Consider the following 72,089-nt stretch of genomic DNA (forward strand, 5'->3'; position numbering starts at 1 on the left):
GACGGATGACGACGCCGATGATGCAGACCAGACCGAGCCAGTAGGTGCATTCAATGCAATTGTTGGCTCCATTTCTGAGCCCTTAACGGGAACCAGTGCCGGTATCCGCAAGAAGAAGGACCCCTGTCCAATTGCCAAGAAAGGAAAAAAGAAGGCGAATGAGAAGACTCCTCCTCATCAAGAGAGGACCTTAATGTTCGTTGACATGAAGGTAAATGGCAAGCCTATTCGGGCAATGATAGACACGGGTGCCACCCACAACTACTTAGCCTCGACTCAGGTGGAGCGCCTTGGACTAGTTGTAGGAAAGGGCAAAGGTCGTGTGAAGGCTATCAACTCACCACCTCAACCAGTGGGTGGAATAGCCAAAGAAGTACCAGTGAAGCTTGGCCCTTATGAAGGAAAGTTCAACCTGCGCGTAGTGATCATAGATGACTTTGAGTTAATAGTGGGGTTGGAATTCCTGAGACAGACCAATACCATGCCCGCACTGTATGCAGACATGCTACTGATGATGGGAGCAAATGGGGCCAAGCCCTGCATTATTCCGTGCATTCCCATGAAGATGGCAGCCGAGAACATCTCGGCCTTGCAGTTGAAGAAGGGGGTAAAAAGTCATGAACCCACGTTCCTGGCTACCCTCTGCATGGAAGATATAGAACGCTCCTCGGGTCCCATTCCTGCACCCGTGAAGGAGTTACTTCTGGAATTTGAAGACGGCATGCCACAAGACATGCCAAAGCATCTTCCGCCTAGGCGAACTGTGGACCATGAGATTGAGTTGGTGCCGGGTGCGAAGCCACCTGCCCGGGTGCCATACAGAATGTCATAACCCGAACTCACCGAGCTTCGGAGACAATTGACGGAAATGCTAGACACAGGGATCATCGTGCCCTCCAAGTCCCTATACGGGTCCCCTGTGCTATTCCAAAAGAAACATGATGGTAGTTTACGACTCTGCGTGGATTACCGGGCTCTAAACAAAATCACCGTGAAAAACAAGTACCATATTCCGCTTATGGCAGACTTGTTTGATAGACTGGGTGGTGCGACGGTATTCACCAAAATAGACATGAGGACAGGTTATTGGCAAGTTCAGATTACAGATGGTGATGAGCACAAGATGACCTGTGTGACAAGATATGGGTCGTACGACTTCCTGGTTATGCCCTTTGGCTTGACTAACACGCCAGCCACATTTTGCACCTTGATGAACCAAGTCTTCCGAGAATACATTGATGAATTCTTCGTGGTTTATTTGGATGACATTGTGGTGTATAGCCAGACACTGGAAGAACACCTGGAGCATTTGCGAAAGGTCCTAGCCCGATTGCGGGAGCACGAATTATATGCGAACCTATCCAAGTGCTCCTTTGTTCAGAAACAAATTGAATTCCTCGGACATATCATCGAGGAAGGGAGGATCAAGATGGACCAGCAGAAGATTCAGGCCATTACAGAATGGCCGCCTCCTAAGGATATCCATGCCTTGAGGTCGTTCCTTGGTCTATGCAACTTCTATCGGCATTTTGTGAAAAGTTACTCCCTCATTGCAGTGCCGCTGATAGAACTTCTCAAGAAGGCCACCCCGTGGGATTGGGGCCCCAAGCGGGCAGAGGCCTTTGACGCATTGAAGATGGCTATGTCTAGTAGCCCAGTCTTGGCCCTCCCTGACTTGGCCAAGCCATTCGAAGTACAAACGGATGCCTCCGACTATTCACTTGGTGGAGTATTTCTACAAGAAGGGCATCCCGTAGCCTACGAGGGCCGAAAACTGAAGGATGCAGAGCGGCGCTATGCCGCCCATGAGAAAGAATTATTGGATGTCGTTAATTGCTTACGCCTTTGGAGGCATTATCTACTGGGAGCCCCATTCGTGGTCAAGACAGACAACACAGTCGTTAGCCATTTCATGACCCAGCCAAAGCTGAATGGTCGACAGGCTAGGTGGCAGGAACTCCTAGCGGAATTTCACTTCAACCTGGAGAACCGAAGTGGAAAGACCAATCATGTTGCTGATACACTCAGTCGGAGAGCTGATCTAGCATCGATGTGTGTACTCGTCGCCCTAAAGGGAAGCGAAATAACTACCACCATAAAAGACCAGATACAGGATCTACTCATCAAGGATCCTACTACACAGTATTTGGTTGATTTGGTAGGACAGGGCAAGACTCGCCAGTTCTACACCAAAGATGGTTTCCTGAAGGTGAAAGGGAACCGACTTTATGTTCCTAAAGGAGGAGATCTGCGACGGGCTCTTCTTGCGGAATGCCACGATACTTTGTGGGCCGGTCTTCCCGGCGAGGAACGCACCATGGCGTTACTTTGCCGTGCATATTATTGGCCTCAAATGGTTGATGATGTCACTCAGTATGTGAAGACTTGTCTAATATGCCAGAAGGATAAGTCAGACCGCTTGACACAGGCAGGGCTCTTGGAACCACTAGCTGTCCCAAAAAGACCTTGGGAAAGCATTTCCCTGGACTTCATCACCGGATTGCCCAAGGTCGGAGATCTCACAACTATCTTGGTTGTGGTGGATCGGTTTTCCAAGTATGCTACCTTTATAGCAGCCCTACAATATATATCAGCAGAAGATACAGCTCGACTATTCTTCTCTCATGTCGTCAAATATTGGGGCTTACCTAAAGACATTATTAGTGATCGCGACTCACACTTCACTAGCAATTTTTGGACCTAACTCTTTAAGTGCCTCGGGTCAAAATTGAGTCATAGCTCAAGTTTTCATCCGCAATCTGATGGCCAGATGGAGCGATTCAATGGCATGCTAGAGGAATATCTCCGGCACTTTGTGACCGGATCGTAGAAGAATTGGGTGAAGCTTCTGGATGCTTCTCAACTGTGTTTCAATTCACAAAAGAGCTCAAGTACCAACAAAGGCGCTTTTGAAATTATTACCGAACAGCAACCGCTACTCCCACACACAGTGAACGCACCAAACATGTCAAAATCTCCTCGGGCTGCTAGCTTCTCAAAAGAATGGAAGCAAAATTTGGAGATAGTGTGGAGCTATCTTGTCAAAGACCAAAAGCGGATGAAGAGGCATGCTGATCAGAATCGCCGCTTTGTTGAATACCAGGTGGGAGACAAAGTGATGGTCAAAATCCCAAAGCGGTACTTGTTTGCAGGGGTCCATGACCCTCGCCTATTGCAAAAATATATTGGACCCTTGTCCATTGAAAGGCGCATTGGGAAAGTTGCATACCGGGTGGATACCCCAGCTTGGTGGAAAATCCATCCTGTTTTCCATGTCAGTCTCCTGAAACCTTTTCGGGAAGATATGGAGGATCCTTCATGAAGCCAACTCACAATACCAAGTATTCGAGGCCCCAATTCAACCGGGAAAAGGCGTGCTGAAGCTATTCTTGATGATCGAGTGATTCACGCCTCAAGAAAAGATCACCAGGAGTTCTTGGTGAAATGACAGGGATGTGATGCAGAGGAGAATACTTGGGAGTGGGGAACAAACCTCAAAGCCTACAAGAGCCTGATTGATGATTACCTTACAAGGAAGGCGTTGAGGACGTCGCCAACTCAGGTGGGGGAGAATGTCATGAGCGGCTTTCCAACCATGCCCGCGCCCCGTGGCGTCCTGGCCAGCCTCCCAACGCCTGTCACCACGGTCGGCCCTGTGGTCTCGGCAGCTCCAAGTGACAAGCGCGCATGTGCCTCTGTCACCCCACCGATAGCCATCGCCAGCGCCCAGCCATAGGCAGATGCCAACAGCGCCACGCGCTAGACAATGCCGCGTGCGCAGACCCTGATGCTAAAGACAAAGTATGAGTACGTAAATCAATGCGTACCCAGTAAGTATCCTGCCTGACCTCAAAGAAGTAGTGACGAGGGGTCGACTTCGACACTTACTATGGGCTATAAATAGGATATCAATGATATAATTAAGTATTGATTATATAAAACGGTTGCAAGCTCAATATTTTGAAGTAAGTAGGTACTTCTTTTATAATTAAGAAATCTCCAAATTTATTTCTCATCATTTAACAATTTATCTCAGGCCAAGGAGGCAATATCATTTATTGTAAGTTCCAAAGCAATCAATTCAATCATGCAGAAATCATGTCGAGGTCGTACGGCCCAATCCAACATAATATTTAAACTGTGCACTGCCGAGGGTCGAACGACACGAACCATAGATGCATCTATTAATCTGCCGAGGCGTTCGACCCGCTCCACAGAAGATAAACACATTCAACAGTCAATCAAGAATTCTTTAAGGAGCAATTATCCAAGAAAATGCCAATTCTCATTTAACGGTCAAGAAAAATAAAGTTTAACCTTTTAAAAATTTATTTACCAAGTTCAGTATGATTTAAGCAATTTAAATTAATAATAAGGTTGCAAATATCGCAAGTATAGCATGATTTGGGTCCTAGACTACCCGGACTTAGCATAATAGTAGCTGCGCACGGACTTTCATCACCTCGTGCATACGTAGCCCCCACAAATAGAAACACATATCGTATTATTTCACCTATGGGGTTATTTTCCTCTTACAAGGTTAGAAAGGAGACTTACCTCGCTCCGGAATTCCATGACCGGCTCCCAAGGCCTTCCAACAACTCAAACTGACGTCCAACGCTCTGAAACTAGTCAAAAATTGAGAAATTCCATAAATATATACTCAAATACTCATTATATTCCTATTTACAACAATTCCCAACTTCGTTCGAAAAGTCGATAAAACCACCATCGGACCCACGTGCCCGGATTCTGAAAATTTTCGAAGATAAACTTTACCCATTACACCATGAACTCAAATATATAATTTATTTTCCATTCCATGCCCAAATTCGTGGTCAAATTCCAAAAATACCAATTTCTAGTTTTTTCTTCAAAATCCCAAATTTCTACTAATTTTCATGTTTAAATCCTTATATAAATCATGTATTTAACTCACAATGTGTAGGAATCACTTACCTTGACATAGATGACGAAAATCCCCTTCCAAGAGCTCCAAAAATCGCCCATCCAAAAGAAAAACGGAGGAAAATGGCCAAATTTCGTCTTTAAAATGACACTCCCCAGCCCGACTTTTGCTTCTGCGGTCCAACAGCCACTCTTGCGGCTCTACACCTGTAGAAATTCCATCGCAGGTACGGTTCAAGCTCGGCCCAACAGCCCCCGCATCTGCGCCCCTACGCGCTTCTGCGCCTTCGCTTCTGCGACTCCACGTGTGCAGGTACGGTCCCATTTCTCGGAACTCGGTCCCAACCTACCCCAGCCAGAACCGCTTCTGCGACCCTCTTGGCCGCTTCTGCGGCTCCGCACCCGCGGCCAAAATCTCGCAGGTGTGGTTACACCAGAAGACAGATGCTTCAGCTTTCCTTCCAAGTCCAAACTCGATCCGTTAACCATCCGAAATCCACCCGAGGTCCTTGGGACCTCAACCAAATATACCAACACGTCCTAAAACACATTACGAACTTAGTCAAGGCCTCAAATCATGACAAAAAATATCGAAACTACGAATCACCCTCCAATTCAAACTTAATGAACTTTGAAATTCCAAACTTCTCCAATCGATGCCGAAACCTATCAAATCATGTCTGATTGACCTCAAATTTTGCACACAAGTCATAATTGACATTACAGACCTATTCCAACTTCCGAAATCGAAATCCGACCCCGATATCAAAAAGTTCACTCCCGGTCAAACTTCTCAAAATTAACCAAATTTCCAACTTTCGCCAAATGACCTCAAAATGACCTACGGACCTCCAAATCCACTTTCGGATGCGCCCCTAAGGCCAGAATCATCATGCGGAGCTATTCCCAGACTCAGAATCCCAAACGGACATCAATAACATTGAAATATACGTCAACTCAAATTTAGGGAATTCTTCCAAAATGCCAACTTCCATAATAGGCGCCGAAACGTTCCCGGGTTATCCAAAATCCGCTCCGGGCATACGCCCAAGTCTAAAATTATCATACGAACCTGTTGGGACCTTCAAATCCCGATTCCAAGGTTTTTTACTCAAAAATCAAACTTTAGTCAATTCCTCCAACTTAAGGCTTCCGAAATTAGAATTCTCTTTCCAAATCAACTTGGAATTTCCCGAAATTCAATTCCGATCACGCGTACAAGTCATAATACCCGAAGTAAAACTACTCATGGCCTCAAACTGCCGAGTGATGTGCTAGAACTCAAAACAACCGGTCGGGTCGTTATAATTTTGTATTAGCTCTCAAGGTATGGGGCAGTTATTGCAGGAAGGATATAGTAGTTTTCAGTTAAATGTTCAACCAATTCACATTCTGTGGTTTCTTCTTAGCTTAAGAGCATGCTTGATCCCTGTGAGGATGAGAATGACGATAATCAAGACAGTAGTGTGAGCTTGGGAGCTGATTCCTTCCTGGGAGACGACTGTGAGGTATAACATTTTTCTCCTTGCGTTAGTACTTCATAAATTTCTTTGCATGGACTAAAATCTGCGTAATGGTGATGATTTCAGTTCAGTCACTCTGATATTGATTGGTAGTACATATATCTGTACTTTATTTAGTATCATAGCTTTGCATTATTTTTCAATGATGTATCCTAATCTGTTATTTATGGTACGTTGACCATTTTCCGAATTTACACATTATTGGTTGCTAACTTCTCTACTCTGAAACCACTTGCTATTATAGCTAACGCCTAACAGGATCCTGTTACAACACAAGAACAATGTCTTACTGTTTCTGCAAAACTAGCTTTGATAAATTCATAGAGAGGTTTAGGCTGTAATTTCAAAGTTAGCAAGTTCTGCCATTATTTATCTTGCGAGTTTATCAGATTTAAAATGTGATATCTGTATTGTGTTTGTCTTTCAGGTAGTTTTACTAGTTTGAATTGCTAGTCCTAAATGGTTTTGAATTCTCATTTTATGTCATGTCATTTACATAGTTCCTCCTTGGTTCCGAAAAACAGACGAGGAACTTGCAGGGGCGGCTCAAGGGGAGGCTAGTAAAGCATTTGCTTTAGGTCTTCTAAATTTTGGGGCCCCAAAAATATTTTTAATTGTGGATTTACTATCTTATTTTCGTTTAGACAATATTGAAGTTTATAGAAAAAAGAATACAAAATCCTTATAAAAATGGAAAGAAATACTATCTATTTTTAATAATAGAAATATTTTAGAACTTTGAACTAAGATACTCAAATCTTCATATTGATAAATAATATTTTTTACAATAAGATCCAAGGTAACGAATTGGCTCGTGGGGCCCCCTAACGCCAAACAAAAAGGATGGCTAACATCTTATTAACTTGAATTTTCTTGTCAATGTGAATATTAATATTATATTTTATAAGATAACTACACTATAGACAAAAAGAAAGAAATAAAAAAAGAAATGTAATATTAATACTATATTTTACAAGATAACTATACTATAGACAAAAAAGAAAAAAAATTAAGGCCCCATGTTAAAATTTGGCTTTAGGTCATGAGTTTTATTGAGAGCCTTTGGGAACTTGCTGTCATCTGCTTCATACAAATTTGCTAATGTCATAGGCCTCTTTTCGAAGAAATATAAATCTGTTCCAGCTCGAGGTAACCTTTTTCTGCTAAACCAGTTATGGTAGCAGTCCCTTTCAATTCTCTGAGTTAATTCTCCGCTCTAACAGTCCTTTTCATTTGTAGGTGTGTTCGATGCATTGCAGAAATATTTTAAAAGCTGTTTGTCTTGGGTGTGCGAAACAACACATGAGACAATGGATGCTGATAACCAAAATGCGCGGACAGCCATTTCATCTAGTGCTCTCCCTTTGAGTGGATCCAGCCTCACACATGCTATACAAGAGACACCATCAAGCACACATGAGATTGGCAGCAGTAGCGTCCGTCCGACATCCTCAAAGAAGCTGCGAAGTCCATCCCGAAGTTATTTCCAGTTCTAGTTGTCAAGAGCAGGGAGGATTTCTACAATATGGTGCCCGAACAAGATGAGGCCTCAGAAGTGCAATCTTTATCCAACCGGATGTGATTGTAGACGATGCGCTACTACTCTAATTTAATATCTTTGCGCTACAATATGACAACCTTTATGTCCTTCCAAGGAAGACAGAGGAGGTTAAAGCACCTGTCGCCCAAGTCAACCATGCTGGCCTAGGAATATTTTTCCTAAGGACAGGCATCTTCATAACCAGCTTAGCATTTCATACGTGGGTTAAGAATGGTTCCACTATAAGATTGGATGGTACTCTAGGTCCATTACTTGATTCATTAGCTAAATTAGCTAAATTGCGTTCGAAGTGAAGTTCTAAGAGTAGATTCAATAGATTCTCTCGACAATTGAAGGTTTGAAATAATTGGTGTACATTTGGTATATGAACTGCAAATTGCTATCCGTTGTTATAGTGCCATGGGCAATCTACTCTCCTCCTTCCTACCTTTTTGAATGAAAGATTACTTTGCTTGTTTCTGTGTCTTTTGACTACTACACTGTTACTAGCCATTATACGCTCTACATCATACGCTCTACATCATACGTTGATATGTCAAAGTCTGTCATAGCATGTACGCCTCAAAATTCAATGTCATTGGCCTCTGCAGCTTCTTCTTAGGTACCTACAGAATTGATCCAAAGAGTTTAACTATTATAGTGTAAAAGGGACTACCACATCACCTAAATGACACCAGAAACAATCGTTCTTAAAAAGTGAGATTAATAACTTGAAAATAAGGTAGGTAACAAGTCACAGTAGTATAAAGTACATGATCGTATAAAAAGAAATTTGTGTCGTGTATAAGTTAAATCCTTGATCCAATGAGATTGAAACGCAGCTCCACTGAAAAGTCAGCCAAGTATATGCAGGAGCAGTTCTCATACAAGGGAAAGTGTATAACAAGACAAAGATAAGGGAGGAAAAAAAGCAGAAAGAGAGAGAACCATATTTAGACTTAGATTAGGCAGTATACAAAGTGAATGATTCCCATTATAAAAGACAGCCTCATGAGTAAAAGCCAGCCTTGCTGACATAAAGTTCTCTACATGCTCTTGTTGGCTCGTGATCAACCTTACTACACACTTTAAGACTTGCCATGTTTTACTAACAGAAAAGATTTAAAAAAGATTATGCCTCTATAATACTGAACAATCCTTATTAAGAGTTTAAGTTGAATCTAAGTGCACACTTTCAAAATAAAATTACATTATCTCGGATGAGGAAAGGAATCACAGAGCAAGTTAGTAGTCAAATTCACTCACTAAATGTCCCCAAATAAAGGTCCTTGTTCCCAGCCACTCAGTCGATCCGAGCTTTTCAGCTTTCGCACTGATGGTGTCTGCTAAAGCGAAGATCAAACAAGGGCGATTTTCAGTTTCAGTAACAACAGAACTTCATTTCCAATTCTAAAGTTGCCTACTGAATTGTAGTGAGTATCAAACCTTGTCACCCCTTGATACATTGAAGCTCCTCTTGAAATATTACTACTCTTCCTGCAAAAAATTGGACAAATTAAATGAATACGAGTACTAATTAAGTACGGGATTTGAAGCAGCAACAAGCCTACCTTCTTAATTGAGCTACACAAAATACAGTTGATAAATTATATGACAGCATAAACAAACAAAATACAGTTGATAAATAATCTTTATATACTACTGCATACCGGGAAATTTATGTGTGTTGAGAGTCCCTAGTACTTCAGTGCAGCCAAATCATATGATCTTGCAGCTTTTTCTTCCACGTCATACCCACCTAGATTTATGATATTTATGATCATCTGGTTAACGACAAGATAGATATATACAGTCATGGCTCAATCATTTCACAGAATATACAACGTATACAGAAATTTAAATGAAGATTTACCTAGATAGACTGAAAAAACCGACATGCATCCCCAAAAATAATCATGAAGGAGGAGAAAAAAGAAGCAAGTTTGTACCAGTTCAGAGAAACAACTCACCAGAAGCTGTAAAAAGCAAATCCATTAAAAAAAGATGTTTGACACTAACATTGCCTTCCTTTCCTGCTCTGCCCTTCTTTCTTACAACTGTTGTCCCATAGATGAGCTTCGTATCTACCAGTCCATCTATGCCTAATTCAAAAGAAATATAACTAACAAGATCATGGTGTCTACCTTTTATTATGAAAAAACATATAACCACTTAAGTATTACAGAATAAAGGTCATCGGAATTAAAGAAAACAAAATAGGATAAAGGGGAAGATCTAACCTAGTGACGCCTCGATACTGTGAGGTTCTTTGGCCAAAAGTATCAATGGATTTCCTATGAACATTTTGCTTTTGATGATCCACCTTCTCAAGCCCTCTTTTCTTTGTTTCCATGGCAATACTATCCGCGACAGTTGGAGAGATTTGTTGCGTTCCACTGACACAACTTGATTGAGAGCCAGGGCTCATTGATAAGCTAAGTGACATAAAATCTCCGTATGTTATTGCACCACTAGACCCAGATTCTCCACTATTATCAGCCATGCAGCCTATCATATTCTGCTCTAATACATGCCCTTTTAGATTTTGATAGTTTCTTGACACCCAGAAATTAATGCCAGACATTTCATCAACTGGCATTGTTGGGACCTGAGGATTGCACTCTGTTTTCCCCTGATCAGTAGAGTGATATACTGAGAAATCAGGGTAGTGTTGTTTTTGTTGTTGCTGCCTAGAGGTTTCTTGAACAAGGTTCGAGAAATCTTGGCTGTTGGTGGTCTCATTTTCTTGGTGTTGGTTAATTTTTTTTTTTGGTAAGGTAAAATTTTATTAAATAAAAAAGGTACCAAGATGGTACAAATATAATAGGCCAGCAACTAACACAAAACTGACCTCCTACGTATCACTTAACTCCACTAAAAGATTCATATACTGTTCCAAATTTCCATAACACTTCTATTAAAACAGAAATATAGATTTATCAAACATATCATTTTTAATCCCGGAAATATGTTGTCTTCTTCGTGTTGGTACTCTGTGTTGGAAACGAGAAAATTTTGTAAAGTAAAAGACAAACAAAAATGTATAGGAAGAACAAAATTAAATAAGGATACACTGAATTCACAGTGTATCCTTAAGGAACTTAATCCCCTCCTAGTATCCGAGGTTTAGGATTATTTCCTCCCAGGATAGAACGGATTATCCACATTGGTGTAGCGGTACCTCAAACCCCAGTGTTTCAGTGAACGCAATAAGGCGGAGCAAATCACACATGACACTTATATTTTGTTTTGGAAAAATAATGCAAAGAAAATGGGAGAATTTCAGAATTTTTCCATGTATAAAATGAGGCTAAGCCTCTAAAATTTATAGATAATGAAATGGTGAGATGAAGATGTGCAATTCAAAAGGTGCCACTTCTATTTCCCATTCACACCCATTCACGAAACCTAACAATCCCCCACATGAATGTGGAATGACAATATATTTAAAAAACATGCAAAAAAAAAAAACTTGTGTGATTCGCAAGTAAGGATTAATCGCATCTGGATAAGTAGGTTTCCCTTTGAACTTTCCGTAGTGAACATATGTTGGATATACTCGGTCAATCGGTAGATTTGATATCTTTGAGCCCTCGAGCTTTGGTGTATATCTAGACAACCATAAGTCACACAATCAAACCGTCTTTGGTTCTCATTGTTGTATTTGTTTCAGCCATAAACACCGCATGATTTTATAAGTGCATAGAGAATTGGCCTTACAGAATTCTCATTGAAGCGGCTAACAATTCACACTTACATAGGTGATTCCTAAACATGTTATTCCGTAGATACACGATTTGATATACCCCGTATCAAACTTAAAAACCATTAAAAAAATCTTAACGCTTTATCCTTGGTACTGAACATTGTGTCATCACGAGAATGGACCAAAATTTTATTTGACAATGTTGAACCGTCACAAACGACTTTGTTTGATCTCCTTGAACCTAGATCTTGGGATCTCTAGTCTTCTAGGTAGAGTTACCGCCACAGTAACTTGTCCTCAGCCATAGTCCCATTTCCCTCGATGATCTTTCAACTACCACTCTAGTTAGGCCTTTTGTAAGTTGATCCGACATATTATCGCTTGACTTTACATAGTCAATTATGATAATTCCCCTAGAGAATAGTTGCCTAACGGCTTTATGTCTTCGTCGTATATGACAAGCTTTTCCGTTATACATAATGCTCCCAGCCCTTCCCATTGCCACTTGACCATTGCAATGTATGCATATAGGTGCCAATATTTTGGGCTAATGGAATTTTTTCAAGAAATTTCGGAGACATCCAGCTTCTTCACCGGCCTTGTCTAAGGCTATAAACTCAGCCTTCATTGTAGAACGGCAATGCACGTTTGTTTGGACGATTTTCAAGACACCGCTTCTCCACTGATTGTAAGAATATATCCACTTGTGGATTTTGTTTAGGTTTATTCAGTGATTTAATTTACATCACTATACCCTCCAATACCCGCATGATAGTTATTATAGTGCAATGCATAGTCATGGGCATATTTTAAATATCTAAAAACTCATTTTATTGTCCTGGCAGTTCAATGCGAACTTCCTTATGTCGTAGACTAATACATCTCGACATTCTATTGCATATCAGATTAGCAGGAATGATTGGCATCAGTTGTGGTCACAACCTTTTAATATATAACACATTTCGCAATCACTCCGCCATTTTTAAGCATTTGTATGCTATTTATTCATACGTCTATATGATATACAAATTATACCACCTTCATTCATGAAACAAATCTAACTTGTAATGGATTTTGGTCATGTTCATCGGTTGGTTTGCCTCATTATAGACCAACGTATTAATACATTCGTTCATGAACGGTCATGTTTATACAAAACATACAAACATACTTTTTTTAAATAGTCACAGCCTTTCAGGTGACACCCTTTCATAAAAGAACTAACCATTATAAATGTTCTAGAAAGAATAAATTATTTCTGGAAAGGAACGTAAATAATTTTTGAATTTGTAATTTCATCACTAGTCATCACTAAGACTGAACAAGTAATGAATTCATCGACTATCATATCAATATCTACTAAGGATTAGTAGGATTCAAAAATTATATCATTTAGACATTACGTCTAACATTGGCTTTTGTCATGCATAAACTAAAAGCCCCCACATTTTAAATATTTCATTAACATATCATCCACATATAATCAAATAACGACTATATGATTTGAAGTATTTTTAACGTAAACACATTTGTTTACACTCATTAATTTTGATACCATTTGACAATATTATTTGGTCAAATCTTGCATGTCATTGTTTGGGTGCTTGTTTTAGTCCGTAAAGTGACTTAACAAGTCGACACACCTTCTTTTCTTTTCCAGGAACCACAAACCCTTCAGGTTGTTCCATATAAATTTCTTCCTCCAAATCTCCATTTAAGAAGGTTGTCTCTACGTCCATCTGATGGTGTAATGACCCAAAAGGTTATGTTTTAATTTAATAATAAATTATGTATTCTAAGACCTCAAAAAGAACTATTTATCATTCCTGGACTTGCGTGCACAATTCGTATAATTTTTCGGAAAGTTTTTGTGTGAAAAATAGATTAAAATATAAAATAGAGTCTTAAAACTCAATTGAGTTAACTTTAGTCAACATTTTAAGCAAACAGACTCGAATCTGTATTTTGACAGTTCCAGTAGATTTGTACCGTGATTTGGGACTTGGGCGTATGCCCGAAATTTAATTCGGAGGTCCCTAACTCAAGTTATGTCCATTTAACGAAAACTAAAAATTTAAAGGCTAAAAGTTTTCAAAGTTTGACCACGGATTTGACTTTTTGATATCGGGGCCAGAATCCGATTTTGGAAATTGGAATAGCTCCATTATGTCATTTATGACTTGTCTGTCGAATTTGGTGAGAAACGGAGTTGATTTGACGTGATTCGGACGTTCGATTATGAAAATAAAAATTTTAAAGTTTTCTTAAAAATTTCATTTGATTTGGTGTCTGATTCGTAGTTCTAGGCGTTATTTTGGTGTTTTGTTCGCGCGAGCGAGTTCGTATGAGATTTTTGGACTTGTATGCATGTTTGGTTTGGAGCCCCGAGGGCTCGGGTGAGTTTCGGATGGCCTACGGACCATTTGAACTTTGAAAATAAATCTGGTTTTTAACTTCAGTTGTCATTTAGTGCATTGTGCTTCGCGATCGCGAAGCCATTCCCGCGATCGCGAAGAGAAAATTGTGAGCCGTGAGTTTTACTCTTCACGTTCGCGAAGATAGGTACGCAATCACGGAAGGTTAGCTCCCAGTGCACTGCGTACGCGAGGGCCAAGCCGCGTTCGCGTAGAAGGAATGAAGGCAGAAGCTGGGCACGCCATTTGTGCTACGTGATCGCAAATGTCTGTAAGCGATCGCATAAGGTTGAGAAAATGTTCTCCGCGATCGCATGACCATTTACGCGATCACGTAGAGTTAAAATTCTGGGCAACCAAAATACGATTCGCGATCGCAAAGAATTATCCGCGATCGCGAAGAGTAAAATGGATAGGTAGAAATTGTTCTACGCGATTGCGATGAGTAAAAATCAGGGCAAATAAAACTTAAGTTCTGAAAATGGGATTTCGCCCTATTTTTCACCATTTTCGATGTTGAGCTCGGGTAAGAAGCTTTTTGGGCGATTTTCACGAAAAAATATTGGGGTAATTGTTCCTTATCCTATATTGATTATATTTCATAATTTCGTACTCATTTACATCATGAATTCGTGAATTTATGGAAGAAAAATCAGATTTGTGTAAAATCTTCCAAAAATATAAAATGAAGATTTGAAAGCCAATCCGGTGTCGGAATTTGATGATCTTTGTATGGTTGAACTCGTATCAGAACATATGTTCGGGTTTCGTGAGATTTTTCGGGATTCGAGACGTGGTCCCCACTATCGATTTTTTGAGATGAATTTCGGAGTTTAATCCGGAAAATTAGTAAATTCATATGGAGTTAATTCCTACGATTTATATTGAGTATATTGAATTATTTATGACTAGATTTGAGAATTTCAGACACGAATTCGCGAGGCAAAGGTGTATTGGATTCTTGAATTTGGTTGCAAATCGAGGTTAGTGTCGTGGTTAACCTTGACTCGAGGGAGTAAGACTTATTTGTCTATTTGTTACGTGATTTAATATGCGGGTACAACGTATATGTGAGGTGACGAGTACTTATGCGTTGTGGTTGAGTCAAAGCATGCGGGTGGAATTTGTTTATTATGAATAATTGCCTATTTAATTAAGACATTCTTGTTCAAGTTTATTATTAATTATTTGATTATTATTCGTGAAATTATTATTTATTTAATTATTGCTGAATATTTCGGAAGGTGAAATCGGTATTCTGGTATTGAATTGATTGATAAGTGCATATCCCCACATATAAATACTCTTCCAAATTTATATTATTATTTTCATGGTAAGGAAGAGTGTTAAAGCACAAAGGGTGATTTCGTACCATTTTTATTATTTATAATATCATTGCAATGGTAAGGAAGAATGTACAAGCACGAAGGGTGTTGCCGTGCCATTTGTGAGTGTAAAAGTACGAAGGGTGTTGCCGTGCCATTTGTGAGTGTAAAAGCATGAAGGGTATTGCCGTGCCACTTGTGAGTGTAAAAGCACGAAGGGTGTTGCCGTGCTATTTGTGAGTGTAAAAGCACGAAGGGTGTTACCGTGCCATTTGTGAAAGAGTAAAAGCACGAAGGGTGATGTCATGCCAAATGAGAGTAAAAGCACGAAGGGTGGTGCCGTGCCCTTTTCATATTATCAATTGCTCATTTTATTGTTGATAAATTAAATGGTTGCTAAGTGATACTTCTCTTGCTAAAATTATTATATCATTCCAATTCGCATCGTGTCTTGTCATAGCCTCGTCACTACTTCGTCGAGGTTAGGCTCGGCACTTACCAGTACATAGGGTCGGTTTTACTGATACTACACTCTGCACTTATTGTGCATATTTTAGAGTTGGTCCCAGTGGCGTACCATAGATTTTCCCAGATTCAACTACCAGAGGAGACTTGAGGTATAACTGCACAACGTCCGCAGTTCTGAAGTCCCCTTCAATATTATCTTAGCTGTGTCTTATCTTTCAAACAACTTGAATTTTATTTAGACCTTTATTTGTATTAGCTCGTGCACTTGTGACACCAGATTCAGGGATGTATTTTGATAATTCGGTATTTATGATCTTCCGTATTTTATTTTAGTAATTTGACTTTTATTTAATTAAATTTTCTTAAAAATAGTTAAGATTATTTTAACGTTGGATTGCCTAGCAAGTGAAATATTAGGCGCCATCACGATCCTGAAGGTGGGAATTTCGGGTCGTGACAGTTGGTATCAGAGCATTAGGTTATATAGGTCTCACGAGTCACGAGCAAGCTAAGTAGAGTCTGAAGGATCGGTACGGAGACGTCTGTACTTATCTCTCAGAGGCTATGAAGTTTAGGAACAATATCACTTCTTTCTTATTCTGTCGTGCGATCTTATTTTATCATCAATAATTGAACCATTCTATTCTTATTCTCTAACAGATGGTGAGAACACGTAAAACATATACTGACTGACAGGGACCAGAGCCCCCGGTGGCAACTATGACCAGGGGTAGAGGTCGAGACTGAGGTCTCGAGGCAGAGGTAGAGCTTAGTCTAGAGCTCGAGGCAGCAGCACCTGTTGTAGAACCTCAGGTGGATCTTCAGGAGGAAGTTCCCGTTCAGACTGTACCGGTTGGACCAGTTCAGGTCCCGGAAGGATTTGTAGCTACTCCAATGCTTCAGGATGCTCTAGTCCGTTTGGTAAGTCTTATGGAGGGTGTGGCCCAGAATGGTATATTTCCAGTGGCACCAGCTGTCTCACAGGCTGGGGGAGGAGTACAAACTCCCATTACTCCCGCTCCGGAGCAGATGGCTCCCTAGAATCAGGCTCCAGCAGCCCCGCCAATTGGGGTGGTTTAGCCAGTTGTTGCGGCACAGACCGATGATAGGCCCGCCATGTCTTCCGAGGCCTTATTGAGACCGATGATAGGCCCGCCAACTAGCTAAAGGTAGGGGTCAAGTAGCTAGAGATGGAGGTCAGACCATCAGAGGTGGAGGTCAGGCTGTTAGAGGTGGAGGCCAGCCAGTTAGAGGCCGTCCCAAGGACGCAGTTCAGAGTAGTGGGGCCCAACCTAGATTTTATGCTTTTCTAGTTAGGCCTGATACCGAGTCATCTGATGTTGTGATCACATGTATTATTTCAGTTTACCATAGAGATGCTTCAGTTCTATTTGATCCAGGATCTACTTATTCTTATGTGTCCTCCTATTTTGCTTCATATTTGGTTGTGCCTCGTGATTCTCTGAGTGCTTCCGTGTGTGTATCTACACCGGTGGGAGACTCTGTTGTAGTAGACCATGTCTATTATTCATGTGCGGTTACTATTGGTAGTCTTGAGACTAGTGTGGATCTTCTACTTCTTGATATGGTAGATTTTGATGTCATTTTGGGTATGGATTGGCTGTCACCTTATCATGATATATTGGATTGTCATGCCAAGACAGTGACCCTAGCCATGCCGGGGTTACCTCGATTAGAGTGTAAAGGAACTCATGGTCATTCTATCAGCAAGGTTATCTCTTATGTGAAAGCTCAGTGTATGGTCGAGAAGGGGTGTCTAGCTTATTTGGCTTATATTCGCGATCCCAGTGCGGATGTTTCTTTCTATGGATTCAGTCCCAGTTGTCCGTGAGTTTCCAGATATATTTCCTGCAGATTTGCCGGGGATGCCACCCGACAGAGATATTGATTTATGTATTGATTTGGCTCTGGGCACCCAACCCATTTCTATCCCACCATACCGTATGGCCCCGCCGTAGTTGAAAGAATTGAAGGATCAATTACACGACTTACTTGATCAGGGGTTCATTAGACCCAGTGTCTCTCCTTGGTGTGCACCAGTACTATTTGTAAAGAAGAAAGATGGTTCAATGCGAATGTGTATAGATTATCGGCAGTTGAATAAGGCTACTATCAAGAACAAGTATCCACTGCCAAGAATTGATGACTTATTCGACCAGCTTCACAGTGCCAAGGTGTTTTCAAAGATCGACTTGAGGTCTGGTTACCATCAGTTGAAGATTAGGACATCTAATGTCCCTAAGTCAGCTTTTCGGACTCGGTATGGGCATTACGAATTCCTAGTGATGTCATTTGGGTTGACAAATGCCCAACAACATTTATGAATTTGATGAATCGGGTGTTCAAGCCCTATTTGGATTCTTTTGTAGTTGTGTTCATTGACGATATCTTGATTTACTCCAGCAGTCGAGAGGAGCATGAGCAGCATCTTTGGAGTGTGCTTCAGACTTTGAAGAATAATCGGTTATATGCTAAATTTTCAAAATGTGAGTTTTGGTTAAACTCAATTGCCTTTTTGGGGCATGTTGTATCGGCAGAAGGCATAAAAGTGGATCTTAAGAGGATTGAGGCTGTTCAGAATTGGCCTGGACCTACTTCAGTTACAGAGATCCGGAGTTTCCTGGGTTTGGCAGGATATTATCGCCGATTCGTGGAAGGGTTTTCGTCTATAGCAAGCCCATTAACCAGACTGACCCAGAAAGGTACCCCATTCAGATGGTCAGGCGAATGTGAGTTGAGCTTTCAGAAGCTTAAGACTGCTTTTACTACGATGCCAATGTTGGTATTACCCACAGGTTCAGGATCTTATACGGTATATTGTGATGCATCATACATTAGGCTTGGTGCAGTATTAATACAAGATGGTAGGGTGATTGCATAGGCATCGCGACAATTGAAAGTTCACGAGAAAAATTATCTTGTTCATGACTTAGAGTTGGCAGCCATTGTTCATATACTGAAGATTTGGAGGCATTACCTCTACGGTGTCTCGTGTGAGGTATTTACTGATCATCGTAGCCTTCAGTATCTGTTCAAACAAAAATATCTTAATTTGAGGTAGAGAAGATGGTTGGAGTTGTTTAAAGACTGATATCACCATTTTGTATCACCCCTAAAAGGCCAATGTGGTGGCCGATGCTTTGAGTAGAAAGGCTGTGAGTATGGGCAGTCTTGCGTATATTCCAATTGGTGAGAGGTCATTAGCTGCAGATGTTCAGACTTTGGCTAATTAGTTCGTGAGGTTAGATGTTTCAGAACCCAGTCGGGTTCTAGCTTGCATAGTCGCTCGATCTTCTTTATATGAGCGCATCAGAGGGCGACAGTATGATGATCCTTATTTACTTGTCCTTAAGGACACGATATGGCACGGTGATTCCAAATAGGTTACTATGGGGGAAGACGGAGTTCTGCGAATGCAGGGTCGTATTTGTGTGCCTAATGTGGATAGGCTTCGTGAATTAATTCTGGAAGAAGCCCACAGTTCCAGGTATTCTATTCATCCAGGTGCCGCCAAAATGTATCAAGATTTTCGGCAATATTATTGGTGGAGGAGAATGAAGAAGGATATAGTTACATATGTAGCTCGGTGTCTAAATTGTCAGCAAGTCAAGTACGAGCATTAGAGACCTGGTTGTTTGCTTCAGAAGTTAGAAATTCTTGAGTGGAAGTGGGAGCGTATCACTATGGATTTTATTGTTGGGCTCCCACAGACTCAGAGAAAATTGACGCAGTTTGGATCATTGTGGACAGGTTGACCAAGTCAGCACATTTCATTCCAATGGCAGTTACCTATTCTTTAGAGCGGTTAGCTGAAATTTACATTCGTGAGATTGTCTGCCTTCACGGTGTGCCCGTGTCTATCATTTCTGATTTAGGTACGCAGTTCACTTCACACTTCTAGAGGGTTGTACAATATGAGTTAGGCACGCGGGTTGAGTTGAGCACATCATTTCATCCACAGACAGACAGACAGTCAGAGCGCACCATTCAGATATTGGAAGATATGCTTCACGCTTTTGTTATAGACTTTGGAGGTTCTTGGGATCAGTTCTTGCCACTTGCGGAGTTTGCTTATAATAATAGCTGCCAGTCGAGCATTCAGATGGATCCATATGAGGCATTATACGGAAGGCGATGTCGATTGCCAGTTGGCTGGTTTGAACCAAGAGAGGCTCAGGTGTTGGGTATCGATTTGGTATAGAACGCCTTGGATAAGGTCAAGGTTATTCAGGATCGACTTCTCACAGCTCAGTCTAGGCAAAAGAGTTAGGCCGACCGTAAAGTTTGTGATATTGCATTCATGGTTGGAGAAAGAGTATTGCTCCGGTTTTCACCTATGAAAGGTGCAATGAGGTCCGGAAAGAAGGACAAGCTGAGCCCTAGGTATATAGGACCCTTCGAAATTCTTGAAAGGGTGGGCGAAGTAGCCTACAGGCTTGCATTACCACCTAATTTATCAGAGGTTCATCCGGTATTCCGTGTGCCTATGCTCCGAAAATATCATGTTGATCCATCCCATGTGTTAGATTTCAGCTCAGTCCAATTGGACAAAGATTTGACTTATGAAGAAGAGCCGGTAGCTATTCTAGCCCGGCAGGTCCGACAATTGAGGTCTAAGAGTTATCCTTCAGTTCGGGTGCAATGGAGAGGTCAATCGATTGAGACATCTACCTGGGAGTCCGAGTTTGACATGCGGAGTAAATATCCACACCTTTTTACCAACTCAGGTACTTTTCTAATTCCGTTCGAGGAGGAACGTTTGTTTTAGAGGTGGAGAATGTGATAACCCAAAAGGTCATCTTTAAATTTAATAATAAATTTTGTGTTCTAAGACCTCAAAAAGTACTATTTATCATTCCTCGACTTGCGTGCATAATCCGTATAATTTTTCAAAAAGTTTTTATGTGAAAAATAAATTAAAATGTGAAATAGAGCCTTAAAACCAAACTGAGTTGACTTTTGTCAATATTTTGAGCAAACGAACTCGGATCAGTGTTTTGACAATTTCAGTAGGTCCATACCGTGATTTGGGACTTGGGCGTATGCCCGAAATTTAATTTGGAGGTCCCTAACTCAAGTTATGGCCATTTAACAGAAACTAGAAATTTAAAGGCTAAAAATTTCCAAAATTTGACCACGGATTTGACTTTTTGATATCGAGGCCGGAATCCGATTCTAGAAATTGGAATAGCTCTATTATGCCATTTATGAATTGTCTGTCGAATTTGGTGAGAAACGGAGTTGATTTGACATGATTCGGACGTTCGGTTGTGAAAATAGAAGTTTTAAAGTTTTCTTAAAAATTTTATTTGATTTGGTGTCCGATTCGTAGTTCTAGGCATTATTTTGGTGTTTTGTTCGCGCGAGCGAGTTCGTATGAGGTTTTTGGACTTGTGTGCATGTTTGGTTTGGAGCGCCGAGGGCTCGGGTGAGTTTCGGATGGCCCGCAGACCATTTGAACTTTGAAAACAAATTTGGTTTTTAGGTTCAGCTATTATCTGGTGCATTGTGCTTTGCGATCGCGAAGCCATTCTCGCGATCACGAAGAGAAAATTGTGAGCCGTGAGTTTTATCCTTCGCGTTCGCGAAGATAGGCACGCGATCGCGGAAGGTTAGCTCCCAGTGCACTGCGAACGCGAGGGCCAAGCCGTGTTCGCATAGAAGGAATGAAGGCAGAAGCTGGGCACGCCATTTGTGCTACGCGATTGCAAATGTCTGTACGCGATCGCATGACCATTTACGCGATCGCGTAGAGTTAAAATTATGGGCAACCAAAACATGATTCGCGATCGCAAAGATTTATCTGCGATCGCGAAGAGTAAAATGGATAGGCAGAAATTGTTCTACGCGATCGCGATGAGTAAAAATCTGGGCAAACCGAACTTAAGTTCTGGAAATAGGATTTTGCTCCATTTTCCACCATTTTTGATTTTGAGCTCGGGTAAGAAGCTTTTTGTTCAATGTTTACGGGAAAATATTGGGGTAAGTATTCCTTATCCTATATTAATTATATTTCATAATTTCATACTCATTTACATCATGAATCCGTGAATTTATGGAAGAAAAATCAGATTTTTATAAAATCTTCCAAAAATGTAAAATGAAGATTTGGAAGCCAATCTGATGTCAGAATTTGATAATCTTTGTATGGTTGAATTCGTATCGGAACGGGTGTTCGAATTTCGTGAGTTTTTTTGGGAGTCGAGACGTGGGCCCCACTGTCGACTTTTGACATGAATTTAAGATTTTAATCCGGAAAATTAGTAAATTCATATGGAATTAATTTCTACGATTTATATTGAGTATATTGAATTGTTTATGACTAGATTTGAGGATTTCGGACACGAATTCGCGAGGCAAAGGTGTATTGGATTCTTGAATTTGGTTGCAAAGCGAGGTAAGTGTCGTGGTTAACCTTGACTTGAGGGAGTAGGACTTATTTGTCAATTTGCTACGTGATTTAATATGCGAGTACAACGTATATATGAGGTGACGAGTACTTATGCAATGTGGTTGAGTCAAAATATGTGGGTGGAATTTTTTTATTATGAATAATTGCCTATTTAATTAAGTCATTCTTGTTTAAGTTTATTATTGATTATTTGATCATTATTCGTAAAATTATTATTCATTTAATTATTGTTGAATATTTCGGAAGGTGAAGCCGGTATTCTGGTATTGAATTGATTGATAAGTGCATATCCTCGCATTTGAATACACTTCCAAATTTAGATTATTATTTTGATGGTAAGGAAGAGTGTAAAAGTATGAAGGGTGATGTCGTGTCATTTTTATTATTTATAATATCTTTGTCATGGTAATGAAGAGTGTACAAGCACGAAGGGTGTTGCTGTTCTATTTGTGAGTGTAAAAGCACGAAGGGTGTTGTCGTGCCATTTGTGAGTGTAAAAGCACGAAGGGTGCCATTTGTAAGTGTAAAAGCACGAAGGGTGTTGCGTGCCATTTGTGAAAGAGTAAAAGCATGAAGGGTGATGACGTGCCAAATGAGAGTAAAAGCACGAAGGGTGGTGCCGTGCCCTTTTCATATTATTAATTTCTCATTTTATTGTTGATAAATTAAATGGCTGCTAAGTGATACTTCTCCTGCTGAAATTATTATATCATTCCCCTTCGCATGTTCCCTCCCAATTTATAAATTGTTATTTATTGTATATACTTGTATAGGTGGTTTACGTACGTGTCTTGTCATAGCCTCGTCACTACTTCATCGAGGTTAGGCTCGGCACTTACCAGTATATGGGGTCGGTTGTACTGATACTACACTCTGCACTTATTATGCAGATTTTGGAGTTGGTCCCAGCGGCGTACCATAGTTTGTCTGGGATTCAACTACCCAGAGGAGACTTGAGGTATAACTGCACATCGTCCGCAGTTCTGAAGTCCCATTCAATCTTATCTTAGCTGTGTCTTTTCTTTCAAACAACTTGAATTTTATTTAGAATTTTATTTGTATTATCCTAGTAGCTCGTGCACTTGTGATACCAGATTCAGGGATGTATTTTGATAATTCGGTATTTATAGTCTGCCGCACTTTATTTCAGTAATTTTACTTCTATTTAATTAAATTCGCTTTAAATTAGTTAAGATTATTTTAACGTTGGTTTGCCTAGCAAGTGAAATGTTAGGCTCCATCACGATCCTGAAGGTGAGAATTTCGGGTCGTGACAGATGGATTTCAAGGCCATACACGGTAGGGGTGGGCATTCGGTATTTCGGTTCGGTATTAGAAATTTCGGTTCGGTATTTCGATATTCGATTTATCAATTGTGTATACAAAATACCGTACCAAATTAATTCGGTACAGTTCGGTATTTTTTATTTTGGTTCAGTACAGTTTCGGTATGGTTTCGGTTTGATACATATTCATGTGTCACGTACTGCTAAGTGCTAAGAGCGTTAGCAAGCAGAAATAAAATTTCAGTGCATTCCTAATTAAGGAAAATCTTTCCTTTTATTTCTTATTGAAAGGAAATAGAATCCAGAGGCATCAACATTCAGCACCACTAATAAGTAATATCTTTCCTTTGGAAATTAAAATGATAATGACTAAATTTAATACTAATATGAAACGAAAGATTCTGACTAAAAGGAAAATCTTTCCTAAATGAATCAAATCCATAGGCATCATCAGTCAGCACCACTAAAACCAAATATGGACTGCAAAATCATACTGAACTTTGAGCAGCAGCTCAACCAGCAATAGAATTTTTAATTCAGATTTGCACTTTATACAGATGCAACAAAAACATAGATGCATCATGCAAAAATTACTAACGAGTAGCAGCAGCATTAAACACAATGCAACAAAAATAGAGACAATTCAAGTTTACACCAATAAGTAATAACAACTAAAGTGTCACGCTCACAGTAGCAATAACATTATGCAAAGTTTGCAAACCTACTGGTTACTGCCATTCTGCCAAACATAAAGTTGTAAGTTTAACTAATAAGCAGGGCAACAACAACATCAACATCAACATAAAATGATAAGAATACTGGCCCATAACATAAGTCTAAGTGTCTAACACATTAGGCTTAAATAAGTTTAACAAATTCTCAAAAATCAAAATAACATAAATAGTCTCGACTCTCGAATCAACTTTAGGAGCACGGGGCATTATTGAACTTGAACCTAAAAAAAGAAGATAAAATCATAAGTTAGAATATTATTTTTTGATGATAAAAGAAAAAAATTACAAAAGTATATCACCAAACAAATAGAATATTAAACTCACCACTGCAACTATACGCCAAGGTTGAAGATTGAAGGTTAAAAATGAGGAAACAAGCAGTCATACTTGAGAGTCGTCGGTGCCGAGGTCGTTAAGTCGCCGTGACGTTGTCTCTATCGCAGTCGCAACACTCGCAGCCACAAGCTCACAGCCGATCTGTTCTTCACTTATTGAGAAACCTAATTCTAATTCCAATACTTAGAAATAAGGGGAAAAGACTAAGAGAGTAATGGACTTGGGCTTAGTATTGAGTTATTGGGCTAGAAATAAACTTAAAATTTTGGGTTGGGCTAGGGCAGTGTAGGACAAGGAATTAGGAATTAGGAAGCACATGGAATACTTTATAAATTCGGTATTTCGGTATACCGAAATATCAAAATTTTAATACCGAGGACCGTACCGTTATACCGAAATACCAAAAATTTAATACCGAATTATACCGAAATACCGAAAAAATCAAAACCGAAATACCGAATTAATTTGGTCCGGTTCGGAATTCGGTTTTTCGGATTTTATGCCCACCCTTAATACACGGCGGCTAACGCTATTAATACCTGAGTAGATATAATCCTCGTTACCGGCGAGTATGTATCAGAATAATCAAGACCTTCTCGTTGTCTAAATTATTTGAAAACTAATCTTACCTTTATATTTTTCAATAGTACCATCAACTTTCGTTTCACTTTTGAAAATTCACTTAGAACGCAAAGGTTTATTTTCTAGAGATCAACCAATTCCCAAGTATGATTACTTAATATGGATTTTATCCCACTATTGACTACCTCTTTCTAACATTGTACTTTCGAGCAAGACATTGCTTCTTTAAATATTTGAAGCTTATTTTTCAATAAGAGTGTCAGAAAATTTGGTCCAAAGGAAGTAGTTGTCCTGTGACGTTTACTACGTCTTGCATTTTCCTCATTAAACGTACTTTCCTTCTTCTCGAAGTAGCTTAGATTTTTCACTAGACGACTCACATTCCTTTTTATACGATAAATATTCTCAAAGAATTCAGCATTATCCGATTCGATCACTAGTCGCATATCCTATGAAAACGCAATCAATAATTTTCGATTCGATCTTTACCTTTTTGGGTTTAGTAACTTGCACTTTAGCCAAGCACTCCCCACACTTTAAAATATTTTAAGTTGGGCTTCCTTTCTTTTCATTTTTCATATGGAATAGATTGTGTTTTGCTATGTAGAACTCGATTGAATATTCGGTTAGCTGTAAAAATAGCTTTCCCCCACAAGTTCTGGGTAAACTAGAACTTATCAACTAGGCATTCATCGTCTCCTTTGACGTTCTATTCTTTCTTTTCACAATTCCATTAGATTGCGGTGACTAAGGGGCAGCCGTTTGGTGAATAATTTCATATTCCAAATATATTTCTTCAAAACGAGATTCATATTCGACGCCCCTATTACGTTGTTGAGTCAATCACAAGAGCCGTTGTTTGTATCACGACATAGCCAAAATTAATAAATGGTGAAGTTTTTAATCTTTAAACCAATCTGACACATTCAGAATTAATAAGCGGTGAAATTTTTAATCTTCAAATCGAGTAACATCTGATACAACTAGATCTAATAAACGGTAAAATTTTTAATCTTCAAACCGAATAATATGTGACACAATCAAATTTAATAAACGGTGAAGTTTTTAATCTTCAAACCGAATAATAAATTGGAGTAGAAAATCACTAAGATTTTAATCTGCAAAACGAGTATAAAGTCATTTAGACTTTAATTTTCGACAAATGAGTAGAAAGTCACGAAGACTTTAATCTCAACGAACGAGTAAAAAATCACGTAAATTTTAATTACAAAGCAGGAGTAGAAGATCACGAAGATTTTAGTCTCCATAATAGAGGTAGAAAATCACAAGTATTTTAATTTTCTTTTCGAATAGCTTTCCAACAAAACCATTGTAACCCCTAAGCATTTCATAATTTAATATATTATTCTTATCAAACTAACATATGTATATCTTTACATATATTATATTCATGATTTCACAAATACTTCAAATATTAGTGTAAGCCTCATACTTACGACCTTAAACACTTTTTAGTTTCAAATTTTCTTTTGTAACAATACAAAAAGAAAATTATTAACAAATAAGGTGCATATAAGCACAATTTTGTGCACACTTATTAGTAAAGAACTTGTGGCAATACGATTTACTAAAAAATTGTATCCAAACGTTACGACTTTCCGGACCAGAAATGTTTGATCCCCTTAGAAGGTTTTCGCTAGTGCTTTAGCGTTCAGATAATTGTGGTTTTTCTACCTGTAGATATTTTAATTTTCAAAATCAACTTGGGAATTTACACTTCGGACCAAAAATCTAACTAGATTCTTTTGTGAACGTCATATCACAAAGTGCGGGATCCCACATTTGTGCTTTTATATGTCCATGTGTGGTGATTTCTCTCCAATACATGACAGAGTTCCCATGAGATATCAAAACAATCATATTTATATAGGGACATAATTCCTTTTGAAATATTATTCCTTCAATTTCACCAAACTTTCCCGGTTTTGCGGTGTACGCCCAACGTTACATGGCCGCAACAATGTTTACTTACAATCACTGCTCGGCTTTCCATCATCACAAGACAACTTTTATGTGAATTGGAAATTATCATGGATTTCCACATGCTAACAGAACGATGACTGGACAAAATTTATTCGAACAGCCACGACATTAGTTTCAACAACGACATTCCATTTTGGCTGAAAATCCCATTGAATTCACACCCCTTGCCACTCACTGATTCATGAACCATGAGATATTGGTTTTCCACGTCAATACAATTTTGATTATGCTTTAGCAATCTTCAAATACTTATATTTGTGAATCCAATGTTAGCCAAGGCAATACTTTTGCCTCGTCTTCAAATCATGTAATCAACCAGTGATTGCCACGGTTATATTTCAAAAATGTTCTCATGTTAGTCTACTGTTGAAGTGAACACACCATATATAGGCGAGAAAGTGCACGAGTAAGAGAAAACTACACTTTCAATTCCATCACTTATTTTGTTTCTCTCAGCGGTAACAAACAAATATTATCACACTGGTTTTCTTCTCTATCAATTGATTTCCATTAAGTTCCTTAAGCTTGTTGGTACTATGTGTTCCAAACCCGAAAATTTTGTAAAGTAAAAGAGAAACAGAAATGCATAGGAAGAACAAAATTAAATCCGAACCCACTGAATTCACAGTGTATTCTTAATGAACTTAATCCCCCTCCTAGTATCCGAGGTTTAAGATTATTTCCTCCCAGGATAAAACGGATTATATACACTGGTGTGGCGGTACCTCAAACTCCAGTATTTCAGCGAACGCAATAAGGCGGAGCAAATCACACATGACACTTATATTTTGTTTTGAAAAAATAATGCAAAGAAAATGGGAGAATTTCAGAATTTTTCCATGTATAAAATGAGGCTAAGCCTCTAAAATTTATAGACAATGAAAGGGCGAGATGAAGAGATACAATTCAAAGGGTACCACTTCCATTTCCCATTCACACCTATTCACGAAACCTAACACTTCCTTCAAAGGAGACCCTATGTCTTGTTGAGGTTTTGTTTTTAAGATGAAATATTCTTAAAATGAGGGTGAATAGGAAATGGAGGGAAAATAAAATTTTGAGTAAAATTTTAAGTTTCCCCCTCTTGACAATGAGACATTGTCCCATATTGGAAGAGGAAGACATTTTTGGTGGGTATATATATAATTGCTCTTCTTGTAGCTCTTAAAGAGTTAAGAAGAAAGCAAGCCTCGCGCCGTCGTCGTCGCTCGCTCGGCTACGGCTTCGGCTTCGGCTTCGGCTTCGGCTTCGGCTTCGGATTTGGTCAAATGATTGATTGATTAATTTTTTGGACCAAATTTATTTGTTAATAGTAAATATTAACGTAAGATTATCCGCAATTGTAACTGATATTTTCCAATCCGTGTATTGACCATTTGGCAGCCGCCTAATGCTCTTCCCACCATGAATGTGCTTGCTCCACAAACATGAAGTGCTTGCTCCACAAATAAGCTAATGCTTGCTCCACCATGGAGGGTGGACGTTTGGTCTTCTTCAATACTGGCTGCTATATATATGTGCAGCAGATGTTGAAGAAAGAAACTCAACACACAACACACTATTCGCTTAACAAATTGGCTATACATTGCACTCCTTCCTCTCAGCATTTCCATACGATTTTCTGAGTTTCTACTCCTTCGTCCTGCATTGTTTTTAACTTCAAACAAAGCAACTGTAAGTGTGATTTGCTACCGAACTTTGTGTTCGCTGAAACACTGGGGTTTGAAGTACCGCTACACCAGTGTGTTATTCGTTCTATCCTGGGAGGAAATAATCCATTACCTTGGGTACTAGGAGGGGATTAAATTCCTTAAGGAAACACTGTGAATTCAGTGGGCTCGAATTTATTATTGTTTCATTACGCTAATTTATATTTTTGCAGAATTATTATTTACAAATACAGCAATATTGGCGGGAATAACATGTCTCTCCAACAATATTGTCCATAAAACACACAGAGGAATTGTTCTCCACACAGCCAATTGACTCTTTGCAATCTTTTGAAGTTGCCAAGTTTCCAGTAAGCTTTTCACATTTGAGGGCATTGCCCATCTGACTCAATACATATTTAGAAAGAGCTCTCAGCATTGTTTCGCCACTTTGCAATGAATAAAGAGATGATTAACAGTTTCTAAATCTTCTTCACACATAAAGCATATTTTAATCAGAGTAGTACCTCTTTTTTGCAGATTTTCCTGAGTTACAAGCTTCCTTTGCCGCCACCCACCCAAAACAAGCTACTTTACAGGTGCTTTAGATTTTCAAATTGCTTTCCATGGCCAATCTGAATCATGCATCCTCTGTTGCTTTTCCAATACAGTGTAGCATCTGTTGACAGTGAATTTTCCATCACCACTTGCTGCCCACATAAATGAATCTCTTATTATCCTACAAACTAACACTGTCCAGCAACTGTAGTAACTGAGCATATTCATCTATTTCCAAGTCATTTGAAGCCTCTCCTAAACATCAGTTGCCAGCCATTATTTGAGTACAAATCTGCTATATTTCCTTTTTTGTTTGTGGAGCAACTATATAAAACGGGAAATCTTGATCTGAAGCTCTAATTTCCCATCCATACATCATACCAGAATAAAATATTATTGCCATTCCCCAATTTCAGCTTAACAAGCTGACTATATTCACCCTTTAGATTGCTAATGTTACTCCAAACTCCTCCCATAGAAGAAGATTGAATTGCACAAGGAGCCCAATAATCCTTCCTTCCATATTTGACTTCTACAAACTGCTTCCATAGTCAGTTGCTGCCATCATTAAACCTCCAAACCCTTTCTTGGTGTTGGTTATAGTAAATGTTGTTGTCTAAGCTGTGAGCCATACCTCCTCTGTTACAATCTTCATAGTGATGGGTCCCTATTGTTGCATCACCAAATAAGTCCTCCAGTTTAGGTGTTGAAACTTACCATACCTTCAAACTAAAGTCACAAGGATATTCATAAAATAAGCAAGAATCCCAAAGCATAAAACAAAAAAAAGACCCCATTTAAAGACAGGACAAGTTTTGAGCTGAAAATAACCTTTTGGTTGTTCTGACCTGTTGAATGCTTTCATAATACATAATGAACCATCAGACTTGGGAAAAATCACAGAAAATAAAGAGAAAAAGGCTGCATCGTCACCTTCAGTATTATAGTACATGCCTGGATAGTTGAGATGAGTTGGACAAAATCTAATACGGACTGAACTTGGAACATTGCTTGAGCCAGGTTGAATGTGATGGTGATGAGGAGGAGGACCCTCTAAGATGTTTATGTGAGGGGAGAGTGAATAACCAAACCAGTGGATGTTGCTGTTAGTGTTGCCGCTATTGTCATCATTACTCAGAAGACTTCATTTTCGTTGCTATGGGATTGAAGACACTTATAAAGAGATTCAGAACAAGTTTCTCTTGGAGCAAGGTGGCAAGTCAATCATTGGGAGACAAATAAACTAATCATACTCCACCCTTTCTTTTGTTCCCTCCATTTGAAACTTATTTTCTATTTTTATTTTCTAGCCATAAATCTAAAAACAAAGTCTAAAACAACTGAATGGGCTCTGTTGGAGTTACTTGAAGTTTGGGTCACGAAGACTGGACCAACACAAGAGTTGGAGCACTTGGGCCTAGCCCATTATTTATTTGTATCAGTCTTATTCTTCTAGTCTAGGTTTTTCATTTTTTAGGGAAAACAATAGAAGGGGTTTTATTTCTTTTCTTCTCACACACGACTTTCCCCTTTTCCTTTTCCTTATGAACCTTAATCAAAAGTCTGTACATTAATGTTGATTTCTACATTTTAATATGGTATCAGAGCGGATAATCTGGTAGTCCCCGTCGTTCTACATCGACCGATGTTACCCTCGTTCAATTTCATCGAGTTTATTATCACTATTTCGACTTTCGCCGAGTTTTAGAATCTGAAGTTTTTCGTTGATTTTTTTGTTCAAATTTCGAATTGAGGAAGGTTCCTCGATTGTGTGATTCTATTTTGGTCGGAGTTTGCTGCTGATTATCGAATTTCTGTTATTTTTCGTCAAGGCTAGGGTTTTCGGTGATTATCGGAGTTCTGTTAGTCTTCACCAGAGATAAAGTTTTCCTTTCAAGTTGAATTTTTTTTTTCTCTCAAGGCCTTTCTTTTTCAGGTTGCGAAGAAGTGTGGTACACTCGTCTCTATTTATTATCTTGCATGAATTGATTGTTGTGAAATTTTGTTGTTATACTCTGTTATCATGGTTAATTCTACTCCAAACTCAAGTTCTTCTTCCCCTACGTATACTCCTGAACCCTCAAGTCCACTATTTCTCCTTCCTTCTGATTTACCAGGGGTATCCTTGGTTACTGTGCCTTTTTTCTGGGACTAGTTTTGGGGGGTTGGAGGAGGAGTATGATCGTGTCTCTGTCTGCTAGAAATAAGATAGGTTTTATCGATGGGTCTTGCACTAAGCCTACTGTGGATGCTCTCCAGTACAGGCAGTGGGACAAGTGCAATAATATGGTAATATCGTGGTTAATCAATTCACTTTCTCCAGATATAGCTGAAAGTGTATAATATTCTGAAACTGATGGAAGCATATGGAAACAATTGAATAATAGGTATGAGACTGTTAATGGAACTAAGGTGTTTGAAATAAAGAGAGAACTTGCATCTACTTATCAAGGGACTCTCGACATAGCTTCATATTTCAACAAACTTAAAAAACTCTGGGATGAATTGGGGGTTATGTGTACCAGCCATGCAAATTCTTGTGTTTGTGCTGCTAAGGAAGGTCTCTAGAAGGAGAAGGAAGATGATAGGATTCATCAATTTCTTATGGGTCTAAATGAGATTTATGTAGGGGTTAGGAGCAATATCTTGATGATGTAACCATTGCCATCCCTTGATACTGTCTACAACATTTTGTTGCAAGATGAAAAACAGAGACAGGTTGTCCCCAATACCCAATTTAACTCAGAATTAGCCTCTTTTAATGCAAATTCCAACATTAACAGATTCCCTTCTCAACTCTCATCTACAAAACAATATACACAAAGGGTGAAATTTGATTCAAGCAACCAAAAATCTAATACTACTTTGTCTTGCAAGTATTGCAAGAAACCTGGTCATACAATTGAAAAATGCTACAAATTATATGGTTTTTCATCAAATTTCAAATTCACAAAGGGAAAAAGGTCTGGTACTGCTGCAAGTGCTGAGGGGCAGATTTCTGAATCTTCTGCATTGTATTCTCCAACTGATCAAAGCTCTTTGATCCATGGTCTTACCAAAGAGCAGTACTCTCAATTGATGCAGTTGCTCAATCAGTCTACATTGGGTGATTCAGGGACTCAACCTATTCTAATGGATCTGCCAATTTTGCTGGTAGTACTTCTTTTCTTCCTATGTGTTTAAATGGTAGTTCTACTGTGTGCATGTTGACTAGTGTAGCTGGAAGGGTTTGAATAGTGGATTCAGGACTTCAAATAAGGACCTCCTTTTTAATATTACACCCCTTCTTGTTCCTTACTTATTTTCTCTACCTAATGGTTATAAAGTTAAGGTAACTTGTACAGGTTCCCTCACTTTATTACTATCTTTCACTATACACAATGTTTTGTACATTCCATCTTTCCATTACAATCTAATTTCTGTGAGTAAAGTAATAACACAATTCAACTGTTATGTGTTATTCACTTCTATTTCTTGCATAATTCTACAGGTCCATTCTATGAAGAAGCTTCTGGAGCTTGGTAGAATGGACCAAGGATTATACAAATTTCACTTCAACCATTTTACTCCTTCCATGTCACCTGATAATTCTGTTCCTCCTTTTAATAATCTAGTACATAATGCTGAATTTTCTTTACATACAAATGTTAAAAATGTGAGCCACAGTTCTGCTTGTACTTTACCTTGTGGTACTGTTCAAAATGTACAAACTGTGAATCCATGTTATGTTTTTACTTTACCTTCTTGTACTGTTCCAAATAATGTGAATAAAAATGATGTTCTTTGGCATCACAGATTGGGGCATGTTCCTTTTGTTCAAATGAAGCATATATCTTTTATCTCTAATGACTTGTCTGCTAAGCAGCCCTTTATTTGTCCTATTTGTCCTTTAGCTAGACAACCTAGGTTATCATTCCCAGATAGTTCTTCCTTTTCCACTTCATTATTTCAACTTATTCATGTTGACACTTGGGGACCATACCACACCCAAACTTACTCTAGAGCAAAATATTTCTTGACAATAGTTGATGACTATAGCAGAGCAACATGGACATACCTTTTACACTCCAAGAGCTATGCCTTCACCTTTCTTAAAGCATTCATAGCCATGATAAAGACACAGTTTCACCTTTCTGTCCAAAAAGTTAGAAGTGATAATGCCTTGGAGCTTGGTTTCTCCAATTCAGCTATTCAGTTCTTTTCTGATAATGGTATCATACATCAAACAACTTACCCACACACACCACAACAAAATGGTGTAGTAGAGAGGAAACATAGACATCTACTAGAAATGTCAAGATGCTTTAGGTTGAAACTTATCTCTATGACACTTGAGAACACTAGCATAGCAGAGGCAACCTATCTCATTAATAGATTTCCCTCTAAAGTTTTGTCCAATAAGATTCCATTTTAATTACTTTATGGGACTGCTCCTTATTCTCATTTAAAACCTTTTGGCTGCCTCTGCTATGCTAGTGTTCTCAAGTGTCATAGAGATAAGTTTCAACCTAAAGCATCTCCTTGTATTTTCATTGGCTATCCTTTTGCTAAAAAAGGGTACAAACTGTACAATCTCACCACTAAGTCTGTTGGAGTTACCTGAAGATTGGGCCACGAAGACTGGGCCAATACAAGAGTTGGAGCACTTGGGCCTAGCCCATTATTTATTTGTATCAGTCTTATTCTTTAGTCTAGGTTTTTCATTTTTCATGAATGTGTTTTTCCTTATACTTTGTCAATCTTCTTCTCCTTCTCATCATTCTCCTCCAATGCCTACCTTTTATGATTCTACTCCTGATCCTGTTACTGCTTCCTCTGTCCTACTGATCCTCCAGATCCCCCTCTCCCTACTTCTCAAATACTTGACACTCCTGATGCTCCCACCTCTGTCCACACCACTGCTTCTCCTCCTACTCCCACTTATCCTACTGTTTCTATTGAATCAACAGGCTCTGTGTGTGTGTATCACACTGAAAAGATTACCAAGAAAGAACTAAGGGAGTCCCTTTAAACTAAAAAACGAAAAGCATAGGATCCAGCAAGTAATGTCGGGCATTCTTCCTGCATTCCGTTGGTATCTGTATTTGAGAAAGACGTCTTCTTTTGCTTTTCTTATGCTCCACCCCCTGCATCCTTCTTTGCTTTTGCTTTTCTCCTTTTGCTTTGTGTACCGCTATATATGTACTAGTATTACATAAGGAGACTGTTGATTCGAATCTAACCCTCGTGGATTAGTGCTTCTTTTCCGTGGATAATTGACTGAGCGCGTAGTTTAAAAAAAAAATTAATTTTTGAATTTGTGGTGTAAAATGAGGCACATATATGTTGTATGGTTATAAATCATTGCATAAAGGTAAATTATTTCTAAATAAAATGGTCATTCTTTTTGGCATGGATTAAAAAGAAAATAAGTTCAAATAAATTGAAACGGAGGGAGTATTATATAAAAATGTGAACCAACAAAAGTCTCTTCTTGCTAAGCAGAACTTTACAAGTACGTACCAGCGTACTGGTTAATTTAATTGATCTAAAACCAATCTAAAATTCCATCATCTATCTGCTGGAATTTAATGAGCAACAAGAGAAATCAATGGTCATTTTAGTAAATCCCACAGATAGTGAAAGTTAGCATTTACAGATATTGGTAAAATGTTGAAAAACTTGTTCGGAAAATATTCCAAGTGAAATCACTTACCAATCTCAACTTTTTTATTTCAAGAGAAATTTTCTTCCAAATACAACATCAACTTCCAAATCTATTTTTCTACTTCAGCTTCAAACATATATATATTAGATATCGTCCAAACGCCTGCTATTCCAATATATCGTAGGCTATTTTGCATGAAATGTTACATAGAGACGGATTTTCCAGTGAGAATGATTTGGCCGATACACTAGTAAAAGGAGGAATGTGGGAGAGGTGACCCTTTTGAATTTTGATTGAAGTAATGATGAGTAACTCCACCTAACACAGGCCACTAGCAATTTGCCTATTGTGCATGGCCTAACAAAAGAAAAAATTATTTCTTTGTTATGCCCAGAGAACATAGCTTTCTTTCATTTTCATTTTCATTTCCATTTGGCTGTTGAAACAGATGGTTAATGGAATATGGACAGGAGCCTCTATTCTTCGCTCTGACTGCTTTGAATAAATCCTGTTTTTTTGGGTAATGTGGTTTACCCGTATATAAAGGTCTCTGATATCCTTTATTAGCATTTATGCTCTCCAGAATCGAGACAACAGCATATTATTACTACTTTTGGCTGTTCTAATATTACAAATGACAAATTATGGTTTAACTTGGTCTTAGAATTAAAACTAGTATATTGGCGGTATAGAGTCTGATCCGGTCTGGAGTAGTATGTGGGGCATAAAGGAAGTAAGAATCGTCTCCGACGATATACCGTCAAAGAATGTTTTAATCAGCTGATTTAGGAGATAAAATCGCTCAGTCAAATCTCCTATCCAAACTCTAAGCTAAAGAGCTACTTTGCTCTTCTCTATAAAAGAAAACTATAGCATTCATCTCAACCTAGCTTAGCCAACCTCATAATATGTTAGCTTTGACTATTTTAGGCTTTACCTTTGGTTGTATCTGTTTGTAAGATTTTGATGATAGCTATTTGTGCCAAAATTCATGTTCTTTTGTATTAGAAGCTATGTTTAGATTTCATGAATGTAAGGAAATAAAAAATTATAGAAAGTGTCGATAATAGCATTCCATGCACTTTAATTAACTTTTAATTTAGCTATATAATAAGTGAAAGGCTGAATACATAGGCAACCTCTTAAATTTGCCGGAATTTTTCATTTAAATAATTATCTTTTTGAGACTTAAGATAATCTCTTATATATATATATATATATATATATATATATATATATATATATATATATATATATATATATATATATACACACACACACACATCACTACTGTGTACAGGATGCAGCCATGTTAGCAAAGGCTTGACACTGTAAGTAGCAACAGCATTTAACTAAAAGCTAGAACAATCACACTATCAAAAGTCTTAACGTCGCTCATGAAACTAGCATTGCAACCAGAACAGCAATTCTATCAATTCTCAGCTAATGCTAAAAAAGAAAAGGAGATATAGAACTGTTCTTACTTAATATCAACAGAAAGACACCTATACCAAACGCCTCTAAGCAATAGGGCCAGCACCAAGATGAAATTTGACATGCCAAACATGAAGGATAGAATGCACCAAAATGGTCTTCAAAACTAGGAGAGGAAGTTACTTACCAAACTGAGCTAAAACACCAAAGAAGGACCTAATGTTATCCATATGAAGAATAAAAAAATGAGAGAAAATGTGCATGAGCAGCAGTAAAATAGAAGCATTATGCGGTTGTGACATAATTGCACGAGCATTTAGTCCAACCATCCATTCTTAAGGGGGCAAAAGAAAATGCAGCACAAGCAGACAATGCCTCTTCATTAAAGCATGAGCCTGCTACCATTGAAAAATCAAAAAATATAGTCTTTGTTTAGCAATAGCAAATAAATAGGTAATTCCATAACCTCTACAAGTTTACATACCACTGATGACAATAGAAAGCTAATATAGTATTTTGTACAAGAACCTATTGGATGATGACCACAGCATTCCTAGAGATAGCTTGCCCATGTAGTTCTTGTTCAATTGAGTTACGTTTTCTTTCGTCGAGGGAAAACCCCCCACATTTTCTCCCATGTACCATTACCAGAATAACATGCAAAACATGGGCTGAGAAACATTCGTTCAAGTATCAATGCACTTCTCAGAATATAAACAGCAAATTCAATCTCTGCTCCGCTTCCACGAAATCCACCAAATGTCACTTCTTTTAGTTCAGTGTGATATGTAGGAGATAAAGGAGGCCTTATGTCACTTCCGCTTCCTTCCCTTGTCGTCCTCGATTGCTGAGATCACAACGAGAATGAGATCAACATATTGCTAATTGAACACAACTATGAATTTTGTATTTAAGCAAGCGGCATTTAACTGAACCAAGACTGCTTGCTAAAGCAGCACATTAATTGGACAGTAAGGATTATACTAAGTAGTTCATTATGCTGTGGATCACAAAAATAGCTTAATGGAATTCAACTATAGTAAGTGCTTCATTCAGTTACCAGTATAGTTAGACCTTTTCTAGCACACAACCTGGTGTAAGATCTCCTAGTTAAAATGAACGAATGATAACATATTGTTCTCTAATGTATGCAGGACCTTGAAGACTTGCACTTCGCCAACTAAACTTATGTGGCACTATGTTATCAAATATCAGCATTAACAAGGTTTTCAGCGAAAATCAGTCATTCCAGATTATTAAAAAAATGTAGGAGAGGAAAAAAAATTAGTTCAAAATAATTGCACTATCTAAAGATAATTTTTTGTTGTTGTTGAGAAGGTAAAGTAATTTTATAGATAAACAGTACAAAGGGTGCGCTATTACAACTGTACAATATCTTCAGAAGGAAAAAAGCACAAATATGCCTCTTCTAATCCTGTAGGGCTTCTAACATCTGTAACACTGATTCAGCATCTTTACATGTTCCAATCTACACCATGAGCAGAACAGTTAGATTTTTTATCTTCATGATAGAGTTAGCAGAGTTTTCAAAAAAAATTCAGTATTACTCAAAGTTGTATTCTTCTAGGACAAATGATCTAATGAAATTCAAACAAAAAGCTGTAACGATGTAGCAATTCACAAAAGGGTTTAGCAAAGTAACTGTTATCCCTATTCATTCATTTCTATTGGAATGAGCATATGTAATTGAGTTATTGAATTCTTCACTAGTCATTTTATCAACAATTCATCATGTCCAAATTTGAAAAGTGAAATGATCATAGAGAGGTAACTAGCTAGGCCAACTTATGGCTTTTTAGCTTAAAAGCTATTTGGTTTTGACCTAGTATTTTACCTTTTATGCCTTATAACATCTTAAACAAAAATATCCTTTACAAAAAGCCCTAATTCTACTCATTTCTTCGTCTTTCTTCTTTCATCACGCTATTCCTCCATCTCTCTCTCATACACGGTGCTTTGTACAAATAAGGTTAAATATCCACACTTGAAAGTGAGAAACCTTTCTCTGCAACTAATCATAAAGGTTGGAAAACTATTTTATCATTCTTCACAGAAACTTTAACCTGCCGAGGCAATGATATAGCTGAGATCTTTCAGAGCAGTCCGATATGAACAATTCTAAGATGCAGGTCTCAATACAATGATAGTTCCTGGCAAAAGTGTCTCAACATTATTTCTCTGTTGTTCTGGTCAAGGGAAACATAACCTGCAGCTTCTTCTTCTTTACTATGCTATTTTAATGATAAAGGAAGCCACATTCTATAATCTTAAGATATATGTTGTTAAACTGCGCTCATAACATCAAATAGCAAATTGTGCCCATCCAAAATCATTTACTAATTTTTATTTGAATCACTTCAGAATTAAAAATCTTTCAGTAATCAGCTTCTATATAGTGTTAACAGATTTAAGGAAATTTTGGTTCCTATAGCAAAATAAATATTTTTTTATCAAACACATCAACAACTTATTTTCAATATTCCGCACTTCTATCTAAATGCGTAGCTGCTTAATTATAAACTGGCCCCAACGCTTAAAAAATTATTTTTAAGCACTTGATGCTTACAAACTATTTAAATTGAGCTAACCCAAAAGGGTTCATAATCTCCCTAGCAAAAAAAGGAGTAGTAGACAATTACTATTTGGGTTAAACATCTTTATTAGTTCTTAGACGAGAAAATGATCAAAATGGTCCTTAATGTATTGGGGTTTCTTCATTTTTGTCCGTAATGTATGTAAAAAGGTGATAGATATGGTCCAAATTCCTAAATCTAACAAATTTTTCAAAAAGGATTGTTAAGTTTAACCATTCAACCCATGTGCAGTTCACATAACTGTAAAGGTTAACCGGTAAAGCCTTTCCGATCTAAAACCCTCCTCAAATACGCAGCCAAAAAAAGGTGTTTGAGCCAGCTTGTTGTATGCCTGTTACATCATTTGTTCTCTATAAGCTAATGGTCAAAAAAGTTTTATATGACAGTAGAATTAGCTCATCATCTTAAGAAAACCTAACTTTCTTTGTTTTACTGGTTTGAAGAATAGAAATTGTCCAAGATGAAAACTTAACTTCATCCCACATAAATGTTTAACAGAGTAACCTTACTCTTTTTCTGTTAGGTGAAATCTGCTTATACTTTCTGTCATATCTAAGCTAATGGTTTTTTTTCCCGCACATTTCAGGTCGTCTAGCTGATGTTTTTGCTGATGGAGAATTAAAGCTGTTGTTTTGGTGTTGGGTGGCTGGTTTGAAGTAAAGATCTTACAACAACTCATAATGTATTTTGAAAAGCTGTGTTCAGCTACTATGTATTAGTGTCTCCATTAAACTTTACTCATTTAATGTAATTTGAAGTGAAGATATCATCAGTTTTTTGCTTCTAAAGACGTTGTTGAGCTGTTTCTATTTGCAGTAAAAAGAACTGCACTGCTCAGAAAATAGACTGCACTGCAAAAAAATTGCACTTCAAAAACTAACTACTCCTGAAAAACAGCACTTCAGAAACAAAAGAAATGCCCTGAGATGAAAAGAAGACGTAAGGGGAAAAGTGAAGCACTTTTTAAAAGCTTATTTTGGCCAATTGAGGTTGAAGGTTTTCCAGTTAACCTTTAAAAGTCATGTGAGCAACACATGAAATAAAGGGTTAAAATTAGCAGAATCTGTAAGATTTAGGGCTTTGGACTAAAGTTGTCTTCTCTTTACAAACATTCTGGACCATATCTATCAAGAGGGATATATTACGTTCCAAAATGAAACAACCCCAATAGATTAAGGACCATTTGGATCATTTTCTCGTTCCTAGACTAACTAGGAAGTGAAAGATGTTTTGTCTCATGCAAACTAAACACGCCAATAGATGAGGGTCATTGGCAATAATAGTACTTTCCCCGGTATAAATTGTTTTTGATAGAAAATGCATGGTGACACATAAACACAAGGAGAATTATCAGTACATATGCATGCAGGAGAGCGGGAATGTGCACTTATAAATTCAATAGATGTTGAAGTCATCAACATATAAGATCAAGCAAAGAATATATAGAATATCCAGAAAAGGAAAAAAAAAAAGAGATGAATATGGATAACTCACCACTACATCCAAATATCGAAGAAGAGGACAAACACCTAAAATAGGCGAAATGTTATGTCAAAGTCGTGCGTGACACAAGCACCAAGGTTAGCTCCCTAAGGTTTCTGAACATCTGTATCTTTGTTGGGATGTATTCTATCTGAAATAAAAAATGCTTCAAATGATCAAGGTATTCAAAAAGACAAAGATCAAAGGAATTTGAGAAAAGACATTATTAAATACCTGAGACAGACTAGCTTTGACTATTAAATATTTAACCTGAGCTAGTAAATCTCTTGAAAAATCACCAAATATGTATGGCATTGCAGTGGCTCCTTTTAAATCAATCATTACATCTCCCAATCCGCCACAAGCAAAGAAAACAACAGATGTAACTGTACCAGAGATCCGTAGCTTATAAGAAAGTTTGCAATAGCATAGGTCTAACCGATATTAAGATTCAAACAAGAGGAAAAAATACGCTCAAGTTGGTCGCTTTCTAACAGAACACCCAGCAAAGTAAGGGTCCTGAGGGATTTAAGACGAACTCCTTTACTTGATTGGACAACACAATGGTACAAACGCAAATGTTTCAATGAGGATGCTTAAGACAGAAGCTCAAGGGAAAATTTAAACAACTTGTCCGGATTGTGGATAGGGTTGGAGTTGTGGAGGGGAATAATGCCACAAGCAAAAGAAAGATATAGTCTTTCAACACCTAATCTTGAAATAGAATGCATCCATTGGTCAAATTCACTAGAAAACTGTCTACCAAAGCAAAAAGTCATCTTAACATGAGTCACTTTACTACCCGAATAAAGTTGTAATAGCTGATTTACACCTTTCAAGAATTTTTGCTGATAGTAAGGGCAACATGTATGGTTCTAGATAAAATGCTCGTCCTAGCAGCATCTATTACTGTCAAATGTGCAAGAATGGAAGACAAAACATTATCTGGTAGCTGGCTGAAGTAATCCTCCTTTGCATCATGAACCTAATTGCATTACAGGTGGCAGCATGGATTTTTAAAGAGAAAATTTATAAAAAGTTGCGTTATTCCAACAAAAAACAACTACAAAAAAGATGCCCCTCCCACGCTTATGAGGATAAAAATTACTACTAGTATATTTGATTATTGGACCCAAGTTATGTAGCAAAATGTGGACTCGTGCATAAATAACATGCTTTTGGCTCCTCAATTAGAACCTCTACTCTTTAATTTTTTGCCAAGTTAGGGTTTAATCTTTGTTTTTGTTTTCTGAATTAGCTTCAAACATGAAGAGGATAATCTAATTCAGTACTCCAAAAAAAAAAACCGACAGTGTCCATTTATCTTATTCACTTTTAAAAAAAAAGGAGCCGTGGAACAACATTAAAGTTGTCTCCTAGGTCGAGGCTTGCAAATGGCTAGACTGCTATATCACACTCCTTGAGATGCGACCCTTTCCCGTATCCTGCGTGAATGCGGGATGCTTCGTGCATCGGGCTGCCCTCTCACTTTTAAGAAAAACTCCATGAGTAACTAGAATCAAAGATTTTTTTCCCTGAAGATTACCATGACTCTGTCTTATAACTTTGCCAATTTGTTTTCATAAGACACCATCAAAAATAAAAAATAAAAACAGATTTTGCACATACCTCTACTAAAGCTTTCTCTTTTTCTACGTGATCAGGTACCAAATACTTTTTCATTAATCGACCTGCTATTGTAGATACTGAAATTTTAATACATCAAGATAAATCTTAAAATCACGACAACTCTTGAAACATTATGACTCTATTAGGGTTACTTAGTGGCTACTCCACCCAAATTCTAATTCATGCCTATAAATAAGGCTACATATGCCCTTCAAAGATAACATATGTCATTCACCAATCTCATAGTGCACAAAGAGATCATATATACGATCTCGAAATTTCATAAAAATTCATGGAATATTCATTAGAGATCAAAGACATATCAAATATGTCTTGCTCAAAGTTCTAGCAACATTTAAGATCCAAATGGAGTGTTGCTATATTCTTCTTGATCATCAAATACATCAAGGAGATGCATATCATCCTACGTTCGAGAAATACGCCGCTAAGGCCCTCGAATTACGGATAACAAATCGAAGGGAAGAAAGGATAAGCATAGTTGTAACCTGCAATGTTTATCAATAATTTTTTTTCTTTATAGTTGTTTGTGATTGCAGTTTTATTTTTCTGCACAAATTTATTACAAATAAATTGGCACGCCCAGTGGGACCAGTTCTGCCCCTCATCTCTTCCTCCTGCATATCAAAAACTTGAAGTTTCAAGATTATCTGTTGTGATGGCCAGGTACTTCAATTCTCGTCTTCATGTTTCAGCAAGCCTACACCTCAACAAACCTTGAAGTATGGGGCATTTGTAGACACTGAAAATTTAATAGATCAAGATAAATCTTAAATTCAAGACGACTCTTGAAATATTAGGAGTCTATTAGGGTTACTTGGTGGCTACTCCACCCAAACTCTAATTCATGCATATAAATAAGACTACATATGTCGTTCAAAGATGATCTCACAAATCCCATAGTGCACAAAGAGATCACCTATACGATCTCGAAATTTCATAAAAATTCATGGAATATTCATTAGAGATCAAATACATGTCAAATATGTCTTGCTCAAAATTCTAGCAACATTTAAGATCCAAATGGAGTGTTGCTATATGCTTCTTGATCATCAAATACATCAAGGAGATACATATCATCCTACGTTCGAGAAATACGGAAGAAGGGATAAACATAGTTGTAACCTGCAATGTTTATCAATAAAAAAAATTTCTTTATAATTGTCTGTGATTGCGGTTTTATTTTTCTGCATAAATTTATTGCAAACAACCATATCTATAGAATATGTATGTATAATTCTGCTGCTAATATTTAACAGAGAGAGAAGGCACTCCAACTTGGGGCAGAAGACGGTTTTTTATGTGCCGACTGCCTCGGCTTTTATTATTATTTTTATTTGGGATATAATTTAAAAATAACAGTGCTTTATTTGTCTTAATTTATTTGGCGAATCTAGGATTTTAAGAGTAAACTTTCTAATGTGATTATAAATTTAAACACTTAAATTTTCTTAAATATTTTTTACATAATTAAAAACTATATAAAAAGTATTATAATTATAATAATATAAAAAGTTAAATATCTAAAAGATATATGAAAAATCTTGTTTGACTCTCCTTGAAAATTGTTCGGCGAGTACAGTTGGTTGAATGCGTGATCTCATAATCCTAGATCTATAGCAAGCAGAGACCGAAAAACCAAGGTTGTAAGAAATGAAATCAATAAAATGACAGAAGCTCATTTGAGAAAGAGGTTGGATGCGTCTGTAGGAATGCATATTTGCTTATTGAGATTTGAGACACAAAATTTAATTAGTTTTTCAACGAAAACCTTAGAAATTGGTATGTATTTTATCTTAAATAGACACCAGTTGTACAAATAGCAAACTTTTATTTTTCAACCAAGTAATTTCTTACTGAATCATTGTTGCGGCAATTTGTGTATTATTTGTATGCCTAAAAAATTTGACTTACACCATAATTCCTTTTCTAATATCTTTCTTATTCAGATGAATACTGTCACCCATGTTAAATAAGGTGCTCATTCTATTCTGAAGCAAGATGACAAAGAGCACAAACTCTTGTCGCGAAATCCCTAGTATGGAACCTGTTATTCTTCCCAGTGGAGGAGCTACAACCAAGTAAGGATGGTCAACTGAATACCCTTCGCTGGAAAATTAGACCGTATATAAAGGTAAAATATTTTCTAATGTTATGAAATAAAATCAATATATCAAGAACTATGTAATTAACTAGAATTAATAATAGAAAAGAATGGTAATATTAGAAATGAACGTTTCTTTCTTCGTTTTCAAAATGTTTCTTTAGGTTTATGAACGAACCTATTTATAGATACTATCACATTTTTACAGAACTTCCTAAATCTAGTTATTAGTCTCAAACCAACATGAATCTAGACATGTCAAGACAAATCTAGATATGACAAGATTTTCAAAATCGCAAGTTGGACATCCACTTTCTATGCAAGTGAATTTATAACACCCCCTTGAATGTCCATTAAAAGCTAATAGTGCTTCGTTAAAACCTTACTAAGAAAAATTCAGTATGAAAAAGTCTAGTGAAGAAAAAAAGTACACCTATCATGTAATACGCATTGAGAGCTGCTTCACCAGGAAACCCCAATTTGGACAAAACCTTTAAGGAAAAAAGAGTACAACGCGTATTTCTCCCCTTGACGAGAGCATCAATTCACATCTTTGAATATTCACATCCTAATCTTGTACTCTAGCTTCTTGAAGGTTAATATTGGTAGAGATTTGGTGAACAAATTAGTCATATTATTACTTGAACGAATCTGTCGCACATTAATATTACCATTCTTTTGAATATCATGTGTAAAAATAACTTTTGTGAAATGTGCTTTGTCCTATATCCTTTTATGAATCCTTCCATCAATTTGACTATGCATGCTGCATTGTCTTCATATAAAATTGTGGGTATTTTGTCATACTTTAAACCACATTTTTTTTTGAATAAGATGTATTATAGACCTCAACTATAAACATTCTCGACTTGCTTCATGAATAGCAATTATCTCAGCATAATTAGATGAAGTAGCCACAATTAATTCTTTAGTCGATCGCCAAGATATGACAGTGCATCCACATATAAACACATAGCCTGTTTGAGATCGGGCCTTGTGTGGGTTAGATAAATGCCCAGCATCGGCATAACCAACAAGATCGGGACTGTAATCATTGCCATAAAATAAACCCATAGCGGTAGTACCTTTTAGATACCGCAATATGTGTTTGATTCCATTCAAATGTCTCCTTGTAGGAGCAGAGCTATATCTTTCTAAGACATTAACTGAAAAATTTATGTCAGGCCTTGTAGTATTAGCAAGATACATTAGTGCACCAATTTCACTAAGATATGGTACTTCATGACCAAGAAACTCTTCATTCTTTTCTTGAGGTCGGAACTGATCTTTATTCATATTGTAACGACCCGACCGGTCGTTTTGAGCTCTAGCGCGTCATTCGGAAGTTTGAGGCCTTTGGTAGCTTCATTTCAGGTATTATGACTTGTACGTGTGGTCGGAATTGAATTTCGAAAAGTTCGGGGTTGATTTGGAAAGAAAATTCTCATTTCGAAAGCTTTAAGTCGGAAGAGCTGATTAAGGTTTGACTTTTGAGTAAACGACCTCGGAATTGGGATTTGAAAATTTTAATAGGTTCGTATAATGATTTCGTACTTGGGCGTATGTTCGGGTTGAGTATTGGATCACCTGAGAGTATTTCGGCATTTATTATGGGAAGTTAATATTTTGAAAGTTTAAGAATTTCATAAGTTTGCCTTGAAGTGGATTTAGATGTTATCGATGTCCGTTTGAGATTCTGAGCCTGGGAATAGTTCCGTATGGTGATTTTGGTCTTAGGAGCATGTCCAGACGTTGATTTGGAGGTCTGTAGGTCATTTCGGCGTCAATTGGTGAAAGTAGGAAATTAGATGATTTTTGGGAAGTTTGACCGGGAGTGGACTTTTTGATATCGGGATCGGATTCCAATTTCGGAAGTTGGAGTAGGTCCGTATTGTCAATTATGACTTGTGTACAAAATTAAATCGGATTTGATTTGATGCATTCCGGTACAAGTTATAGAATTTGAAAATTTGGAAATTATAAGTTTGATTCGAGGCGCGATTCATGATTTTGATTTTGTTTGACGTGGTTTGATGCTTCGACTAAGTTTGTATTGTATTCTGGGATATGTTGGTATATTTGCTTAAGGTCCCGAGGGCCTCGGGTAGATTCCGGATGGTTAACGGATTGAATTTGGCCTTATGAAAATGCTGAAGCTGCTATCATCTGGTGTAACCACACCTGCGAGGTTTTGGCCGCAGGTGTGGGGGCCGCAGAAGCGGCCCATGGGTCGCAAAAGTGGAGCAGGTCAACCAGGGAAAGGACCGCAGGTGCGGAGTTTTGGCCGTATCTGCGCAAGCGCAGAAGCGAAGCGTTGGGCGCAAAAGCTGAAGAAGGCGCAGAAGCGGAAGGGGGCTCACACCTGCGATGTTGCAAAAACCGGGGAATGCTTCCGCAGGTGCGAGGCATCGTGTTTGGGTAATTTTTCGCAGAAGCGGTGGTGTGGTCGAAGAAGTGACGCCGTAGGTGCGGCTACTGTCTCGTAGGTGCAAAAATATCGTTGGGCAAAATCATCTTAAGAGCGAGATTTGGCTCTTTTTCTCTCATTTTTCACTTGGTTGGGCCGATTTTGGAGAGTTTTAAGGAGGGAGTTTTATCATCTATGTCAAGGTAAGTGATTCCCACGTATTGTGAGTTAAATACAAAATTAATATATGGATTTAAACATGAAAATTTGTAGAAATTTGGGATTTTGTAGGATAACCTAAAAATTGGTATTTTGGATTTTGATCATGAAATTGGACATGAAATTGGGAATAATTCTTATATTTGAGTTCGTAGTGTTATGGGTAATGATTATCTTTGAAATTTTTTGGAATCCGGGCACGTGGGCCCGAGGGTGAGTTTATCAATTTTCTGAGCAGAGTTGAAAATTATTATAAATTGATTTATTATGAGTATTAGAGTATATGTTCATGGAATTTCACATTTATTTACTAGTTTTGGAGCGACGGGCTCCAGGTTGAGTTGTTAGAAAAGCTTTGTAGCCGGTTATGGAACTTCGGGGCAAGGTAAATCTCTTTTCTAACCTTGTAAGAGGAAATTAACCTTATAGGTGAATTGATTTAATATGTGCTTCTATTTGTGCGGGCTGCGTACGTATGAGGTGACGAGAGTCCGTATGTAGCTACTAATTTTACTTTTTCCCGGGTAGTCTAGGACCCAAATCATGTTATACTTGCGATGTTTGCACCCTACTTGTTAATTTAATTACTTAAATCATATTGGAACTTGATAAAGGAATTGTAAAAGGTTAAACTTCATTTACTTGAGTTTTGGATGGGTCACTTGACCGTTAATGAGAATTGATGTTTCTTTGAATATTAGCCTCTTAATAATCTTGAATTGGTTGTTCATAAAGTATTTTCTCTTCTCGTGGAGTGGGATGAACGCCTCGGTAGCAGATAGATGCATCTATGGTTCGTATCGTTCGACCCTCGACAGTGCACAATTTATATATTTGTATGTTGGATCGGGGCCGTACGACCTCGGCATAATTCTTGCGTAATAATTCTTGGAGTCCAATTATAATTGATATTGTTTCATTGGCTTGAGAGATTAATTTGTTAAATGATGGAAATTAATTTGGGATTTACTATCAGTGAAAGAATTGTTTATTTATTTCTTGTTATTGAGTTTTTAGCTGTATTTACATAATCCATGCTTAATTATAATTTCGATATTTTATTGTTAGCCCATAGTAAGTGTCGAAGTTGATCCCTCGTCACTACTTCTTCGAGGTTAGACTAGATACTTACTGGGTACACGTGTTTTACGTACTTATGCTACACTTGCTGCCCATTTTGTGCAGGTACATATATATCTAGTGGTCTTGTGGGCGCAAAGGCGCGAATATTGCGGGGACTTAGGCGAGCTGCATCCCACGTTACGAGTCCGCAACACACAGAGTCTCCAATAGAGTTATTTACATTCTCCTATCTAATTTGTATTCCAGACAGATGTTGTATTTTATCATATTTTCCTACTTGATGCTCATGCAATTGTAACACCAAATTTTGGGAGTTCCTACTGGATGTTTGGTACGGTAGTTCACGTAATTATCATTGTTTCACCCTGTAAATTCTATTTCACACCATTTAATTAATGGAAATTATGATTTCAAAAGGAATAAAAATATGTAATTAAGTGGATCAATCATCGTTGGCTTGCCTGACGGCGGCATTAGGTATCATCACGATCTATAGTGGATTTTGGGTTATGACAGCTTGGTATCAGAGCATTAGGTTTACTTGGGTCTCATAAGTCATGAGCAAGTCTAGTAGAGGCTTGCAGATCGGTACAAAGATGTCTGTACTTATCTTCGAGAGGCTACAGTGCTATTAGGAGTACTTCCCTTCTTGATTCCTCATCGTGCGATTTGATTCCTTCGAGGCTTTTGCCTTTATTTCCTTCCTATTCATTCTTGTACGGTGTTGGGCACTCGTGTCAGTTGGGCATCAAGGAGTTGCAGTGGTACTACTGAGGTGGAGCAGGTTGTTTCTCCCTGCGCATTCGAGTAAGTTATCATCGTCTTCTTGCGGAAGGATGTTCTGTCATTTCAACTCAGTAGCTGTATTTTCGATGGGGTCGAGGCTACGCGCAGACAACTGTGATGTTCAGACGTTGTTATCGCACATTGTTGGTGTAATGGTGGGGTGTTTGTTTATGTGTCGAGGCAGTGAATGACTTGAAAAGAGGATTTCTCAGCACATAATAAGAGGTTTATTTCCAGCAATAGAAAGGCAATCGGACTATGAATGTTCAGCTTTGGGTTGATGGAGTAACGCGACTTGGTATTTTCAAGCGTGGTGGAATTTTCACCTATGATGTGGTGTCGTTGTCCTTGTTTGAATGTATTAAGTTCGCCGATGTTATGGTCTTCTTCAATTCTCCTTTGGGCAGGGTATTGTGAAAGGACGCTGGGGAAGCAGTCGTCAAGGATAGTGGTGTGCAGCAGTTTAGAATCGAACCGGTGTTTCAAATGTTGATGGCTCGAGAAAGATGATCTTCTGGGAGGTTTAGAGTTGGTAGCAATTCACTGGTTCTGGTGCTACAGGTATGGATTTGATTTGAGGCAACATTTGGGCTGCGAAAAATGAGGAAGGACATGGCGAGAGGTGTCTCGCGACGGTTGAATTACTAGCAGGTAAAGTATGAAAAGCAAAGGTCGAGCAGTTACTTAAAGAAGATGGTTTAGCCGAAGTGGGAGTGCCAGAGTAGCATATGGATTCTATGGTAGGATAGCCACATGACTTGAGAAACGTTTAGAGTGATTTGGGATTCATGGTGTACAGTGACTAGGTCTACGAACTTAATTTGGAATGTTGGCTACTATATTGAGGAAGATGGCATACGAGAGAAAGGAGTTTGCTCGATATGAAGGGGAATGCAACATGACTTCGGATTGGAATGTATTGTTGCACTTTTAGTTGATATAAATGGGGAGTGAACGGACTTGTACAACTGGTGAATGAGCACGGGCTCAGGAGGATTTACTGATTTTGTAGTAATTGGACTCAGTGCAGCGTCGTTGGAAGATGTCGGCATGGAATTTCCACAGGTGGGTTATCTACTGTGAGCAAATTAGCGGTTGCGTGGTGTTGATGAAGCTTCTACGAAGAATTCCACTGGCTATCCGGTAAGAGGTCGAATATGTGAATGTGGCTAGTGATTCAGAATGTTCATGAAATGTTTAACAAAAAGATTTAGAGAAATTTGGCGGGTTAATTGTGCGAGATCATAGTAATTGGGAAGGAGGAATCTTGGTGGGTTCCAGGACTATGAAATTGTAGCTGTAAGCTAAGTGGGGGAGCCCCAGAGTCTATGGTTGGATCACGCGGTTGTCTGCTTGTGCGGTCTCTGGTCATCGGTGTATTAGTGGGTTATTATGACTAAGGAAAGAAAAACATCAGTGGTAATTCGAGTAAGGGGTTTGAGGAATGTATGATATACTTGGCCTTATCGATTCATACTTAGGTTTTGGTAAGACTCAGAGTTTCTGCTTCCGGTGGGTGTAATATACAAAGGAAAAGAATTCAGTCGGGTGCTTCTTTGATAGGGTGTTCCCGTGCTAACAGCGCACTAGAGTTTGGCTTATATTCGGGACCAAGTCAGAGTAGGTGACTCTCAACAGTGGTCCTAGTGGGTTCAAGAATTTAACTGCAGTGCCTAAGGACTTGGGTATGCAGTGTAGTATTGGAGAAAAGGAAGAAATAGCTTCGGATTCACGGAAGGTCTTGCTATTGTGTACCAGTTGGAGATGCTATTGTGCGCGTAAGGAGGATATGAGATGATTCATGAGTAATAAGACAATGTGGTCTTGTGATGCGGGTCCTCGGGACGAGCGCGAATTTGGTTCGTTACGTTTTAATAGAGTTATTATTATTATTATTTCTAAGGCAAGTCGAGAATAAATTGGAAGAAGTTGGGTCGGTTAGTAATGGTTGAATCAGTATGATCGTGGTAGCGATTAGGGGTGTCAATGGTTCGGTTCGGCCTGTTATTTTACAAAATTTGTACCAAACCAAATTTTTGGTTATTTCATTTTATATAACCAAAATTAGACTTTTCGAAATCGTCCCAATCATCTCGGTTTCTCTTTGGTATTGGTACGGTTCAGTTAATTTTTTGGTATTTTTTAAAAATGTCTTGCAAGAGTCGCTAGTTAAAGTTAGAATGTGATAATATGTACTTGCATAGGACTTTGGTTAAACTCTCTAGCTAGATATTTTTATTATTTTAAAAGTGATGATCAAAGGAACATAAAAGATAACCAGAATAGAGATTCATCCCACTATTCTATGGTAGTGTAAAACAAATTAAGCAAAGACATGAGAATTATAAATCATACGAGTGGATATATAAATTGAGTTGAGACTCAAGAATAGAGCTTAATAAAAGATTAGTATCCAATAAAAGAAACCTAAATTATACAAGCGGGAAGATATTCCAATGCACTGTGGCTTGCTACTGAAGATCATTGGAATACCTAGTGGCTTGCTACTCAAGATATTAGAACTAATTTAGTTTCAATATGAGTAGTAGAATAAGTTTGGAAGTTGGGATCTTGGATATTGATTATTGGTCACTTGTAACTATTTCCATAATCCTAAGACCCAAGAAAAAAAACCTTTTTGTTAGTTTAAAACTTAGTATATAAAATATATTTTTCATATATAAATTTATTCGATTTATTTTTATAAAATTAAAAACTTACACTATTATTTGGTACGGTTAAAAGTATATATAAAAACCTATAGTTTTATTAAAATAAACCTCATAATCGGTTCGGTACGGTTCGGTTCGGTCGGTTTAGTCAGTTTTAAATGATCCATTGACACTCCTAGTAGCGATCAGTTTCTTCAGCATGAAGTTATACATGCAGGTTGTGGTTGTACACTTGGACTTGAGCGCCACCACATCTTGGTTGATTTGGAAGGTATTTGATTCGAATGGCTTTGTTAGGTAAATGAATCCCGGAAGAGTTATGGAGGTTTAGATCATGACTTGAGGTTTGCATTTTTTGTGGTTTGAGAATTCAGTTGTGTGTTGCATTGGTTCTTCTGAAATGAGCTAAGTGAAAAGTTTTCTAGCTAAGGAAGTGTTTATTCTACTAGTAGTTCAGGAGTTATGATAAGTCCTGGTAATCTCGTATAGCTGCATGATATGTGCAGTGAGCGGCATGGGGACTGGAAGTTGAAGGTCAAGGTTGCAGTTCGGTGTTGATAGGATGTTATGAGCTCGGATGAGCGGGAGTGAATTTAGATGTTCAGAATAAGCTGACATTTTCTTTAGTGTCACCTGAGGATGGTGTTCGGCGGAAGAGGCTTTGTGTATTGACTTGCGAATTTTTGCTTCGCTTTACAGAATTAGAACGGTTTGTGGTATGGATGTGAGGACTTTGCTACCTGAGCGGAAATTCGTGGGAGCATACCCCATGGGGAGATTTGTATAAGTGTGGTATGTCAGTCACTTGATTGTTAAAGATTGAAACCAAGTATGAAGGTTATGGTAATATCGCAAATGCGAGAGTTTATGCCTGAGAAGCGTTCTATTCCTTGGGCCGTGGGCCGTGTGAGTTTGTTTCGAATTTGTCGGCTGTTCTTATGTGTTTTGAATAGGTCAGTGTGGATCCTTCAAAGGTTATTTGCCCAGTATGGTATGATCAGAATTGACTTGAGGCTTGTTGATGGGTCTAAATGTGGATTTGTGCCCTACACCAAGCCGGGTGGGTTCATTCAGCATAGCGTTTCTTATGGAGGAGTCTTCGGACATTGGATGTTATTTTCGTCATCAAATATTTCATGTAATACCCCATTGTGCCATGTGGGTTGTGAGACGGCTTGATTATTCACATAAGTGTTGAGGTCCTGCGTAGCTGTAGTGCTATGTGAGCAGGATGGCTCTCGAGATGCAGGTCACAAATCGCACCTTAGTTGTGCTTGAGTTTCATAACGTATGGCACTATCCGTCTCCCCAGGAATTGTATTATGCACTTGGCGTGCTTGTGGTTGATATTTGGACATTTCGTGAGTATAAGCCTTACGACTTGATGTGTGTTTTCTTTTTGATTGTTATGTGCGGATCGGATGGCACGACGCCACGGGTGTATTGTTTGGATTGGGTAGTACGCCGCCACGGGTATGTTGTGTGGATTGGGTTGCACGCCACAATATTGTCATGTTTGGATTGGGTTGCACGCCGCAATAGTGTCATGTCGGATCGGGTTGCACGCCGGAACAGTGAGATGTTAAGCACGATTCTTTGTATTCATTTTGGGTGTCTTGTTTCTTACCTCTGAGAAAGGCTCATAGTATTTGATGGCTGTTTTATTCGTTACGCGGGCTGGATAGTTTTTTTCTAGAGTTCGTTCTTCCTTACGTGTCATATTAAAGTTGCAACTTGTGGGCGCATTGATGGTGTCATATGAAATCTTAGATAGTTTTTGTGATGGCTTATTGCCAGAACAACTTGTACTGGGTAAGACGAGATTATTGGACCGGGGATCAGTGCAATCGAATTTATATAAGGCATATTAAAGGGCAAATATCGTTATTTAGTTCAGAATGAGGTAATGGTTCTTGTCAGGAGGAGAGACTCAATGATTTGTTGATCCGGCAGGTGGTTATGAATTTCTACACATCTCTTCCATCGTGGCAGTATTGCAAGAGTTGGAACATGACTTATATGCGTCATGAGATGTGTTGTGAGAATCGGATTCGTGAAATTTCGGCCATTATTGTTAGAGGATGTTATTATGGTCATATGAATTATGCGGTGCAGGGTGTGAATTCGGTAAGGGTATAAAATCATGTTTTGGTACAGGGTGTAGTGACTGATACGATGTTCGTATATTGAAAGCAGGCCTTTTAGAGGATTTCAGATGTTAGAATATGGCTCTAAGGCTTATTTGACTAAATAATAGGGAGGATCTTCAGACTGGATCAAGCTAATGTGCTCAACTGGATTGTGGTGGCACGGGTAGGCGCACGAGGTGTTGAACAGTGATTTCAGAAAGCTCCGGAGCAGTTCTTAGCACGTTCGAGGACGAACGTATATTTAAGTGAGGGAGAATGTAACGACCCGACCGGTCATTTTGAGCTCTAGTATGCCGTTCGGTAGTTTGAGACCTTGGGTAGCTTCACTTCAGGTATTATGACTTGTACGTGCGGTCAGAATTGAATTTCGGAAAGTTCGGGGTTGATTTGGAAAGAAATTTCTCATTTCGGAAGTTGTAAGTTTGAAGAGTTGACTAAGGTTTGACTTTTGAGTAAATGACCTCGAAATGGGGAATTTAAAGTTCCAATAAGTTCGTATAATGATTTCGGACTTGGGCGTATGTTCGGGTTGAGTATCGTATCACCCGGGAGCATTTCGGCATTTATTATGGGAAGTTAACATTTTGAAAGTTTAAGAATTTCATAAGTTTGTTTTGAAGTGGATTTTGTTGTTATCGATGTCCGTTTGGGATTCCGAGCCTGGGAATAGTTCTGTATGGTTATTTTGGTCTTAGGAGCGTGTCCGGACATTGATTTGGAGGTCTGTAGGTCATTTCGGCATCAATTGGCGAAAGTTCGAAATTGGATGATTTTTGGGAAGTTTGACCGGGAGTGGACTTTTTGATATTGGGGTTGGATTCTGATTCCGGAAGTGAGAAAAGGTCCGTAATGTCAATTATGACTTATGTGCAAAATTTGAGTCAATTCGGATTTGATTCGATGCGTTCCAGTACAAGTTATAGAATTTTGAAATTATAAGTTTGATTCGAGGCGCGATTCATGATTTTGAATTTGTTTGACGTGGTTTAATGCTTCGACTAAGTTCGTATTTTATTCTAGGACATGCTGGTATATTTGTTTAAGGTCCCGAGGGCCTCGGATGGATTCCGGATGGTTAACGAATTGAATTTGGCCTTATGAAAATGCTGAAGCAACTGTCATCTGGTGTAACCGCACCTGCGAGGTTTTGGCCGCAGGTGCGGGGCCGCAGTAGCAGCCCAGGGGTCGCAGAAGCGGAGCAGGTCAGCCAGGGGAAGGACCAGAGGTGCAGAGTTTTGGTCGCATCTGCGAAAGCGTAGAAGCGAGGCGTTGGGCACAGAAGCGGAAAAAGGCGTAGGAGCGGAAGGGGGCTCGCACATGCGATGTCGCAGAAGCGGGGAATGTTTCCGCAGGTGCGAGGCATCATGTTTGGGTGATTTTTCGCAGAGGTTGTGGCATGGTCGTAAAAGCGAAGCCGCTGGTGCGAAAATATCACAGGGCAAAATCGTCTTAATAGCGGGATTTGGCTCTTCTTCTCTCATTTTTCATTTGGTTGGGATAATTTTGGAGAGCTTTAAGGAGGGATTTTCATCATTTATGTCAAGGTAAGTGATTCCCGCATATTGTGAGTTAAATACAAGATTTATATATGTATTTAGACATGAAAATTTATAGAAATTTGGAATTTTGTAGGAAAACCTAGAAATTGGTATTTTAGATTTTGACCACGAAATTGGATATGGAAATGAGAATAAATCATTTATTTGAGTTCGTAGTGTTATGGGTAACGATTATCTTCGAAAATTTTCGCAATCCGGGCACGTGGGCCCGAGGGTGAGTTTATCAATTTTTCAAGCGGAGTTGGAAATTGTTATAAATTGTTTTATTATGAGTATTAGAGTATATCTTCATGGAATTTCACATTTATTTACTAGTTTTGGAGCGCCAAGCGCCGGGTTGAGTTGTTAGAAAAGCTTTGGTGCCGGTTATGGAACTTCAGAGCGAGGTAAGTCTCTTTTCTAATCTAGAGGGAATAAATCCCATAGGTGAATTGATTTAATATGTGCTTCTATTTGTGGGGGCTGCGTATGCACGAGGTGACGAGAGTCCGTACGTAGCTACTAATTATGCTTATGCCCGGGTAGTCTAGGACCCAAATCATGTTATAATTGCGATGTTTGCACCCTACTTGTTAATTTCATTTCTTAAATTATATTGAAACTTGATAAAGGAATTGTAAAAGGTTAAACTTCATTTACTTGAGTTTTGGAAGGGTCAATTGACCGTTAATGAAAATTGGTGTTTCTTTGAATATTAGCCTCTTAATAATCTTGAATTGGTTGTTCATAAAGTATTTTCTCTTTTTGTGGAGCGGGACGAATGCTTCGGTAGCAGATAGATGCATCTATGGTTCGTGTCGTACGACCCTCGCCAGTGCACAATTTATATATTTTTATGTTGGATCGGGCCATACGACCTCGACATAATTCTTGCGTAATAATTCTTGGAATCCAATTATAATTGATATTGTTTCATTGGCTTGAGAGATTAATTTGTTAAATGATGAAAATTAATTTGGGATTTACTATCAGTGAAAGAGTTGTTTATTTATTTCTTGTTATTGAGTTTTTAACTGTATTTACATAATCCATGTTTAATTATAATTTCGATATTTTATTGTTATCCCATAGTAAGTGTCGAAGTCGACCCCTCGTCACTACTTCTTCGAGGTTAGACTAGATATTTACTAGGTACACATATTTTACGTACTCATACTATACTTGCTGCATATTTTGTGCAGGTACATATATGTCTAGTGGTCTTGTGGGTGGAGAGGCGTGACTATTACGGGGATTTAGGTGAGTTGCATCCTACGTTACGAGTCCGCATCACACAAAGCCTCCATCAGAGTTATTTACATTCTCCTGTCTAATTTATATTCCAGACAGATGTTGTATTTTATCATATTTTCCTAGTTGATGCTCATGCACTTGTGACACCGTATTTTGGGGGTTCCTACTGGATGTTTAGTACGGTAGTTCATATAATTATAATTGTTTCACCCTTTAAATTCTATTGCATACCATTTAATTAATGGAAATTATGATTTCAAAAGGAATAAAAATGAGTAATTAAGTGGATCAATCATCGTTGGCTTGCCTGACGGTGGCGTTAGGCGCCATCACGACCTATAGTGGATTTTGGGTCGTGACACATATCAAGTGATCGAATAACCATAGGAGTACTTAATGGATGTGCTCCATCCATGTAAAGACGTTTCAATACCTTTTCTATGTAGGTAGATTGATGAGCAAAAATCTCATTTGCCAAATGTTTAATTTATAAACCGAGACATAATTTTGTTTTTCTGAGATCTTTCATCTCGAATTCCTTCTTTAAATAATCAATTGCCTTTTGGAGTTCTGTAGAAGTTCCGATAAGGTTTATGTCATCAACATATACGACAAGTCAACAAACTCCGATGTTGTTTTCTTTATAATAACACGTGGACAAATGACATCATTTATATAATCTTCCTTTAATAAATAATCACTAAGGCGATCATACCACATTCGTCCTGATTGCTTTAGACGATACAAAGATCTTTGCAATTTGAATGCAAATATTTTTCGGGACTTTGAATGATGTGCGTCAGGCATTTTAAATCCTTTAGGAATTTTCATGTATATCTCATTATCAAATATCCCTTTGTATACGTTCCAAAAACTGAGGGGACTCAATCCCAACCTTTGTTGGTGATTGTCTAATAATTAACTTTCCTTGATAACAAGAAGTGCAAGAGAATTTATTATTTAAAATAATCTTTAAATTCTTTAATGGATGCCCATTTGAGTTTTATATAATTCGTCTCTTCATAATTGATCTAGGATGTCCCAATCGATCATCCCAAAATACAAAAATATTAGAATAGTAATCTTTTAATTCACGATAGAATGTGTCTCAATTGACTCATTCTTGTCCAATACAAGCCAAAAGATAAAGATGAGAACTTCTCAATAACACTTTTCTGGCCAGAGGCATTCTTGGTAACGATGAGATATTCAAGGTTTTTATCATCTATTGACTCAATATGTTATCCATTTCAGCAGATATCTTTAAAATCCAACAAGTTTCTCCTGGACCTGGAGGAGAATATTGCATTATTTATGATAAGTATTGTTCTCATAGGTAGAGTATAGTAGCTCTTCGAGAGTCTTCAATTAAATTACTACTACCATAGTAATATTTGCCTTACACATACTTAAATGAGAGAAGTATTTCTTCTTTTTGAATTGTATGTATCGTACATATCAATTCAATAAATATTTTTACTATTGAGCTTTGATCTAAGTTTGCTTTGTAAGGTATTCATATTTGCTTCCTATGGTTTGATATACAAAAAGAAATATATGAATAAACATTAGTATTTTCAGAGAAAAAGAAAAGAAAAGAAAGTTAAACCAATGATTCTCTAACGACCTTTTAATGCAATGTCGAGCAAAATCTAATTATGATACAAATAATTTGGTTTATATTTCGGAGCGCTAGTTCTATCTATTACAAACGGTTACACATAATTATTCTTTTAGTGACTCAACAACAGTCAATGAAGAAGTTGAACTCAACTATAAAACATTTCTTAACTTTCACATGAATCATGATGTACATATTAAAACGGTCCATTATCCTTTTTTAGAATTCTCAAACTTGTACATATATATTAGCTTAAGATTTAAATTAACCAAAGACTTAAGACGTTAAACTCTATAAGTAATAGGAAGTAGGTTAGGAGAATTCCAGAAAAATTCAAATGAGAAAAATGGCTTTTGGGCAATTGGTTTAGCTGAGAAAAATGGGTGTACGATTAACCTCTTAACTAACTAACTCTTGAATAGACAGTCCTCTAGTGTCACACTTTTGGCTGTCTCTTCATTCGGTTGTTTCAATTTGAATTTCAAAGGCCTAAACATTGTTTAAAATGAATACTAGAATTATATTTAATCAAAACAAACTAACACTATTTCATAAAATACTAATTGATACTAATGACTACTACTTAGGTAAAGAATTATTATTACGTGATGTTTATTCACTAACTAGTACGAATAGGCAAAAATAAAAATTAAACTACTCGATCATCTTTAACCACATATTCATCACCGATCAAGTGGTATATTTTTCTATTAGGGTGCTCAAAGAAGTCCGCCACATCCAAATGGCAGTAGCATTTCTTCATCGCGTTCGCTAGTAATGGTCCGCATTCACGTAGTGTTGGGGCAAGTCTTCTTCGCATTCGCGTATGATGGATCGCGGACGCGTAGGGTTGAGATGGGAGCCGAGCCGGAGGCCTTCTTCATCGCGTTCGCGTAGTTGGTGCCGCGTTCGTGAAGGTATGAGCCAGTTGTGAGTTGCATTCGCGAGGTTTTTACCGCGAACGCGAAGTGTATTATGGTGGCAGATTATTTTGTTCATTGCGAACGCTATGGTGTTGACGCGTTCGCATAAGAGGATGCCTGGGCAGAAGTATAAAGTACTCTATTTCGAGGGTTTCGGCCATTTTTAAATTTTTGGATCTATGGAGCTCGGATTGAGGCGATTCTTGAAGCAATTTTCACCATATGAATTGGGTAAATGTTCTCTACTCGGTTTTGGTTATATTTCATGAATCTATCTTTGTTTTTGGTAATGAGATTGTGAGTTTTAAAGAGGAAATTGGGGATTTTGGCCTAAAGTTTCATAATGTGAGTTTTTGAGTTTTGAACATCGAATTGGAGTCAGGTTTGAGTGAAACTAGTGTGATTGGACTCGTAATTGAATGGGTTGTTAATTTTGTAAATTTTGTCGAGTTCCGAGGTACGGGCCCGGGTTGGGTTTTTGGCCGGTTTTGGGATTTTTGATTCAAGATTTGATCTTTTTCGATCGGGATTGGTTCCTTTAGCATTGTTTGATGTACTTGAGTTGTTTTTGGTTAGTTTCGGGCCGTTCGGAAGTCGGAACGTGCGGGATGGCATTTTGGAGCATCGCTTGGCTTGCTCGGTGTTGGAATTGACTTGTTTGAGATAAGTAACTCTTCTAATCTTAGTGCTGAGGGTATGAAACCCCAAAATACGTGTTATGTGATTGGTATTGAGGTGACGCACATGCTAGGTGACGGGTGTGTGGGCGTGCACCATGTGAAATGAGACTCTGTTATTTCCCATGGCACTGTATAGTGGTCCTACTTTTTTGATATATGTGTTTTCACCAAGTGATGAAGTAGTTAAGCTGTCAATCATGCTAGATATCATGTTTAGGCATTATGCCGATACTGTTTGGACCCATAGTGGTCGTTTCTTACTATCATCTCACTGATTTCATTGATATTTCATACTCAGTCATATCCATGCATTCATACCATATCTCAGTCTCAGATATTATTTATTGATACATCATATCATTATTGTTGGCTAGTTTCATGACATTGTGAGCCCGTGAGTGAGACTGGAGAGACTGATGACTGAGTGAGGCCGAGGGCCTGAGTGAGAGTGACATTTTGGGATCAGGCTGCACGCCGCAATATATTATATTAATTATATTTTATATGGATCGGATTGCACGCCGCAACTCTCTCTCTCTCTCTATATATATATATATATATATATATATATATATATATATATATATATATATATATATATATATATATTATTATTGGATCGGGTTGCACGCCGCAACAATATTGGATCGGGTTGCACGCCGCAACAATATTGGATCGGGCTGCACGCCGCAACAATATAGCGCTTGGGCTGAAGGAGCCCCTCCGGAGTCTATACACCCCCCAGTGAGCGCAGGTACCTATCGAGATGTGGATCGGGTTGCACGATGCAACGGGCCTTATGGTCATATATGGATCGGGTTGCACGTCGTAGTTGGTATTATACAACGCTGAGTGATTGAGTGTGCCGAGCATTGAGCATAGTGAGAGAGAATGCGAGACAGTGAGATTGAGTACTCTGAGAGTGTGAGTACATGAGCTCATCGTTGAGATGCATTGCATTTGACATGCGTACTTGGGATACATGCATAGAGATGCATTTCCTTCTGCTACCCGGTTTTGGGGACATTTATGATTTTACTCGTATCTTGACATGTAGGCATAGAGAAGTACTTTCCGCATGCTATCTGAAAATGAAACATCTTACTATTTATTGAAAGGAGTTTTGGAAAAAACCACAGTTTTCAAACTTACTCGTACTTTGGCTTTGTTTTCGGTAAAAGATTTGGGTTTTTACTGAGATACTTGAAAAGAAATGCCTATTTTTTGGAACTATGAACGAACTGAGCCTTTTATTTCGGAGATACTCTTTTGTTATTGTACTATGCTGTTATGAACTGTGGTGGAATATTGGTGTTGTACCCGACTTTTTTTTGTTAGCTCGTCACTACTTTCAACCTAAGGTTAGGTTTGTTACTTATTGAGTACATGGGGTCGGTTGTACTCACACTACACTTCTGCACCTTGCGTGCAGATGTTGGCTACTGATGTTGCTGTGTTCGATGGGAGCTGGATTGAAGATGTACCTGCGTCCTGGCTGTAGCTGCCTCTTGTTTGTGGTAGCTTTAGATCTGTAAAACTCTGTTTATATACTATTTAAACAGACTATGTATTTATTTTATTTCCGCTTTGTAAACTCTATTCTTTGAAGCTCATGATTTGTATTACCAGTTCTTGGAAAATGTATAAGATTCAGATAATTTCTTTTGATTGATTGTCCCATTAAATATTATTGAAATTGGATAGTTATTAGTTGGCTTACCTAGCGGGTTGGGTTAGGTGCCATCACGACTAGTGGATTTTGGATTGTGACAATTGCATTCTTACAGAACTTCCTAAATCTAGTTATGAGTCTCAAAACTAACACGAATCTAGATATGACAAGACAAATCTAGATATGACAATTTCCACATCGCAAGTTGGACATGCACCTTCTGTGCAAGTGGATTTGTAACATCTATTATGATGATATATAGATAATGCACACCCTTTGACACAATTGAGAGTGATGGTCCAGGGGTAAGGGTGTTCATTTGAAGTCTTGGAGGTCTACGGTTCAAATGATAAAATTAATCATATTTAGGAGTTTGATCTACTCTAGTAGTTTTTCGTTCAGCTTGTTCTTGTACTTGCTTCGTTGTACAAAAAGTTATAGAAGTACGTAAGATCATTCAACTTTACTTTAGCACTTGGGTATGTGCATTGCATGTATATTTCACGTTAGTTATAAAATTTATGTTAGGTAATTTACCAATAATTAATTTTTTATTTACCTATTAATACTGTAACATTATCTTATCCGAATAAACTCAATTATTATTAATAGTTCTTATAAATTTTTATTTCGATCGTTATATTATTTTACCTATGATTTCTTTCTAAAGTGTCACGACCCAAAATCCAACTAGTCGTGATGGTACCTAACCCCAACCCGCTAGATAAGCCAATTAACAATAAACCAATTCCAATGTGATTCACTAAGAGAAGTAATGATAATACAACTGTGCTTTTATACAAAGAATTCCCAAGGACTGGTAGTACAAATGTCACGACCCGAAATTGTCACCTTCGGAAATGTGATGGCTCCTAACAATTCACTTTCTAGGCAAGCCAACATTAGAATAAATTAGCCATTTTAACAATTTAATTTAAATGACAATAAAGAAACCAATTAACTGAAATAAAATCTGAACTAAAGTGAATAAACCAGAATAATAGTGATGTCTAAATACCATCCCAGAACTGGTGTCACAAGTGCACAAGCTTCTAAAATAATACAAATAAGGGTCTGAATAAAAATAAAGTTGTCTGAAAGAAAATACACATCTAAGATAAAGTAGAAGGGGACTTCAGAGTTGCGAACGTCGTGCAGCTATACCTCAAGTCTCCTCTGGTAGCTGAATCCGAGCAAGTTTACGGTACGCCGCTGGGACCAACTCCGGTATCTGCACAAGAAGTGCAAAGTGTAGTATGAGTACAACCGACCCCATGTACTCTGTAAGTGCCGAGCCTAACTTTGACGAAGTAGTTACGAGGCTAAGGTAGGTTGCTTACATTAACATGTACGCAATAATAATAATAATTACAGGAATAGAGGTAAAACAAGTAACTCATATCAACAATCTAGGCCTATTCAACAGTCACAATCAATTATTTCCTTTATCATTCTGTTGCGGCATGCAAACCGTTTCCACAATATAATATTCCAATTAAATTCTGTTGCGGCGTGCAACCCAATCCATCAATATAAACCTTCTATTAATTCTGTTGCGGTGTGCAACCTGATCCTGCAATATAAACTTTCAATTAATTCTGTTGCACCGTGCAATCCGATCCTACAATATAATCTTTCAAATAAATTTTGTTGCGACGTCCAACCCGATCCATCAATATAAACTTTAAATAATTTCTGTTGCGACGTGCAATCCGCTCCTCAACAATATCAATTAACAACACTTATACGTAAGACTACTTCAATAAATGCTACAATTAATATGAAACTATAAGGCAACAAGGTATACAACATTATGATTTATGTAGGAAACAAATATAGACAAGTAACAAATAAGTATAGAATCAGGGAGGAAATAGGCAATTAAATATATGAAATGCTAAATATCAAGTAGCAATTATGACACAAAAGTCAAATAATCATGTAGGAATTAAGGCATGAAATCAAGGCATAATAGTAGGCAATGAAAATAAGAGAATAAATTAATATAACAATTAATTCATGAAATAAGGCAATTAGTGGAATATGTAGAAACATGGAAACAAGCAATTCGACGACGTATAGACACTCGTCACCTCGTCTATACGTCGCTACACATGAAATTCACATAATATATAGTTCAAGGGTTCTATTCCCTCAAGTCAAGGTTAACCACGACACTTATCTTGCTTCGCAATTCAAGTGATCACTCGACCAAGACCTTTCCTTTTGAATTAGTCTCCAAACCAACCAAACCTAGCAATTTATTTACCAACAATTTAATTTGAGCTTTAGAAATTATTCACAATTCGAAAGAGACTTAATTTAAGTTATTTTCGAAAAAGTCAAACAAAATTCAACGCGGGTCCCACTTTTCGAAACCTGATGAAAAATCACAGAATCCGAACACCCATTCTGATACGAGTTCACCCATACAAAAATTATCGAATTCCGACATCGGATTGCCTTTCAAATCTTCATTTTACATTTTTGGAAGATTTTATAAAAATCTCATTTTCTTCAATTAAATTCACGGATTCATGATGTAAATAAGTATGAATCATGAAATATAAATGATTTAGGATAAAGAACACTTACCCTGTTCAAACTTGTGAAAAATCCCTCTGAAATCGCCCAAATCCGAGAGTTAAAACTAAAAATGTCAAACTCCCGAATTTAAGCATTTTGTCCAGCATTTTCGCTTTTGCAAACTCGAATTCTACATCACCTCATGGCAGCGGTCAAGATAATCATGTGGGTCCTCAGAAGGTGTACCACTGAAGTGAACTAGTAAGAGTTTAGCAAACTTGTCTAATTTCAATAATGCCTCATAAGACATGGCAGGCCTATCACCGGCCTATTCCGCAACAACTGGCTCAACTACCACAACTGGCAGGACTGCTGGAGCCTGATACTGTCACGACCCAAATTTTTCTCCATAGGATGTCGTGATGGCACCTAGTCTTAAGAACTAGGTATGCCTATTACTTACTTAATTAGTAACAACTCAACCAACAATTATTAAATATGAAATAAAAATTTTCAATAATCCCAAAATCGGTAGTACAAGTCTTAAGCTCTTAGTTTACTAGAAAATCTCTAAATACAACTATTCCAGAATAGAATCAACAGTGCAATGAAAATATCAAAAAGTGACTCTGAGGACAGCGAACGCGACAACAAGTGTACCTTGAGTCTCCACAGAAATGCCCGATCACATAACAGGAATATCAACAACTCCGAGTTACCTGGATCTGTACCAAAAATGTGCAGAAGAGTAGCATGAGTACACAACAACGGTACCTAGTAAGTATCAAGCCTAACCTCGATAGAGTAGTGACTAGGCCAGGTCAAGAAACCTACCATACATATAAACCTGTACCAAATGTTACATAAAACTAACAAGGAAAGAATATCATTATAAGGCCAATAACAGAAGACTTTTCAATTCAAATCAACAATGAGAACACGGAGGACAACGAGAAAACAATCAAGTAATTAAACAACAACATAGTCAGAGTACAAATGACATATGAACGGGTTCAAGTAAGGAATCATATGGTAAATCAGTCAATTAAATCATTTATAAAGCATGTATTTCAACATAAATTACCCGAGGTATCACTCATCGAAATCTCAATTCATGATTCACAACTCCCAATTCTTATGCATGCGGCATCTTGTGCCCACATCTTCCGAATCACTTTTGCACGGCAAAATCCTCGTGCTACCATGTGTATAATTTCCGTATCGATATCAACCAAGATGACCAATGAATAATTTAAACACAATTAAATACAATTTTCAAATTAAATATAGTGAAGCATCAAAATGAATCATTAAGCCAATTTAGGATTTAAATAAGGTAAAATAGTGGAGAGGTTATACAAAGAGAATATTAATTAAGTTTAGTTTAGAAGTATATGAGATCCGATAAAATATTGTATTTATACAAAATAAGACATTCAATCAAGTTTTAACGAGATAAATATGGGGTTTATTAAAGTAAAACGAAATAATAATTTTTCATGCAATTTACACAATAATAAGATGATGAGAAGGTTGAGATATCAATTAGAGTAAAAATATATTCAGCATTTAATTTAGTAAATCTCCAATAAGATATGAGTTTTATTTTTGAAAGACACATAAGTGGAACAACTTGAAAATTCTTTCATTTACCTCTGCTAAATTCTCAACAACTTAACATATCACACAGGATGCATGACTCACACAAGAAGTCCATATTGTTTCATTTTTAATATATTGACGGTTAATTAATTATAATCAAAATACAATGAGGTGATTTAAGAAACTATAGTAACCGTCCTAGCATGAAAGGCATCGTGAGAATCACAATTGGAATTAACCTTAATATCACAAAATTTTCATACTTCTGCATTTGTTGCAGCGTGCAACCTGATCCCATGCAATAATAAATAATATATGTTGCGGCGTGCAACTCGATCAGACACAATAATAATCATATATGTTGCGGCGTGCAACCCAATCCCTCACAATAATAAATCACATATGTTGCGGCGTGCAACCCGATCCCTCTCAATATTAAATCATATCTATTGCGGCGTGCATATCGATCCCTCACAATAATAAATCATATCTGTTGCGGCGTGCAATCCGATCCCTCTCAATATTAAATCATATTTGTTGCGGCGTGCAACCCGATCCCTCATAATATTAGTCAACCAATTTACAACCAACTACGGTATACCACAAAATCAAAAGAAATAACGAGGCTGCACAAAGAAGTCACAACTAATGAAAAAGACTACACGATAGCTCACGAAATCAAATAGCAAGGAAATGACAATCCATAAGCCAAGGCACAATTTATGAGCATCAATTAACAATTAAGGCATGTAGCATGTAAAGCATGAATTCAACGAGTGGATACGATCAATAATTAGCATATAAGGTGATCTTGACAACAAAGATGGAACATGTGCTAACAATTTCAAGTAAAGCACGTATAAACAATTATAACAACAAAAGATGTAGTCATGAAATGATAGTTGCAATTAATTACATGAAGGAAGCCTAATAGTCTAAACCGGTCAAATACCACATATAGGTCATATACCACTCGTCACCTCGCGTACACGACCTTCATATAACACAAATGACATAATCATCTCAAATCCTAAGGGGTGGTTCCCCCCCCCCCCCCCAGTTAGACAAGACACTTACCTTAACGGAGTTAGGCCGATATCCCAAAATAGCCTTCTTGCGTGAAACGACATTCGGATGGCTCCAATCTAAACAAAATATTTGTATAACTTCATTAAAATTTATAGGAAATAATTCTGGATAATAAAACGTTAACAATTCTAGAAAAAATTTATTCTATGCGATCACGACCATTGTCTTGCGATCGCGTTGAACAAATTCTATTAACTCTTCCCAAACTCTTCTAGGACAGCATGTAGTGTAATAGCCATAACATTTTTTTACAGAACTAAAAATGACAAATAGTTATCTTTCTGAATATTAGACATCAAGGGCTACAACTTTCATGTTTTTATCATCTCCCAATTCCTTATAGATTGCGAGATATAAGCTTCCAAAGTCAACCCTGTGCAACAGAAATATCTTCTTCGCAATTTCCAAACTCTTCCCAAACAACCTATAGTATATCAACCATACCTTTTTTTACACAATCCTAAATGACAAAAGGTTTAATTTTTCAAAAACTAGACACAAAGGACTACAACTTTTATTTTTGGATCATCTCCAAATTCCTTATAGATTGCAAGATATATGCTTCCAAAGTTGGGTTAATGCAACAGAATTTCCTTCTATGTGATCGCGGCCCTTCCTTCCGCGATTGCGATTCACAAGGCCTGGATTGCACTTTACTCTTCGTGATCGCATCCCAGACCTCCGCGATCGTGTCCCAGACCTCCGCGATCGCGTCCCAGACCTTTGTGATCGCATCCTAGACCTCCGCGATCGCATAGCACACTTCCGACACCAGTTAGCAGCTGTTCCAAAAGGCCTAAAAGAGGTCCCAAACCTATCTGAAACTCACCCGAGCCCCTCGGGACCCTGTTCGAATATACCAACAAGTCTCATAACATAATACAGACTTACTCGGGGCCTCAAATCACACATAACAACATCAAAACTAACTCGATCCTACGAATCGCAACCCAAATTCAAGCCTATGAACTATGAACTTGCAAATTCCGAAATTGATGTCGGTTTATATCAAAACAACTCTGATTGACTTAAAATTTTTCATTCAAATCATAAATGACATTACGAACCTATTCCAACTTCCGGAATCGGATTTCGACCCCGATATCGATAAAGTCAACTCCTGATCAAACTTTCAAATTCCATTTTCCAACTTTCGAAAATATGAGTTGAATTGTCCTACGGACTTCCAAATCCAAATCCGGACATACGCCTAAGTCCGAAATCACCATACAGAACTTTTGGAATCATAAAAATTTCATTCCGGAGTCGTTTGCTCAAAAGTCAACTATTTTCTTTTGAACTTTTTAAATAAGAATTGTTCTTTCAATTTGATCACAATTTATCCGAAAACCAAATGCGACCATACACGCAAGTCATAATACGCATCATGAAGCTGCTCGAGATTTTAAACTGTTGAACGGGATGCTAATTCTCAAAAACGACAAGTTGGGTTGTTACATCGTCCACTCTTAAACAAACGTTCGTCCTCGAACGTGCTAAGAATTATTCTGAGGTTATCAAATTGCTGATTTTTACTCTTACGCATAAACTTACGGGTGATACCACATCACCGCAACCTACATAGGCCCGAAAACACCATCTCAATTGAAATTATTTTTCCTATCAACACTTTCAAACCTTAGAACCAATTTTCTTACACTCCAATCATTTTCAAAAGGGTCAGGTTTTCATATCGACACACGGTATTAGTCTCAGTCGGCTGTAGAAACTCGTGCCTACACTCGCACTGTACAACCACATAACTTATCGCAATATGCATATGCCCATAACCACATCTCTAGTCATAATAGTTGTTCATAGCCCATTACAGCATCATCAATTAACTTCATGTTAATAAAAATCTCATTTCAAACCTTCACAATACTGACAACGTGGCACGAGGCATGAAGGCCTCATATTTACTTACCCGAATTAGTGAGTTACATTTAACGCCACTTGGGCACTCACCTCGTAGGCTAAAACTCAATAATTACAGTACGAATATAGCTAAATATGCACATAAACACATAAAAGAATTATCAAATAAGCCTAAAACATGACTCCCTATTAGTACTATAGTAAAAATTTAATTTCACAAGGGAGATTTTAAACACATATACTTTCATCTCAAAGATCGCGTCCTTATATAACTTCCACCGTGGCACATAGCCCGATCTAATCCTCAGCTCTAAATCACAAATAATATGCACATCGTACAATCGAAATCTTTCATTTTCTTCTTTTCAATAATTTCCATTAAATAAAATCACAACACATAATGAACCCCCATACCAGTAGGGTATAAAATTCACAAACTGTAATCAATTATCCGAAAATTACATCAAACTCACCGTAATGAGTTGAAAGTCACTTTTAGCCTCACAACTCTTTTTAGTGACTAAAACAAAATGATAGGCATATTTATCTCCATAGAATCTCTCAACATGAGTAAACACATAAGTAGATTACATGATTACGAAGCTCACTCATAAGTGGAGCATAATAGGGGGACTCGCCTCGATACTCAAAACCGAATCAAGTTAAGAAAATTATTCCTTTATAATAAATCGAGATCATACTAGTAAAGACACCATATGATGTAGCGACCTCAGCCATACCATAGAAAATATATCAACGGGCTGGACCTCCATTTCTAAGAAACCATGTACCCGCCCGTCCTTTACCCCTAACTGGTCGTGTAGGTGGAGTAGTAACTGCAATGGGGACCGTAGCTTGAGTGCTTTGATGAAATATGTCTCTCCCAAGTATGGGACAATTTCTCATGATGTGCCTAGTATCACCACATTCATAACAACTCCTTTGCGGGTTCGGCTGCTGTCACGACCCAAACTCCCTCCGTATAACGCCGTGACGGTACCTAGTCTCTACGACTAGGTAAGCCTAACAAATTACAGAAATATAACACAACAAAAGTAAAACTTGACAACTAACAGCAGTGGATAACTGAATAACTAGTAACAATGCCGCTCGGCATGTACAATAACCAATACTCTATAAATACATAGTCTTCCCAAAACCTGGAATATCGTAAGTCACAAGCTATAGAAGGAAACTAGTACCTCTATACACCAGAGTCTAATAAAAGAAGTACGGAAGGCAAATGATATAGGAGAGAATAGAGGGGGACTCCGAGGTCTGCGGACGCGGCAGATGTACCTTGAAGTCTCCGTATAGCAGCAAGCACTCTCAGCTAACAGTGGGGCTGAAAAGTAGAACTTGGATCTGCACACAAACAAAACATGTGCAGAAGAGTAGCATGAGTACACCACAACGGTACTCAGTAAGTGCCAAGCCTAACCTCGGTCGAGTAGTGACGAGGTCAGGTCAGACCCACTGGTATATAGTAAATAAAGCAGGAGAATATATAGTATAATAAGAGACTAGAATTTAATAAAAGAAAACACAGCAAGGCAACAATACAACAAACAGGGGTAAACAGTAGGGGGATCTCCTGAGATACCATCTCGTAGTCCCAAAATAAATATACAGGGAGAACTCCCGAGGTACCGCCTCGTAATCTCAAAAGTAAATATGCAGGGAGAACTCCCAAGGAACTGCCTCGTAGTCTCAAAAGTAAATATATATGGAGAACTCTCAAGGAACGACCTCGTAGTCTCAAAAGTAAATGTGCAGGGAGAACTCCCGAGGAACCGCCTCGTAGTCTCAAAAGTAAATATGCAGGGAGAACTCCCGAGGATCGCCTCATCATCCCAAAAGTAAACACACATCTCAACTGATAAATACCAGAGTTAACAGCAAGCATTTTACAGTTAAGACTGATAAAGAATAAGGAAAAACATGAAATCAACTAGGCATTCTTCACAGAGTTCAAATAAGTAGTTAAAGCATGTAGACATGCGATACTAGACTAAACAGGATAACTACGTATATTGGGATAACTCAATTAAGAATAAAAAATAGACTAATACTCATTTAAACGGTATAACTCAAATTAAAGGAAACAAGTCACTACTCAATAAAATAAATCGAATTTTTCAACAAATAGCCCGTGTACGAACTCGTCACCTCATGTACACGGCGCTCACGTATCACAACAGTACAATTTCCTAAGGGGATCTCTCCCACACAAGGTTAGGCAAGCCACTTACCTCGAACCAAGCTCAATCAATCGGTAATAATGCCCTTTTCCATGAATATCCGACTCCGAATGGCCAAAATCTAGTCAAAATCAATTGCATACCATAAATACGACTATAAGAAATTAATCTAATTCATGAAATCAAAGCTAAAGCAAAAAATTAGAAAATTGCCCCAAAAAGTTAACCCGGGCCCACGTCTCAGAATCGGGTAAAAGTCACAACATACGAACACCCATTCACTCACGAGTCTAATCATACAAGAATTTCTCAATTCTGACCTCAAATCACCTTCCAAATCTCAAAAACTTAGTCTAGGAAGTTTCTACCATTTTTACCCAACTATACATTAATGAGATATAACCATAAAAGAGTTAAGAATCATTACCCACAAGCTTCCTCTGAAAATCCCTCAAATTTTCGCCTTAAACTGTGCTCTCAAACTCCCAAAATTGAAATGGGAAATCAACCCTCGAAATCCTATTTTTTGCCCAGTAAACTCGCTTTTGCGAGCCTTCAACCGCACATGCGGGGTCATCATTATGTTTGAAAAAATATTGCAAACTCCGGTGATCATTGTAAATCTCACAAGGGACACCGTACAAATAGTGCCGCCAAATTTTCAAGGCATGAACAATAGCTGCTAACTCAAGGTCGTGGACATGATAGTTCTTTTCATGCACCTTCAGTTGTCTGGACGCGTAGGCAATCACCCTACCGTCTTGCATCAACACCGCACCAAGACCAATACGCGATGCATCACAATATATAGTATAAGACCCCGAACCTGTAGGCAATACCAATACTAGGGCTGTAGTCAAAGTTGTCTTGAGTTTCTGAAAGCTCTCTTCACATTCCTCTGTCCACCTGAATGGAGCACCCTTCTGGGTCAGCCTGGTCATAGGTGTTGTAATAGATGAGAAATCCCTCTATAAAATGACAGTAATACCCCGCCAAACCAAGAAAACTCTGGATCTCCGTAGCTGATGACGGTCTAGGCCAACTCTGCACTGCTTCCACCTTCTTCGGATCCACTTGAATCCCATCACTCGATACTACATGACCCAAGAATGCCACTGAGTCTAGCCAGAACTGACACTTTGAAAATTTTACATATAACTTCTTTTCTCTCAAGGTCTGAAGCGCAGTCCTCAGGTGCTGCTCATGATCCTCCCGAGTCCGGGAGTACACCAAAATGTCATCAATAAACACAATGATGAATGATTCAAGATAGGGCCAAAACACACTGTGCATCAAGTGCATAAAAGCTGCTGGGGCATTGGTCAGCCCAAAAGACATCACAAGAAATTCGTAGTGACCATACCGAGTCCTGAAAGCAGTCTTCGGGATATCT

The 72,089-nt window shown here is 38.0% G+C and overlaps 1 protein-coding gene and 1 pseudogene across 1 annotated transcript; one reads left to right on the forward strand and one right to left on the reverse strand.

Moving 5' to 3' along the window:
• Nucleotides 1-8,319: 8,319 nt before the first annotated feature.
• On the reverse strand, nucleotides 8,320-30,745 carry LOC142171948 (AP2-like ethylene-responsive transcription factor ANT; annotated as a pseudogene).
• A 942-nt stretch (nucleotides 30,746-31,687) lies between these two features.
• On the forward strand, nucleotides 31,688-35,618 carry LOC142171949 (uncharacterized). Its single transcript, XM_075235678.1, has 7 exons — nucleotides 31,688-31,755; nucleotides 31,854-32,026; nucleotides 32,168-32,619; nucleotides 32,681-32,797; nucleotides 32,957-33,677; nucleotides 34,302-34,420; nucleotides 35,562-35,618. The coding sequence occupies exons 1-7, from the start codon at nucleotides 31,688-31,690 to the stop codon at nucleotides 35,616-35,618; spliced, it is 1,707 nt and encodes a 568-aa protein (XP_075091779.1).
• The last annotated feature ends 36,471 nt before the right edge of the window (nucleotides 35,619-72,089 follow it).

The sequence above is a fragment of the Nicotiana tabacum genome, chromosome 17, assembly GCF_000715075.1.
Source record: "Nicotiana tabacum cultivar K326 chromosome 17, ASM71507v2, whole genome shotgun sequence".
Taxonomy (NCBI): Eukaryota; Viridiplantae; Streptophyta; class Magnoliopsida; order Solanales; family Solanaceae; genus Nicotiana; species Nicotiana tabacum.

Excerpts from the sequence above, each read along its gene's own strand:
- LOC142171949 (XM_075235678.1), top strand. The coding sequence starts at position 31,688 with ATGGGTCTTGCACTAAGCCTACTGTGGATGCTCTCCAGTACAGGCAGT. Across the intron at positions 32,798-32,956 it reads CTAATGGTTATAAAGTTAAG|GTCCATTCTATGAAGAAGCT; the intron begins GTAACTTGTACA and ends ATAATTCTACAG. Across the intron at positions 33,678-34,301 it reads TCAGTTCTTTTCTGATAATG|ATCCCCCTCTCCCTACTTCT; the intron begins GTATCATACATC and ends CTGATCCTCCAG.